Source organism: Oreochromis aureus, linkage group 3 (genome assembly GCF_013358895.1).
Source record: "Oreochromis aureus strain Israel breed Guangdong linkage group 3, ZZ_aureus, whole genome shotgun sequence".
Classification (NCBI taxonomy): domain Eukaryota; kingdom Metazoa; phylum Chordata; class Actinopteri; order Cichliformes; family Cichlidae; genus Oreochromis; species Oreochromis aureus.
In genome coordinates, this window is record NC_052944.1 from 121,226,033 (window position 1) to 121,298,121 (window position 72,089).

At 41.7% G+C, this 72,089-nt stretch overlaps 1 protein-coding gene and 1 long non-coding RNA gene across 3 annotated transcripts; both read right to left on the reverse strand.

The window, feature by feature from the left end:
- Window positions 1–22,577: 22,577 nt before the first annotated feature.
- LOC116318952 (NACHT, LRR and PYD domains-containing protein 1b allele 5-like) lies at window positions 22,578–25,148 on the reverse strand. Its single transcript, XM_039608478.1, has 5 exons — window positions 24,864–25,148; window positions 24,380–24,645; window positions 23,819–23,938; window positions 23,580–23,721; window positions 22,578–23,424 (listed from the first exon to the last, which is right to left on the reverse strand). The coding sequence occupies exons 1-5, from the start codon at window positions 25,018–25,020 to the stop codon at window positions 23,339–23,341; spliced, it is 771 nt and encodes a 256-aa protein (XP_039464412.1). The 5' UTR covers window positions 25,021–25,148; the 3' UTR covers window positions 22,578–23,338.
- Window positions 25,149–26,653: 1,505 nt separating this feature from the next.
- LOC120438002 lies at window positions 26,654–41,368 on the reverse strand. Of its 2 annotated transcripts, none has more exons than XR_005611573.1 (3): window positions 41,306–41,368; window positions 41,120–41,221; window positions 26,654–26,710 (listed from the first exon to the last, which is right to left on the reverse strand). It is a non-coding gene; the product is annotated as an uncharacterized LOC120438002 (long non-coding RNA). The 2 variants fall into 2 exon arrangements; XR_005611574.1 differs by lacking the exon at window positions 26,654–26,710 and adding an exon at window positions 33,074–33,297.
- Between the last annotated feature and the right edge of the window lie 30,721 nt (window positions 41,369–72,089).

Consider the following 72,089-nt stretch of genomic DNA (forward strand, 5'->3'; position numbering starts at 1 on the left):
CTGAGTTTAATGTGTGAACTAAGGAGTTGCACAGAAAGAAGGAATAAATATACGGATAGGGGGCAACCCTGCCTCACTCCACGCTTTAGAGAGAATCTTGGGGAAGTACCAGTGGCAAGCTTTATGGAGCTGTTACTGTTGGAGTACAGTGTCTGAACGGCATTACAGAAGGATTGACCAAACCCAAATTTATTTAAAGCAGTAAAAATAAACTCATGCTCTAAGGAGTCGAACGCCTTGTAGAAATCTAAATCTAAAAAAAGAATAAGACTATCATCCTGTACAAGTTCTGGGTAATCTATTATGTCTAAAATTAATCTTATGTTGTTTGAGATATGACGATTCTGCATGAATCCAGATTGACTCTCATCAATAACTTTATCTAATAGAGGTTTCATTCTATTGGCTAGAACTTGTGCCAGTATCTTATAATCATTATTCAGTAAAGAGATTGGTTGCCAATTGTCTAAGAGCAAAGGATCCTTTCCTGGTTTTGGAATGAGGGTGATCAAACCTTGACATAAAGTGGGAGGGAGTGCACCTCTATCCATACTTTCCTTAAAAACTTCTAAAAGAAATGGGGCTAAACTGTCAGCGAACTGTTTGTAAAACTCAGCAGTAAGGCCGTCAGTTCCAGGTGATTTGTTAATCTTTAGATGTTTTATAGCATCTGCAACCTCGATCAAAGAAATTGATCTGTCACAAAGCTGACTATCCTCCTCATTCAGCTGAGTAATTTTGTCTAAAGAATTAAAAAAAGTCAGACAAGCTTCAGGGCAATAACTAGAAGAATAAAGTTTGCAATAAAAGTTTGAACAATATTTTGCAATGGTATCCTTATCATTAGAAATTGTCCCATTAATATTTAGTTGTAGGATGGAGTTGGTGTTAGACTGATGCTTTTCAAGTCTGAAAAAATAGGCTGAATTCTGCTCTCCTTCTTCGAGCCATTTTCTGCGAGACTGAATAAAGGCACCGTCAGCTTTGTGTTTGTAAATCTCATCTAACCTATGCTGCAGGTCAACCAGTTCTATCTTATCAGATTCACTTTTTTTTTTTGCCAAATCACTGCTATATTTTCTAAAGAATTTTCCAATTTCATATTCAAAAGTTCCCAGTTGCTACAAAATGTATTATCTGTGAGAGCTTTACTCCAGTAAAGTTTAATGAATCTCTGAACTTCACAAATCACTTCCTTATGCTCAAGAATGATACTATTTAGCTTCCAGTATGAAGTTTTAGTGATGGGGGAGGATGACAATGGGATTGATAAGCCATTTTGTGGTCTGAGAGTGGTGTAGGTCGGATAAATATCCGTTTTAACTTTTTCTAAATCTTTTGAGATAAGCCAATAATCGATACGTGAGTGACTAGTTTGAGTCTTATTACACCATGTGTATGTTGTAATAGTAATTTTACAATGTATGTTGAAGGGATATTACTGCCCTCTGTTGGTGCGTTTGTGCATTACATGCAATAAAAGACGTTCTTTAAAAACATCAGGTTATGGGCCCAGAGGTCGCAAAAAGACGCTGCTAACACGTTTTTTGGGAGTCATAAACAGAATTGTGGGATTCACAATGACCGGTGATCAGCTAGGGGCAATAGGTTCTGTAATTGAAGAGGAAGATCAAATTGTCACCCTTCTAGGTAGTTTGCCACCCAGCTATGCAACTGTTGTTACTGCTTTGGAGACAAAGATGGACAGTCTGATACTACAGTTTGTTCAACAAGCCTTAATAATTAAGGAACAAAAGCGAGTGCTTACTAACAACACCACTGTGTCCAGTAGTGTATCAGCTATGTCAGGGGTCGGCAACCTGCGGCTCCGGAGCCGCATGCGGCTCTTTAGTCCTTATTTTGCAGCTCCGCATGGTTTGGGCAAATAAATTAGAAGTATTTAGCTGAAGTGTATTTTATTTATGTTAGTTCTTTTTAACTTATAGTTCTAAATTGGAAAATTATTGTGATATTGAAATATAAAAATAAAATTATATTCTATTATTTTTTCATCTCTCAAAATAAGAGTCACACTCGCAGAAGCCGGTATACCCGCTGAAACACCGTGCATTTATCGAGACTTTCAACCCCAGGTAGGCCAATTATGGATCTTCGGATCCACATTATGTCAGCAGCTGTTCTCCACCGTGAACTATGTTAAAAACAAACACGTTCACGCCTGACAGATGACAGCTTACAGTCCTGTGTAAAGATGAAAGCCCCGATTTGCAGACGCTGTGCGCAGAGGTTCAGGACCATAAGTCTCATTGTAAACAAATCACGGCAGACCCGACGATGTTTGCATGGACATGCTTTTCAGCATCTCTTTCTTGACCACTTTTCACACACGGTTGCTGTATGCATACAGCCGGCTGTAGCTTTTCAGCTCACAGCCCGACACACACCACCAACAACACAACAGCACAGAGAGCGCAGGCGTAAAGGCAGCGAGGCGTGATTGCGGGTGCCGCTCAGGTGCGTCCGCCTCCCCTGCAGCGGCGCTGCAAACCACGCCCGCACGCATTAACCAGGTAAAATACATATTTAGGCAGAATTTTGCAAATATCTATTTTTCATTTTCAGCAGCATAGAGCTTTTTTCCAATTATTTTTTTAAAAGTCAGGTCAAGGCTCCAACAGCCCAAAGGCGATATAAGGGTGGCGGCTGACAACAGTTTTTGTTTGCTACATGGATCATTTTAGTTCAGCTGGGTGTCTTTCCTTTTGTTATTTTTCTTTAAGAGTTCAAAATGTGTTGATTACATAAATATAATTTAATTTTCTCTATAGCACTTCATGGATTTCATAAGCAACACACCTTAGTTCTTCACACAAAGCATAAAGATAAAAAACAATATATACAGTGTTATCTTCATTTTAGATGTCAAAAAGTATTTGCGGCTCCCAGTGTTTTCTTTTGTGTGGAAACCGGGTCCAAATGGCTCTTTGGATGTTAAAGGTTGATGACCCCTGAGCTATGTCATCTCAGATGCATAGAAATGAACAAAGTGGATCAAAAACAGTGCGAGCAAACAGCTCCGACTCATGGAGATCAAATGTGGGAAGGAAGGACATATCAAGCGTGATTGTCCAAACATTAAAAAGAAATACAAAGCCCACAAGGCTAAAAACGTGCTGTATAAGCACAAAGAGGACTCATATGAGGGAGCTTTTGTTGTAAATGAGTCATGTAAAAGTGACGCACAGCAAGAAGAATGGTTAATTGACTCAGGAGCGTCAAAACACATGACATGGAATAAATAAGCTCTACAGAACTACCAAGAGTTTTCAGAACCACAAACAGTGAAACTCGGTGATGGCAGAGTAGTTGAGGCTTTAGGGCAACATAACAATGAAAATGTCATTCAGAGTTAGTGATGGAAAAGTTGCCACAATGTATGATGTGCTGTATGTTCCCAAATTATCAATGAATGAAGATGTTGTGAAGTGTATTTCATAAGAGAAAAAACGGAAGTCCTCACTTCAAAGAGTTTAAAAAGAACCTTCTCGAGTGAATGTGGACAGGGAGTAATAAGACTCAGAACTGACAATGGTGGGGAATACACATCTAAAGAGTTTCAAGAATATTTGAAAGCTCAAGGCATCCACCATGAAATGACTGTACCACACACACCACAGCAAAATGGTGTCGCAGAGAGAAAAACTCTAGTGGAATCAGCTAGAAGTATGCTGTCACATGCAAAGTTACCAAACACATTCTGGGCAGAAACTGTTGCTACTGCAGCTTACATACAGAATAGGCTCCCAACATCTGCTTTAAAGAATGAAACACCCTATCAGAGATGGTATGGAAGAAAACCAGACATTAGCCGTATGAAAGTATTTGGTTGTGTTGCTTATGCTCATGTTCCAGACACAGAGAGAAAGAAGCTGGACAAAAAGGCAGTGAACGTTCGTTTCCTGGGATATGCAACCAATGCAAAAGGCTACCGACTGTGGGATGAACAAAAAGGAAAAATACTGATTCAACGAGATGTAGTCTTCAATGAAACAGAGTTTAAATGCAAACAAAGTGAAGATGATCTCTGTTTTGGGAATGAGGTGACACTAAACACGGATAAAAGACAAACAAGTACTGAGGAGACTGTCGCCAGTGATGCTGCAAAAGGAGATCAGCGGAACAGAAGACCTCCAAAGAGATATGGATTTGAGGAGTTTGCTGACGTAGCTACAGCTGATCATTATGCAAACATCTGTTGTGTCACAGAACCAAATACACTGGAAGAGGCTATGTCAAGTCCAGATGCAAAGTAGTGGAAAGAAGCAGCTGATTTGGAATATGAGTCACTGCTGGAAAATGACACATGGGATTTAGTGGATCTACCAAAGGATCGCAAAGCAGTTGGATCAAAATGGGTCTTTAAAGTTAAGCATCACAGTGATGGACAAGTGGAAAGATACAAGTGCAGACTTGCTGCCAAAGGCTGTTCACAGATTTATGGTGCAGACTATGATGAAACATTCTCTCCAGTTGTACGATTTGGTTCAATTCGTACATTGTTATCATTTGCTGTGCAAAACAACCTGAATGTGCATCAAATGGATGTTGTGACTGCATTCTTGAATGGACACCTGGAAGAGGAAGTCTACATGGAGCAGCCAGAGGGTTACATCACACCTGGGCAGGAACATCTAGTGTGCAAACTAAACAAGTCAATATATGGACTGATGCAGTCTCCACGTTGCTGGAGCAAAGCTTTTACAGAGTTCATGAAAAGTATTGGTTTTACACAGAGTACCTCAGTTTGTTAGTACAGGTCAGGAGTTGGAAATATTGGCTGTGTATGTTGATGATCTGATTTTGATTACAGAATCAGCAGAGAGCATGACGAACTTAAAGGACACTCTGAAGAAACACTACAAAATGAAGGACATGGGTGAGCTATCCTACATTCTGGGCATCTCAGTGGCCCAAGACAAGTACAAAAACCATGTCGTGCTTCATCAGATATGGAATGGGCAGTGCTAATCCGGTAGCAACTCCAGCTGACACAAATGTTAAATTAAGAAAGAGTGATGATGTCAGTCAACCTGTAAACCCAAGCATGTATCAGTCAATGGTTGGAAGTTTATTGTATGCTGCCATGGCCACACGACCAGATATAGCACAAGCAGTGAGTGTGGTGTCAAGATTCAATGCAAACCCAAACACTACACACCTGACAGCTGTGAAAAGAATCCTGAGATATTTGAAAGGAACTCTAAACCTGGGACTCAAATATCAAAGGACACAAACAGGAACCTTGATTGGGTATTCAGATGCTGATTGGGCAGGTGATCAGGACGATCGACGTTCTACAACTGGAAACATCTTTCTACTTGCAGGAGGTGCAGTTAGTTGGCTTAGCAAGAAACAAGCAACAGTTGCACTTTCAACTGCAGAGGCTGAGTATATTGCTTTGAGCCAAGCCGCACAAGAAGGAGTTTGGTTAAGACGACTACTAACTGAGCTTGGAATGGAGACCACAGCAACAGTGATCCTGGAGCAATTGCAATCGCAATTCTTGATCATACATACTCAAACAGAAGATTGGACTGTGTTCAGTTTAAAAGGGTTATCATATGCTTAACATGCCTATATTATGCTTATGTTAAGATGTCAAGCATATAACTGTAATGTAGAATAATAGTTTTGGATAAGATGGACACAGTACATTTTTTTTGTAAGTTTAAACCAAGAGAGAAAATGTTTATTTTCTAGTAACACTGTGATATAGGTGCATAATGTTCTTTTTTTTTGGAAAGAAATAAGCAATGGCAGTCGAGTAAGTGAACTCCATGGTAAAATTAAGTGGGAGTGTTGTAATAGTAATTTTACAAAGTATGTTGAAGGGATATTACTGCCCTCTGTTGGTGTGTTTGTGCATTACAAGCAATAAAAGGTGTTCGTTAAAAACATCACTAAACATTGCTTTCTATTTTTGTGTGGAATTTATTTTCTAGACTGTTTTTTCCATCAAATATCAGTTAGATGTTAGATGCATATTAAAGATCTAATATTTGTGTGTGAATGTGCTCAGCAGCTGAATACATTCAGTTTAGTGTCATGAACAAGAAAAATCCATTAAACTGTCAAAGCAGAAATGATTTTACTAAAGAACAAAAGAACCTCACCGACTGATTTTTGACCTGCTTCTGTGTTCAGGGTTAATGGAGAGACGACGGTTTTGTTCCTGGAAATACAAACACACAGTTTGTTGTGTGAAGAAATCAAACATGAGCTGAACAAACAGTAAAGTTCCTAAAGACAAACTGTTAAAGGAGGAAACAAAGCAAACTTACACTTTCGTCACACACCAACAACAAGCTCCACTCCACACCTGGACACTAAACATGGACACACAGGTGAGCTGCTTTCTGGAAGGAGGCGGGACTTCACCTGAAGCAGGACAGGTGGGAGGGCAGCTGTTATGTTCATTTAACAACATCGTTCAAACTCCTGAACTGATTTATATTGTGAAAAGTGAAGCTTATCTCTGGCGTCCTTTCACCATTTCTTCCCTTATTTCCATTTTGTCTAAACTTGAGGGAACAGAGGACATTTCTCTTTAATGCCATTTGCTCGCTCACAAACCAACAGGTTCAGGAAGCAGACCTGTGGCTGTATCCCAATTCAGGGTCTGCAGCCTTAAAGGCCGCATTTTAGGGCCGATTACATCACAGCGACACAACGAAGGCTGTCCCAATTCAAAGGCTGCTCGAAATGCGGCCTCAAATGCGTCCTTCATTTCCCTGAATTTTAAGGATGTGGCGGTGTAGACTTTGTGGCCCAACATATCCCAGAATTCATAGCATGGCGGTGGGTGTCGATAATTTTGCCGAAAAAAAAACAAAACGGTGGAAGTGGAGCTGCTGAAGAGTAAACTTTTAAAGGGAATATTGAACTGAATATTATGTCACTTATTTATGTGCAAGATTTGAGTGAAGATTTAAGGTGACAGGAAATATAAATAAATGCAGCTTGAATCTTTACTGAAGCTCAGTATTTGAAACAGAGTTCAAACTCACTGCTGTAATAACTAATAATGATTAATATAATAACTTTAATATTGGCCATATTATATTTATGACTTTAGTCTCATGAACGACATTAGCTAATTGTTATTTACTAGCTAATCTTACATGACTGTTCAGTACAGATATGAAGCCCAACAATCATGTTTTATAGTCCTGTGGTCTCAGCCTCAGATACTTATTAAATCACACAAAGCTCAGGTAGAAAAAAACTGAACAAAATATGTTCTCCTTCATTTCTGTCAAACAAAGCTGTATGACACGTTTCCAGCTGTTAGTATCATGGTTGCTAGGCAACCTGGGCAGTGCGACAGAGGCTAGACCGTCCCATTTCACAAGCCTCGCACTTCCGGCCTTAGCGGTCTTTAGTCGCGCCCTTGTGGACCGGTAAGGCTGCGTGCTTTAAGGCTGCAGACCCTGAATTGGGATACAGCCACCGTTTCACTTCAGTCTCCTCCTCTGACTTCAGACATGTTCCCTTAAAGAAAGAGATCAGAGATCAGTCCTATGACAGACTGACAGCGCTGTTTATTTAAACATCATCATATAGAGGCAGTATTTTATGTTATAAAAGCGACTTCAGGTTTAACTCTGGTTTATTTCATGTTTAGACTTAGACTTTTTTATTGTCATTGTGCAGTTTCTTGCACAGCAAAATTGGGTAGCTGGACCACAAAGGTGCTAAAGTAAGAAGAGAAACCAATATACAACAAGGGGGGGGAATAAAATAAATAAAAAAATAAAATAAAAAGCAATGTAGTTGTATACATATATGTGAGTGAAACTATGGTGTATGTGTAAGAAATATTGAAACAGAAACATTGTGGGTCTGTATACAAGGGCAGATATATATTACCCAATTTCCTTCAGGATCAACCTTCAGGATCAATAACGTTTTATTGAACTAAATTGAATAATATAATAAATAAATAAGGGTGGAGGGGCTATGGTCATTTAGGATGGAGATGGTAGTTCTACCAAAATATTGCACATGAGCCAAAATTCAACAGCAGTGTCAGAGTGGATGTGTTGGGGAAGTCTGTTCACATTCTTAGTTTTCATTAAGAGTTCTGACAGCCCACGGGAAGAAGCTGTTCTTTAGTCTGTTGGTTTTGCACCTGATGGATCTGAGCCTTTTTCCAGAGGGCAGGATGTTGAAGAGGTGGTGGTTAGGATGGAGGTGGTCCTTTATAATTGCCCTGGCTCTGGAGAGAAATCTTGAGCTGGCAATTAAGTCCAGGGAGGGGAGTGGACAGCCTTCTCTGCAGTTCTGATGACCCCCTGTAGTCTTTATGAAGAGGGTCACTTTTCACTGATGTACTTCACCATGGTAACCTACGTTGCAGACTGTGAATGATTGAGGAGTCAAAGCATGAGCATGTCCTTTTAACCCTGATGTCCTTCAGCTTTGCTGTGTAACCAAAGAAACTGAAATGACCTGTGAGCTTGTTTCTGCTACGGCTCTGAGATCTGACTGTAAACACTGAAACCTGATGTTCCAGTTTGAGGATCATCAACCCTGAAGGTGATTGTTTTTCTTACTTTTTCACTGCCAGATACAAAGAATCACCTATGTGCCTACTACAACTTTAACACTTCAATTCTGAAGTGAGTGAGTCACTCTTATAAGCTTCTTCCTGTTCCTGCTCCTGCTGCTGTGTGATCTACTTGTTCGTGCCCCCTAAGTTTAATTCCATATTGCAGTTTGTCTCAGGTCCCTGAAGCATATCCTCAGTCTTTATTACAAACATGTTCACTAACATAACCAACCGAAGTGCAGCTGTGGTGAACACCTACTCTGCCTGTTTGGTCCTTCTTCTTTCTGGTTTTGTGTAAAGCTGCTTAAACAGGACCTGTTAACATTTTCTCTCTTTTCTACTAAGCAGACAAACATGATGTGTTTTGGGTTTAATTCTGGATGAACTCCTTCTTTAATCTGACTTTTAGACATTTCACAGATTCTTTTCTTGCTCACAAATGAAATAAAGAAATGACAGAGATCGTCTGTACTCCTGCCCACGAATAAAAACAAACACTATTCTATGTTTTGACTATTAATCAGTTTCTCTAAACAAATAAATCATATCACTTAAGGAAAGTAAAAACATTTAAAGACACAAATAAAATTAGTCTGACATAATGGATCCTGATCATGTACAGACTTTACTGTGTAGAAGCTGTGTGCAGCTTCTGACCTTCATCAGTGTGTTTGATTTCAGATGGGTTCAGAGTAAAGTTCACTCATTAACATGATACCTTGTACCTTCAGCTGTGTTGTGTAAACAAGCAGAGAAACTGAATTCTCAGTTTGTTTCTGGTACAGCTCCAATATTTGACTGTAAACACTGAAAGCTGATGTTCCAGTTTGAAGATCATGAACCCTGAAGGTGATTCTTACTTTTTTCTGTCAGATACAAAGACAACAAACTAACAGTCTTCTACAGTTATCAATAGTGTTTTTTAACAGAAGAATACAGTTAGTCACTCATAGAGATGGCACGATACCACTTTTTTATGTCCGATACCGATACCGATATCATAAATTTGGATATCTGCCGATACCGATATGAATCCGATATAGTGTGTTTTTTAATCAATAAAACTGTTTTTTTAATATCTTGCTAGATTTTGTATAAGTTCATACTCAAGTTTAAATAAACAACAACACTAAAGCTATTCTGTTATACCTGTATGTAAAAAATACACTGCACCCAAAATATTTCATAGTTCAGCAACACTGATCAATCTAATAAACTTAAACCTACTCCATCCTTCCTAAAGAGTACTTAGCAGAAATATTAAGCAACCTAACTAACAGCGTTGCAAACTCCCAGCAAAAAAAAAAATAGGGAACCACCCCCCACCCTCCACCTCATGATGCTTAATCGACGTAATCAACTTTAATTTGATGCAGTGTGAAAAAAAATGCACAGAAATAAATTATTTTTCAAGAATAATTAAATAGATTCAACATCTTTCTTCTACAGAATTGCAGACTGCACAGATGGTACCTTCCCAAAGGAAAAAGTAGTATAGCTTACTAGGGTATATTAGACTTAACAGTTACTATATACAGTAATGGACTTCTATACATTTTACATCAGATTAAAACTTTGGGTGTAAGATTCAGATAATTATTTATTAAAAGCTAGACATTTTAAATGAGAATAAGAAAGAAAAGTATGTCTTTGTGCCCCCTTTTCCCTGTTCATGCCCTATCGGCCCCCCTGGCTAAACTTTGCTAGATCCGCCCCTGCACAGTTACCAGCCGTCAGCTACGTAGAAAAGGATCCTGGTGTAGAAAGTAATATTAAATAAATTCTAACGACAGCTTATCAAGGTTAAACGTGCTGCTGTTGTTCAGCTGCTGGTTTCCTCTTTCTGGTGCAAAGTGGGCCAAAAACAAAGAAGAGAGACGGACTCGCGACAGAAAAGCCGATCAGCTGATCATTAAGTAGTTTCACGATTGAAGTAGCAGCAGGAGAGAGAGAGGCAGTCGCTCCATATATCGGTTGTTAAGCTTAACGTGGGAATGCTTTACAAACATTCAGAGATGAACTTACACACTTGCTTTACTTCTCTCTGGGATAACTTCCTCTTAGATGAAATGCTGGATTGCTAGCGAGGCTACAAATACACACAGCCATTCAATCACGCAAGGCACACTGCTCCGACATGCATATGAGCCGAGTTACGCCGTGTCGCAAGTTTTGTGACGTACTTTTTTGATATTTAATGGATCGGATTACATTTTTTATTTCTCTCCGATATCCGATCCAGTAATTTACGTCAGTATCGGACCGATACCGATACCTAATATCGGATCGGTCCATCTCTAGTCACTCATATATGTTTCTTCCTTTTCCTGCTCTCAGCTCAAAGGCACAGTGGGATCGACTCATTGATGTCCCCTGAGTTTAATTCTATATTGCAGTTTTTCTCAGGTCCCTGCTGCAGACACTCAGTCTGCCTTGATGAATCCACACTGCTACCTTAGTCCTTCTTTCTCGGTGGTTGCAGCTCGAGTGGTTGGGTATGTCAGCTGCTACTCAGAGTGTTGGTGGTTCAATCCTCGTCTGTTTCAGTCTTCATGCAAATATCTTTGGGCAAAATACTGAACTCACCAAGCTGCTCTCTGATGCATCATGGTGTGTTTTTGGTTTAATTCTGGATGTACTTCATTAATCTGACTTTTAGAAATTTCACAGATTATTAACTTTCTCACACACATTAAATAAGTCATCTGTACTCCACCCCATGATTCAAAACCAACAAACACTTTATTAAGTTATGGCTCACAGTTTCTCCAACTGAAACAAGTCATCATATCACAGTATTTATGGAAAGTAAAAACAACTAGAAAAAGTTTGCATTTCCTGCGAAAATGCTGTGTGGATGCCTTAACGCTGAAGCTGTCTGTTGAAAAGCTGAAAAAGATGAAAAGTTGCAAAAAGTTGTATGGTGGTGGAAAAAAAAAACATTGCCCTGTGCAGGATTCAAACCTGGCCCTCCTGGGCTCAAGGCAGCTACTCATCTCACTGACCCAAACTCATTCTCTAAAAGAAGAGGTGGAGAGACGGACAATTCTGCTGAAATGAGAAGAAGCTGCTGAGAATTGTGCTGATAAGAGGAGAAAAGGCTGAAAATTTTGCAGAAAAGAGGTGAATAAGCAGAATTTCTGCTGAAAAGAGGTTTTTTCTGAAAACAGCTGAGATTTGTGCTGATAAGAGGTGAAAAGGCTGAAAATTTTGCAGAAGAGGTGAATAAGCAGAATTTGGGCTGAAAAGAGGTGCAAATTCTGAAAATTCTGCTGAAAAGAGGTGAATGAGCAGAATTCCTGTAGAAAAGATGGAAAGAAGCAGAACTTTGCGCTGAAAAGAGGTGAATGAGCAGAATTTCTGTTGAACAGAGTTTTTTTCTGAAAACAGCAGAAAAAACTGAAAATTTTGCTGAAAAGGGGTGAAAAAGCTGAAATTTGTGTTGAAAAGAGTTAAAAAAGGTTTAATTGTTAACTGAAAAAAATGTTGCCACAAGCGGGATTTGAACCCGGGCCTCCCAGTCTGAGAACGGCTGCTCATCTCACTGAGCTAAAACACAGATCAGCCCGGCAAGCAGAAATAAGTGACCACATTGATAATGTGTTCCATTCATTTCAATGGGCAAAAATATTGCAAAAAAAATTCAATATCTCAAAAAGTATAGAAGTTATGAGCACCAAAAGTCATAGCAGTCGAAAGCAGAAATAGCAGAACAGATTAGAGTTTGAACGGTGAAAATCGGCTGAAAACTGAGGGAGTAGTTAATCGGCAAAGAACGGAGCAACTAGAGGAATAATAAAGATAAAGAATAAAGAGAAACAGGAAAACAATAGTGTGGATGCCATGAGGCATCCACACAATTAATGGAGAAATATTAAATCAGTCTGACATGTTTAATGGATCCCGATCATCTACAGACTTTATTGATTAGAAACAGATCTTTGGTTTTATAATTTAATGTTAGTCTGACTGCAGCTTCTGACCCTCATCGGTGTGTTTGACTTCAGGCTGGTTCAGACAGAAGTTCACTTGTTAACATGAAACCTTGTTGTTTGCTTTGTTTGGAACAAAACTTTTTAGGGATCTGAAATCACATGAGGATGAAAGATTTATTTCACTGAATGTTTCTTCAAAGCTCATTTCAACCTGTTGAAGTCATGAATGAAAGTGCAGACTGAGAGTGGATCACATGATGTTTAAGGTGTGTCATGTGACATGTTCAGTATTGTCACACATGTCTAGATTGTCCCTGATATCATAACTGCTCAAACACTGATGATTATATTTGAAGAATTATTACTGATGGCAGCAAAGCTTGAATGGAGCTCTCTGTCTGTGCTGATTTGTCGCCCTCTGGAGGTCAAAACACAAACTGCATGATGTCACTGTAACCACCACAGTGACAGGAAGTGTTTTTAAATGATGAAACACTGAAATGATGCTAACGGCTGTCATTAGGCTCACTGATAGCAGTGCTGATGTGTTCATGTCAAACACTGGCTCAGGTCAGACTCCTTCATCCTTCTCCAGCGTGAGGCCGCCCTCAGACCCACAGGAGCTCTGACCTTTGACCTCCTGTACACAGCTTGTTCTCTAAACTTCATTTATAATGCAAATATATTTCTTTCTGAGCTCTGCTTTGAATCTGTGCCAGTATTCACTGACATCACAAAGTTCTCATAAGACTCGACACAAGAAATAATCCTGACTGTGCACAAAAACAGCCATACAAGGACACAATTAAGGACAGATAAGATAAGATAACCTTTATTAGTCCCACACGTGGGAAATTTGTTTTGTCACAGCAGGAAGTGGACAGTGCAAAAGTTATGAAGCAAAAATTAGAATAAAATAAAATAAGAATAAATACAGTACACAACTGTACAGAATAGAATAAAATAAAATACTATATACAATAAGATAAAAATAGAATACAAATGCTATATACAACTGAGTAAAAATACAACGATGCCAGAAAAGATTATTGCACATTAGTGTTATTGCACATGTGTGGATGTGTGTGTTTGATCAGTTAAAGGGAGGACTTTGCCGCATCACGTCTGTTAGCTGGGCTTCTTAAATGAAATGATGGACATGGATCTGTCTCAGCAAGCAGCTTCTTCCTCCATGGATGTCCACAAGCATCAGTCCAGCTGCTTTAGCCTCAGGGCCCAGCAGAAGGTGGAAGTGGAGGAGGATGGATCAGTGTGTGATGCCCTGTGATATCGAATCCCAAGAGGGCACAAAGCCAAAAAAAGTCAAACGCTCCATAAAAGCAGCATCATAACTATACTAGAAAAAAACACAACTGTGTTGGTGATTCATGCAAACTTGCATATCAGCCTTTGAAGGTTTTGTAGTATTGAGAACAAAGAGGTTGTGTTAGGGCTGAAAAGCCCGACTTGTTCTCCTCTGCAGGTCATCAAATGCACCACAGAAGTTTGTATTTGCACAGCCTGTATATGTTTGATGGCTTTATTATTCTCTGTTCAAAGACAATAAATGTGCAAAATGTCTCATGTAGTATCAGCTTCATTTAAAATGACTGCAAACATTTAGAGAACATGTGCTGCTGTTTGTCCTACATTTCAACACTGAATGAACCCTGAAAACGTGATGGCAGGTGGCAGATTGGAGTCCACATGAAATATCGGCTGTATGAAGACTGGAAAATATAGATGATACAAATATGCAGCCAAACATTTGTGGACATGGATAAACTATCTGATCCAAAAAGCAGGAAGTGACACAGCTAGAAAAGGAAAGTGTGTAACAGCTGAAGTCAAATGTAATGCAGAGTTGAATCTGCACTTGGATCCATGTGTGAAAGGTCCACATGTAGGGATCACATGAGTCCTGATGTTTGTCAGTGCAGCTTGATAACTCCATCTACTGTGGGCTACATATACTGGGCTGGTAGCTCCATAGTGTTGCAAAGAAACTATTCAATGTGCAAATTTAAAATCAGAGGCTCTTCTAACACAGGAGCCATGTTGAGTTTAGATCACAGCGACCACCGGCAGTCTGAAATGGAATGAAGCCCATTGACAGCCAGCAGGTCTAAACAGGAACGCAGCCATTTGTATGCGTGGCAATGATGTGGCTGCAGCTGACACAGGATTGGTTCAAACTAAACATCATTTCACAGAGTTCACAAATAAACTCACGTTTTTATCTTTGAAGATCATCATAAAGTAGAATTGATGGTCCAGCAGACAACAGCAGGAGGTTTGAGCCCTTCTGATGCAGCAGAAACAGGATTTGGAGGAAGATGTTAATAGATTAGAAAGAATTGTACACTGTGAATCAATGCAAGTCTTTCTAGATAGACAGATCTTTAATAATCCCTCAGGTAGGTTCCTCTGGGACAGTCACAGATAGAGACACCAATTCTGACGTCCTTTGAAAGTTTGAATTTTCATCACTCGTCATGTACACAGATGTTAATTCTACATATTCCTAGTACTGAACTCTAAATCAATATGAAGAAAATGCTCCTACTAATCTGCATATATGTTGATATCAAATCCTTTTCCAGCACATGGATAAATCTCTATAAATCTTTCAGTCTGATCAGAATGGGCACAGTGTTGTTATTGCAGCACTCCCTGATGTTTGAAAAGCTAAATGTCCATTTTAAAGTGCTCGTGTGTAGGATTGTGTTTCCTTCCTTTGTGCAGTTCTTACAGTAAACATGTTTGAATGTTTCCTGTTCCCCTGATGCTTCTTCCTGTTGGATAAAGTTGGTTTGGAATAACATGTTCTTATAGGTTTCAATGAACTTCAAACTGTGATCCACTTACAAAACTGTCTCATTTTATTGGAACGATCCACATTTGCATCCATTCACGGTACATTTGACATCAGGTCTGAACACGTTTGTGTTGGAAATGATTCAGATGTTTATTTTGGACGATACAGCAGAAGATCAGACATGAAAGTGGAGATAACACAGAAGACCTGCAGCAAAGGGTCAGAGGTCAGACTGGGCCACGTGATTCAACAATGAGCCAATGATCATCAAGTAGTGACTAAAGCAGAGCCCTGACGTTCTGACATTTATCACACAGTTAGAACAAATGTCTGCTGATGACTTCATCTCATGAAATGACTGATAGATGTCAATTCATTGATCAGCTGAGCTGCTGCTGCTGATCTTCATCGTGCACAGAAACATTCAGCTTGTTTCAATCAGTAAATAACTCCCACTACTCCCAGTTTGAACTGTTCCCACTCAAAATGCTGTCAGAACAATGATCATTGTAGAACTTCACAAACATCACGTGTTGTTTTCCACATGTAAGATCAGCAAACATACAGAAACTTCCTGTTGCCACACACGGCCTCTAAAATCTCTTCCACGCTTTCTGTCTGAAGTCCACTCTCTGTGTCGGATCCACAGGAAACAACAAGATCTTATTAACATGGTTTTCAATGTGTCTCCTTACAAAAGTCCAACCAATGAACAAATGTGTATATTTGTGGAGGCCGAACAAAAGCATGACACATTTGTCTGTTTCTATAAACTGGTGTCAAACACAAATATGAAGAGTTTCATTGACAGACTCCAAAATGCCCCCGCAGTGAATCACAGGAAATCCTACAGTGTGGCAGAGAATCTTAATGGCTCCAACATCAACACATCCACAATGTTGGATCCAGTTCTACCTCACAGAGTTACTAAGACACACCCTCTGCCAGCATTACAACAGCTCCACCTGCTTCACCTGCCTCCTCAGCCTCTGTACACCTGAAGAGAAAAGAAAGGCTCCAAAAGCTCAAATCTACAAAGGATTCATGAAGTTTCATCCAACAATAACATGTTTGCCTTCCACAGTGTGCTGTTAGACACCACTGTACCTCTGCCATTTCAAAAGAGCAGCTTGGGAACATTTTGGCTCCAAACACTTTGTGTTTAAGTTCCTAATCTTTGTTTTCTTTGTGAACAACATCTGGAGCTTTTTGACTCATAGAAACATCATTTTGTTCTTTAGATGACAGCAGATTGGGACTGAATAATCAATCACTATCAAACCAATAAAGATGCTGATTTTACAGGAACTTTGTTGGAGAAGCTGTAAAGACATGAAACTGGTGGAGATCCCAAACCAGTTGATAGTGCTGATTATTCCAAATAAAGCTGTTTTCCATTTGAGATGAAATGACTTTCTGTCCTGATATATAATAAAGATGTGAGTTGTTTTTGAGCCCCTGTATTAAAAGTAGATCCAGTTTAAAGTCAGCTTGAGTTTGATGTCTTTATGTCAAAGCTGCTCATGATGTTGAGCTGCTGATGGAATAAAAACAGGTAAAAATCTGCCTCAATATAAAAGCATGTAGTCCAGACTTAAATGTAGCCTATTGTTAGCTGAGGTCCACACACAGTGTTTGACAGTGTAAACTGTGTGAAAGGGCTGCTGGTGGAGCTCACTAGGATGAGCAGGTGACCATGTGCCACGAGGTGGAGAGCAGCTGGCCTGGCTTTGATTCTGACCACGCCCCCTTTCTCTCTCCCTCTGCTTTGCTGTCACTTATCTTCACTGCTCTGTCCAATAAAGCTGAAAAAGGCCCCAAATCAAAGAAATCTGCTGCAGCCTCTGAAATGTCTTCTGTTTCCTTCCCGACGGCTTTTTCACCGTCAGCCCATCAGACAGTCCAGCAGCATTTATGATGATGTCATGATGTTGAAGAGACTGCTATGGTGGCCTCCCATGACCCCCAGCCTCATCTACACTGAGATGCAGACATTTGAAAAGCAGACAACTGAATAATAGTCCAACACAACAGTCTGTGTACAGACACACACTGAGCTTTCATAGAGTCAGAGGAGTCAATCAAACACAGCTAGTTGAGTCATTTCTTGTGTGAGTCTAAAGTGAATCTAGTATTTGAAAGTCCACTTCCTGTATTTGTTGTTGAAGACTTCTTCAGCTTCTTCTCAAGGACATCAGCTGCTTGTTTGGCAGCAGAGGCAGTTAAGAAGCTTCCTGAAAAACACTGAACAGTGAGTTCACTGTGGCATATGACAAATTCAGCTTTCTATGTGCAAATGTGTCTGTGTCAACCTTTCAAATGCTGTTGAATCCAAAACATCAGCGGCTCCTTGGCTGCTCACTTCATGCACTTCTGTCTTTGTGACAGTCCAATGACATCACAGCTGTTTCCACCCCAGTGTCTCAGGACTGGACACCTTTAAACATGTGGAGGATCAAACAGCCGTCCAGCTAAACATACATGAAACTATCAAAGCTGACAATCATTCCAATAACATCTAATGGTACATATATATAGACACAGGACTACAAGGAAATGGCTCTCAGCATCTGGCTGTGGGAACAAATGATCCCTGTTTGTGTTCAAATTGTGTGCATGTTTTAGACGTGTGTCACATGTAGAAACACAAAATCCCACAATGACACAAAGATGTGTTTGACACAACTGTGCAGCTGTAAGTTGTTTCTAATGATTCATTGAAGCTCTTCTAACATTCTGGAGACAATCAGTCCATGAATCTGTTCAACACCACAACAATTTGACTTCAATGTGAACGTTTGCCATTAAATAACCTTCTTCATCCAGCTGACAAGCATCCTTCATTCTATGATATGAACAGTTCCTCCTGTTGATGACAAACCTCTGACATGATCTGCTTGAGGAGCTTTTTCATGTGAAGCTCTCTGAGCTCAGGGCTAAGTTGCTGTGTTTCATCTTTAAGAGCTGCTGCCTCCTCGCCGTTCTTCTTCTCCTAATGACACCATTTCTGCTTCAGATCTTTCACTGGGCCTAAAACAGATGAAGAGTAGATCTACTGCTGTTCACTGTTTGTGTCAATATGGAGAAATATGAAAGACAAACACAGCACATACAGAGAAATGTAGACAGAATGTGCAGCCAGTGCAGTAAATGGTCTAAATATCAGCTCTTTAGAAAATGATCCTGATGAACATGAAACTAACATCCAATGAGAAACACAGCTTCCTTGTTTCATGTCCAATAACAATAAATGAAGAGCTAATAAAGAGCTATTCTATTGTAAAATGCTGAGATGATTATTAGACAGAACCCAGCGGCTCACCAAAAGCCTGCATTGAAAATCTATATGAAAGTAATCTATGCTCATATATGGCAAAATCCTTTAAGTGTCACTGTGTTTTTCATCTGTGCTCTTGTTGGTTGGACAAGTTTGTAAATGACAAAGAGCTCAGTGGACTTTGCATCCATCAAATCCTGTTAGATGTTTGTTTTCCTTCACAGCTTTGTGATGAAGGCTAAAGAACAGAGATATGAACTATTGCCAATATGAATCCTGATGCATGACGTGGGCACAGACCCACCAAAGCAACACTCAGCTCACCTCATTCCAGGCGCTTGTCTGCTGGAGACCATGAGCCTTGTTAGTCACACATTAGCACCGTGGTAGGAAACAGCCTCCATCATTTCATTAGAGCTGAATTTGGACTGTTTCCCTCTGGATGAGAACCAAGTCTGTCAAATCTATTGATCCAACACAAACTATCAAACACATTGGCTCACAGTCAGATTGGCTTTGTATGGATGGTGTAACAGGGGCTGGGAAAGGATGCTGACAGCTGAATATAATACAGAACAATAACAGGACATATAATCATGTAGAAACATGATCTTCAACAGGCACACTTCTATTATTCATGATCACAAAGAACTTGTGCAGCCCTGATATCAGCCCTAATATATGAGTGTGTTTGAAACAGCATCAACATGACAGCTGTAAGAAATCTTCTCTCAGCCTTGTTTGGCAGAAGATCCCTGCAACAATAACATGATGTCACACACACTGAATGTAACAGTGACAGTTTACATCATCACACAATCAGCTGTGATTGTTTCACTTTCATCAAACTAGTCAACAGGAAGTAGAATCAATAGAAACCAATCATTTACTGACAGCATGTCTGATTGAAATCAGTGCAGATTATGTATGAAGTATAACTGCACACAGTAACTGTATTACAATAAGGACTTAACAGCGCCCTCTGCTGGAGTGTTTCAGTACTGCGTTAACTAGAATACACCACCTCCTCCTCACACCACCTGCTACAGCTCTACTCTTCTATGCTTCTATGCTATGTGGTTATCCTAATTGGGCGTTTATAAAGTCAGCAAAGATGCACAGAAAAGAAGATCAGACACCAGCGAGGGAGGATAAGAAAGACAGACGCAACAACATTGTCCTATGTAGCCGGTGTATCAGAGAAACTCAGGAGAGTTTTCTCCAAACACGACATCCCGGTGCATTTCAGACCCAGCAACACACTCAGACAGAAGTTGGTTCACCCGAAAGACAAAACTCCTAAACACAAACTTAATAATCCTGACAATATGTCAGGAAACCCTCACAGCACTCACCTGTTTCATGTTTGTCCTCAGGTTCCCAGCATGCCTCACCAGTGGAGGTGTATAAGTGGGCGGAGTCTGCCCTGCTTCCCTGTGAGGTACCAGCTGATGTTACCAGTGACTCAGCAGCAGCAGTGTGGGGCCATGAGGAGTCGACATCCGTCACCTCCACCTGTAACTCTGTACCGACAGGATAGCAGAGGAGCTGATGCTGCCTGCAGCAGTAGACATGGTCTCTGTCATGCTGGATGATGCAAGTGCTGCACAAATGAAAACACTCCCTCTGTCCAATGACACTGTCGCCAGATGTATAAAGGACATTGCTAACGATCTCCAAGAACAGCTGGGAGATAAACTCAAAGACATACGTTTTGTCTTACAGTTTGATGAAGCAGCTGACAGCAATAAAGACTGTTTATTACTTATGTACATTCTGACATGACTAACTGTGTGAGGACCTACTTTTTTGTAAATATGTCAGAGACAGAGCCACAGCTGAAGAATGAAATGCTGGACTGCTTCCTGGCTGACAATGGGCTAAAGTGTGAGAAGTGCATTGGTGTTTGCAGTGATGGTGCACAAACCATGGCAAATAAAATTTTAGAGAGAGAAACCTGGGGTTGTTCTTATTTTCTTCAATCAGTGATGAATAGTAAGATGTTCTGGCTTTGCGGAGGGCTTTCTTATAAAGCAGCAAACTATTTCTCCAGGCTAAAAGATGATCCTCTAAATTTGTGACACGCCATTTCCTCTCCAGCTTACGAGTTATCTGCTTTAGGCTACGTGTTTGAGAATTATAGGAGTCAGGTACTTCGGATTTGAGACCTTAGTTTTCACAGGAGCTACAGTATCCAGAGTCGTATGTAGTGAGGAGGTCAAATTTTTAACAAGATAATCGACCTCTGTTGGAGTAGCGTAAAAATACTTAATAAAAAAATCCTGATTGAGGTTATCATAATTCATGCATGAAAGGGTTAATATCAAGGTAGCATTTTGGTGCATTTGGTTCCTTGCTGGTTCAATCTATCTCATTATGTTGCACACTGGTTCTCTAGCTCTCACACAAAATCACCAAAAAACAGCACAAATCCCACCATGATTCACTTTATAAACTACTGAATTATTTATTGAAGCAGTGACGTACCGAATGAAGTTTCAGATGTCATTGGTCACGTGACTCTGTTCAGATGAACCAGTGAAGCAGTGTGTTGGTAAATGGTAAATGGCCTGTATTTATATAGCGCTTTTCTGGTCCCTAAGGACCCCAAAGCACTTTACATATCCAGTCATCCACCCATTCACACACACATTCACACACTGGTGATGGCAAGCTACGTTGTAGCCACAGCCACCCTGTGGTGCACTGACAGTTGGTGTTTTATTAAGCGTCCGTTGGAGCATCAGCTTCAAACGGACCATCACTACTTTGTTTATTACTTTGTTTACTACTTTGTGTTTCCCATCAGTGAGGTTTTCTAGTAACAGGTTTTTTTTATTTTCTTTTTTGCATCATCATGGATCACCAGCCTTTATTCAATAAACAGCTCGCTTTAAGTCTTCATTTGGGTCATCTCCATTAACACTGTAACACATGCAGACTCATGACTAGGGATGGGTACCGGTGTCCGGTGCCATGATGGCACCGGTGCTGACATAAACGGCAGTAACCAGACCGAAAAGCAGCGCACATTTCGGTGCTTTATTTCGGTGCTTTTTTTCCCCCTGAGCCAATTCTAGCCAATCATTTCACGTTTCCGAGGATAGTAGGCGGGGCCAGGTACGTACGTTCTTTTAGAGCAGAGCTACAGATTAAAAATGCCCAAGGCAAAGCGATCAAAAGTCTGGCTGTACTTCACAGCAAAAGATGCAAACTCAGCAGCCTGCAACAAGTGCTTTAAGCTGATACTGTGATACTGTCAAAGGAGGTAACACCTCAAATCTGATGAAACACCTGGCGACACATAGCGGTTTTTTTAAAGCCGAGAAATAAGCCGTGTTTGATAGCTTGCTGCGAGACCTCACACCGTGCACATCTACTGTGGGTGTGGTGCCTGTTATCGGACCCGGAGTTAGCAACATCCCCCCAAAAGAGAGTCCTGGCCCCTAGCCCTGCCAGTGTAGCAAAAATGATGACGGATGATGATGGCAGCAGCAGTCGTTCTTCTCTGCGTGAGTAGCTTCATGTTGTTCGTGTGTAACGTTGAGTAGGCTAACCACATTATTACATTAATGCATGTAAGGTGAACTAGCAAACACCGTCGTAGTTACATGCGGCTGTCTTCTTGTTTGATGGCAGATACTCCCTTCACCCTGGCCAAAAAGGCTAAAATGACCAAAGAAAAAGTGGAAAACAGTTAAACATGAGAGGTTTTTGGACAAAGTTTGTGTTTTTTCCATTGTTTAAGCACTGCTTCCAGCCAAGAGTGATGCCATATATGCCCTATAGCTGCAGAAAAGGCTAACATTGTTATCTTTTACAAAAACAGCTGAACATGAGAGGTTTTGGACCAATTTTGTGTTCTCCATTCTTTAAGCACCGGTTTGAGCACCGTTTAAGCACCGGCACCGTTTCAAAAGTACCGGTTTGGCACCGGTATCGGATAAAACCTAAACGATACCCATCCCTACTCATGACAACATGATTCAGATATGAGACACAAATAAAGTCAATCAGACAAACAAGAAGCTCAAACCGTTTAAAATCTATCTAAAATCTATAAAATCTAAAACTCCAGCATAAGAAAGCAAGCAGCAAAACTTTATTTATACAGGCAGAAGGACAATGTGCTGCACAAAGCAGAAGCTAGCACAGACGAGAAAACCTAAGTAACCTAAGTAAACAGATTGTAAAGACTGATAATGTTATTCAGTAGGTTATTCCAGCATTAAAAGTAAAATTAGCTTCAGTTATATTGTTGAAAACAGACGCCAGTTCAGTATTGATGTGGTTCAGCATTAATGGAGCTTCACATATTTTCTGGTTTGTGAACTAATAATGATCCCAGACTCTTCTTCTCAATCAATCCAATTTCCTGCTCAGCATTCACAGAACTAAAGTCCAGTTTAAAAACACACAAACTCACATGAAGATCACAACAATGACACTGTCAGTGGTATTTTAGGTTCATTGTCACAGCTCCACAGATTCTTTAAAAGTCTGTGTTCCTTCACATTAAGTTCAGCTCTGTGGAAAGGCATCGATCCTCCTCACAGAGAGCAGTGATCAGAAGTGAGCTGGCTTCACTTCCTTTTCGTCGCACCGTGTCAATCACGTCTCGTGCTTTATCTGCTCTGCTCTGCTGTGATCTGACTGATTCCATCTCCTGATTATTGATAACACGCTGCTCAAGGAGTTTATCCAGAAGTTTATTTAAAACAGATTCAGACACACTGTCAATAAACCGTGAGCGAATTGTGGACATCTGCTGGGAGTTGTGTCTCATCTGGGACATTCCTCATTAAGGTTTCTGCTCTTGGTGCTGAAGGAAAAAAGAAAGATAATAGATATTTAAAAACACTCTGAACTGGGGATGAAAAGAGACTTAAGTATGATTTCAGTTTAACTTTTATAAAATAACCTTGTAACAGCAGTTTGCAGGGTAATTTCTGCTCTGGCATTTGTCAGGAACCTTACCTGGCAGGTAAACAGATGATTTCCAGGTTTCTGTCCCCTCTTGGTCTTTGACCATCAGAGTCACAATCTCTGGATTTGTACTCAGGAAAACTTGAAATGTTGGATGGTAATTTGGGCCAAACTTTGAGCGAAATTGTGTTTGCTAAAAAACAATAGATAGGTGCCATTTTGATGACTAGTGGGTTATCCAGCACTTTGATTGCATTCCAGCAGCATTTAGTTTGTAGCTGCTGACTCACCTCTGGCTGTATTATAAGGCTCTCAGGTTCACAGTTGACACTGTACATTTGACCGAAGCTGAAAAGACAGTCAGCAGGGGTCTGGATGTATTCAGCTCCACGTCCTTGTTGGGCAGCCACCTTCAGTGACAGGACAGTTTATTATGCTGGTAATGTTAATAATTCTACTAACCTTAGAGCTCATTTAAACACATCAGGTGTAGATCATCATGTGTCAGTAAATGAATCAAAGAAAAACAACAATTCTGGAGATAAAATAGCTTTACACAGTGAAAAAAAGCTCCAAGATTTTATTTTGTCAGATCTGACATTATGGGTCACAAACATCAAATGTCCAAAGCTCAAGGTCATTACTGGGAGTGAATAATGAAGAGCAGTGATTGGTCAGCAGATCAGAAGGTGAATGTGAGTACAGAAAAGTTAACTGTAGCCTGACCCTGTGTTTCAGGTAACCAGGGAGTGACCAGTAAACCTGTACATAACTTGTTAATCATCAGAAAGCTGCTGAGAATTATTTGGATTCTGAGAGGACCACAGAGTGAAGATGATAAAGCTATTTACCTCTGATAAAGGGATATTTTCCTGCAGTAGAAACATGTTGATTCTTCGAGGCCCTGTCTCCAGAGATATGGAGAACAGCAGAACTTGGCCATTTATGGGTTCTGCCATGTTCAGGAAACGCTTAAAGACATCCCAGATGAGGCCAAAGGCAGAGAGGTGAGGGACCTTTACAACCACATGGGTGGCAGTGATCTTCAGCGGCTCCAAGATGCTCATCCCATCATCAGAGATGTGGGCAACAGACAGCAGGCCATCAACACACAGCGCTGTGAAAGGAAAGAGCTTTAGATTCTTTGAGTTCAGATTTACTTCTCATCATATCTGAGAACTACTTCTCCTGCAAACTACAAGTTCACTTCCATCCTTTTTTTGTTATAAATAAACTGCATTTTGTTTTTTTGTATGATACTGAACAGTTCAATGTAACTAAGCACCACACAGTAACACAGATGTTTTCAGAGCATCATCACAGCACAGTGCTCACCCTCCTTTGTTTCACAGTGTGGCAGGTGGAGCTCCTGGACTGCATCCTCAGTGCATGTGATGTTGAACAGCGGCCCTGCAGCTGTTTTTCCAGCTGGTTGAAGGAGGCTCTCATCCCATTGGAGAGTCCGGTACAACAGGTCTGCCTCCTGAGCCATAACAAACACCAGTCTAGTCAGACTACACTGGAACACACCTCGACCAGGACATCTGAACCTGCAGGACACAGAAGGGCTGAAACACTCCAACCAGCCTGTATGAGCTGAGGTCTGATCACCTCCAGCTGTATCACACGTGTCATGTCACATCATTACATACAGGTTATCAGTCTAATGTGAAACTAGAAGCACCTGTAGGAGATGTGTGAGGATTCAGTTTGTACTTCAGGGGTGAAGCTTGATGGAGGCTGGAAATCAGAGAGAAACAATATCAGCTGTCTAAAGCACCAATAAACAAGTACCCAGTGAAGAAACTACACAGAGTACACATCATGAGTGATCTGTACATACTTTCAAAACTTTGAGTAACATACTGATCGTGTTATTAAAAATAATTTCAAAATCAAATGATGCAGAATGGCGTTTGACACTGAATCTTAAACCTGATTGGTTGTCTGGCCTGACTAATCTGCCCTGTGCTGTAACACACCTGACAAAATTTCTGTGCTGAAGGGCTCTTTTTTTTGTTCCATAGCACAATAACCAGATCCACATGCTTTTCTCTCACCTTAATGAGCTCTGTGTCATCCTCAGAGGAATCAAGCTGTGTGCCTAAGGAGTCTAGATTCAGTCTGACCTTAGAGTCACCTGATGAGAGACAAACATCGAATAATTGACGATTCCCTGGAACTGTATCTGCTGCTGTTTACAATCATATTCATTTATTAGTCGTTTTCTGATCAAATACAAACAGTCTGTGAGGGATTTCTCTTTCTTCTTTAACCTCCTGAGACCCAAACTCTTCCACGGCATGCATTTTTAATTTCTCTTTGATATTTGAGCATATTGGGACCCGATGAATGTAAAAACAAATAATTACCTGAGTTTTGTTTCTAAGAAAAATGAGAGCCACATATGAGGATATTCATTTAAAATTTCGATAAAACAGTAGCAGTATAATGTCCTTGTAAGTGGATATCAGGCCCTTGTAGAGCAAAATTGAGTATTTTGGTCTAAATAACCCAAAATATGATGTCCACATATGTGGACACCAGGTCCTAGGAGGTTAAGGACCCACCATCTTCTTCAGCTGCAGCCTTCTCACTCACTAAAAAAGATAAAAATAAATAAATAAATAAATATTTTTGACCAAAACCAGTACCTAAGAACACATCCTTAAAAATAACATATTTTATAGATTTTTGCAGAATGAAATAAGCACAAACGAGCTTTCATGTGATATGCTGTTGATGAAATAGTGATGAATGTGACACACAGTCTCAGTACTCACTGGTTTTGTCTATGGAAGATTCAAAAGTCTTGTCATCAAACCTGCAGAGAGCAACGTTAAAACACAACTGATTAATGGTATACTAAACCTAGCCAGAGAAGAAGAAAAAAGACTTTACCATGAAGATCCTCAGTGTGGAACAGTATAATATCACACTTATGTCTGCAATTTAGTGTCACCACAAATTTCTCATCATATTCATCTCAGCACAACTAAAACATGGTGACTGACCCCAGAGTTTCAAGTCCACATCCTGGACTCTCCAGAAAACCACACAGCTGCTTCACTCCTGAATCCTGCAGGTTGTTTCCTCTCAGGTCCAGCTCTCTGAGATGGGAGGATTTGGACTTCAGTGCTGCTGCCAGATAATCACAGCTGATCTCTGACAAACCACAGCCCCTGTATAAAGAATGAAAGATGTAAGTTTGTTAGACAAAGTGTGAGCTTGAAATCATTTATTGTTTCATAATCTGTTCAGAGCTGAAGAAGGTTAAGAATGTAGAAGTTTAGAAAATGGAAACTCCAAACAGCTGAAGCCAACAGGAAGTAGCTTCAAACAGGAAATTGATGCAGCCAGTTTGATTTTGGAGATTTGAATCTCTGTTCTGTGACTAAGTCCTTGAATCATTTCTTCCAGTTTGTCCAACAAATACTTTTAACAGGAAGTTCCCAGCATACGGATACAAAGGTTAAGTGTCCTATGAAACTCAGTGATGATGGTCCTGTGGCCCGACCACCTCCACCTCTTTTTAAAGAAACTAACTCTAATCTGAACCTTCAAATTCAATTCAATTAAACTGAAGTTTATTCATACAGCGCCAAATCACAATAACAGTCGCCTCAAGCTGCTTTATATTTTAAGGTAGACCCTACAATAATAGATACAGAGAAAAACACAACAATCATATGACCCCCTGTTAAGAGATTTTGTTTAATGTTTTATTAAATAACATGCTTTCCCTAAATAGGTTTGCGAATGTACAATGATGTTCATATATTTTATACTACATGTATCTTGTCACTACACATGCACGTGAGCCTTGCTGACTTCTAAGAAAATGACTGGCATAAGGAGGTTGCCACAGGAAACCTCACCTTTGCTGAGTTTGCTGAGTCTGCCGTTGGGAACAGGAACCAACTGGCTTCTGTTTCCCTTAAGATAGGCTTGACCAGTTCCTTACTGACAGTTGAACGATATGTGTTTATGCTTTGTAAGGAGTGGTATGTTATCTCTTCCTACATGTGTCTGTGACGCAAACATGCTTGAGTATAAATAAAGCTGACTGCAAAGCCTCGGTGTGGGTATCACCCGATCACTCACCCGTGCGCACGTAGTTCTCTGAACAAAACTCTGACTGTTTTGTATTCCTTCAATGTGTTTTATAATGTCTTACCACTGACATTTAATTGGTCCTTCGAGCTGGATTGTTGATTGATATTATTATATCATCTAACTATTCACAGACGGAGCCGCCGAATCCTGACGTCGTGACTACCTGCACTGTAAACCACCGCTTCTAGCGAAGCGAGGAAAAGCCCAGAGTCGTAAATTCGCCTATTGGCCAGTGTCTTATACAGGTCCACGACGACAGGACTCGGTGACGCCGGGAAAAAGAACACAGCGCAACATTGAAGGTGAATATAAAGCAGCCAGAAACACTTTGCGTTGAATAATCGATTTTTAGGCTGACACTGCTCAAAGTAGAAGGGTCCTGTGTGGACCAAAAGGACAGACGTGTCCTATTGTAAAACGTCCTGTGTGGACCGGGCCCTGTGTGGACCCGCACGTAAACGCTCGCCTGTGTAAGACGGACTAATTCGCCCTGTGTGGGCCCATTCCGCAACAAAAGAGAGGTTGGTAGCTCGTGGTTTCATTTCACTCCGGGAGTGAAAGGTAATGAGAGTGTCAAATAAAAATAGGATTTTTTCTAAACGCGCTGTATGTTTGTTGAGGAGTAAGTGCTTCATTGAATAGGAACTCTAGGCTCCTGCACTACTCCTAGTGTTTTCCTGTGAGTACTGAATGGTGAGGAAGAGAAAGGTTGCGCATCAACGCATAAAATTAAGTCCGCCCTGAATTTAGTTCAGGGTAGAAGGCTGACTTAATAACCTCCTCTGACTCTAGTACCAGAACGTCTCACAGTGTGTGCTGGCAGTATTAATAAATAAAAGCAAAACAAGGTGTAATGTTTTAAAGCATGGAAAGAGGAATGAAGTGGAATAAACAAAAGGTTAAATTAAATTAGAGCTTATTTAATGTATTCAAATTGATAATAGAAGGATAACAACCGGTAAACTGGTATTAATAATGAAATATAGTTGGCAGGACGACCGTGCCTAGAATGGATAGAATGCATGAAACCAGATAACTCACACAAACACATATTAAATGAAATAGAGAGATGCATAAGGTATATTAAGGTTGTGTCATTGTTCAGCCAAAGAAAGTGTGTGAAAAGGAAAATGTCTCCAGCTTGGGAAGGGTGAGACTGCAGCTCACCCTCAGCCCTTGGTGGACACAAATAAAATATTGTAATATACTATTGCTGTTATATAAAAAGATAATAACATTAATAATGAAGTAATATTAAATATGAAGAGGCACCTCAGTCAGTTGTGATGTGAGGTGGATAATTGTTAAAAGTAATCTGTATCAAGCTTGAGGTTTGCTCAAATTCAGTATAATGACATATGAGATGAAGAAAATAAAGAAAATATGTAAATTAATTAAGTGCATAGAGACACTTCACCCGCTTGTAAACCTGTCATCCTAGATGAGATTTTGTTAAGATGAAGAGCAAACCTATACTACCAAGCTAATGAGCAAGATACACACTTTTTATTTTGTATTAATTTTTTTGTTTTTCAGAGCAGAAGCTGCATGATATTAAAGGCTCACACATGCAGCAGTCTGTGATCTCAGTTTTTTCTCTCACACTTCTGCTTTGTTTCTGACAGCAGTTCTTTTTCTTTTTGTCCCAACTCGTGTGTAAGGCCTTCATGCCATCAGCAACTTGTTTTTTTGTTGTTTGTTTTGTTGGTTTGAAAACAAATCTGTGATCATACTTGAGGATCACAGTGACACGAAATGATTAGGCACATGATTTACTGATGCCTAGTTTTAGAGCTGTGAGCTACGAGCTGTAAGCAATGCAAAGTTTTTCCCAACTTAGAAGTTTGACATATGTAACATGTATGAGATATATGAATCATTTTAAAACGAAATAGAAATTGTCCAAAATGCCTTAAGAAAATATGTAGTGCTGTATCTACAGAGAAAAAAAGGAAGAAGAAGCATTCAGTAACTTGGAAATAGCCTTTCTACTTGCATGTAGATGGAAGTGCAGGTTACATGAAAGCTGTTTTAACACAGGCATTTGGAGAAAAACAACGTCTGCTTGCATTTTACTTCTGCAAATTAGACTCTGTTGTGTGCAGGCCGGTGTAGCTGCAGCAGAGGCAGTAAAAGGTCAGCTGACATTGTTTTAGGACACACTTTAATCACCAAAGTGCCCCATGCAGTGACTTCAATTTTAAATCTAAGCCAATTTGTCTTACCTGACACATGTGAGACAACTCTCAAATGTTGGACACTTATTGTCGCTATATGGAAAGTTCAACAAAGAGTTAGGTTAGTCTGGAGAAACAGGAACTACATGCCCATAAAAGGAGCTGACTGTGTCAAGGACGCAGACAGACAGAGAGACACACGGACAGTTAGTATGTTTTTTCAGCAGTACACCATTTCGCAAAAATATGGCAAAATAGGGGTATGATCACCTCCACAGGGGCACCAGTACAACATGGCAGTCATCTGAAAAAATTACTAGAAGTAATCACATTACCCAGAAAATTAGCACTATGCAAATGTGCTGCACATCAAAAAGATGACTCTTACATCACTAAAGGAAATAACTTTGCAGATAAAGCAGCAAAAGAAGCTGCACAGAAAAAAAAACAAATGTTCTTACATTAACCTCGTGCTCCCTGATACCAATAGAAGTCCTTAAAAACGAACAAAAGGCGGCACCACAAAATGAAAAATCCTCGTGGTTAAAAGATGGCGCAATTCTGAAAGATGATATCATGACGTGTAATGGGAAACCTATTCTACCTAAATCCCTACATAAAACAGCAGCATTAGTGACACATGGGTATTGCCATTTGTCAACAGCAGGGATGGTAGATATTCTTTCTAAACAATTCTACTCAAAAAATTTTGAAAACTCAGCTAAAGCATATATAAGAACATGCATGATTTGCCAAAAACATAATGCACAGGGAAACCTTAGACCAAAAAGAGGTAACTTTCCCACACCACCTTATCCTTTTCATACAATCCACATGGATTTTATTGAATTAAATGAATGTCAAGGCTCAAAATACGCTCTAGTGATTATAGACGTATTCCCAAAATGGCCAGAGGTTTACCCAGTGAGGAAAAGCTCAGTTGCAAAAAGTGAACCTTTAGACAAATCTGTCAGAGAAACAGCTCTGGCAGAATGGATGGCAAAACTACTAGGATATTGTTTTGAACAATAAACTGCCGAATGATATCTCTCCAGTGTCTTGCAGGTTGAAACCAGGTGATTGGATCCTGATTAAAGTACTCCAAAGAAGGAACTGGAGCTCACCAAAGTGGGAGAGTCCTTATCAAGTCCTAATCACCACACCAACTGCCTGTAAAATAGCAGAAAGACCATCCTGGATTCATCAAAGCCACTGTAAGAAAGTGAGTGACAATCTAGACATTTAGACGCCGACACCCCTAACTCCTGGTGATTTATTGGTGAAGGGAGGGCTGATCGGGTACACCCCGCCCTCTTGCTTCTTGCCGGTAGTCTACTCATCAGAGGTCACAGGTGTGTCTGGTCATCATGAAGACGCTCGTCCTCCTAGTGGCTAGTATTGCACTCCTAGTGAGTTTATTAACACTCACCCAAAAGAAAGAAGATGAACAACACCACTAATTGTAATCAGATCGCTGGAAAAGGAGAAGGTGCCCCTGTGAACACAACCAACCGCTCTAACGGCACTTACTGGGTGCAAGGAATGGCCTGGCTATGTGGACAACGTGCTTATTTCATACTACTCCAAGGCTGGACTGGAGTCTGCGCTCCCATCTTCATATCAGATCACACCTTCAAAATAACTGTGAGAAACACCACGATGCCTCGAAGACGACGACGAGACATCTCCGCAGTGCAACTACAAGACCCCATCTATGGCAGTGATGTGCCAGAGGAATTTAAGCTTTGGACCACCGGACAAAAGGTCCTCCACTCACTTTTTCCATGGGTGGGCACCGGAAAGAACATGTTAAGAATTGAAACTTTGGACTACCGCTTTGGACTGTTCCTGAATGCCTCGTGCAAAATCAACAATCAACAAAATGAAGAGCCCTCAGCCTGACAAGGGCCTTGGAGGGCCTGAAGACCCTGAACGAGAAAATGAAAGAACATTCGGGAGTCGACACTTCGATGTGGGACAGCTGGATGGATATGTTCGGGAAGTACCGTACTCTGGTGTCATCAATTCTAGTGTCCATGGCTGTGTTTGCAGCAATACTCACTCTATGTGGATGTTGTTGTATTCCCTGCATTAGAGCATTAATCAACAGACTCATAGCAACTGCCATCACACCACATGTTACGTTTCACGAAGAGACGATGATGTTGCTTACACATCAGGACCGAAACACAGACTTTGAAGAAGAAGACAATTTTTAATTATTGTCAACAAAGTGAAAACAAACCTAAATGTTGATCATATCAATTTTACTAAATGATACTCTGGTTGAAAATGTATACACAAGTGACTAGAAGTTGAAGTATGTAAAAAATATTTGAACAACAGCAGGGAATGTTAAGAGATTTTGTTTAATGTTTTATTAAATAACATGCTTTCCCTAAATAGGTTTGCGAATGTACAATGATGTTCATATATTTTATACTACATGTATCTTGTCACTACACATGCACGTGAGCCTTGCTGACTTCTAAGAAAATGACTGGCATAAGGAGGTTGCCACAGGAAACCTCACCTTTGCTGAGTTTGCTGAGTCTGCCGTTGGGAACAGGAACCAACTGGCTTCTGTTTCCCTTAAGATAGGCTTGACCAGTTCCTTACTGACAGTTGAACGTATATGTTTTATGCTTTGTAAGGAGTGGTATGTTATCTCTTCCTACATGTGTCTGTGACGCAAACATGCTTGAGTATAAATAAAGCTGACTGCAAAGCCTCGGTGTGGGTATCACCCGATCACTCACCCGTGCGCACGTAGTTCTCTGAACAAAACTCTGACTGTTTTGTATTCCTTCAATGTGTTTTATAATGTCTTACCACTGACACCCCCTATGAGCAAACACTTTGGTGACAGTGGGAAAGAAAAATTCCCTTTTAACAGGAAGAAACCTCCGGCAGAACCAGGCTCAGGGAGGGGCGGGGCCATCTGCTGCGACTGGTTTGGGTCAGAGAAGGAAGTGTCGTGGAATTTTCTGTAAATAAAGTCTGCAACCAGGTCAGCCGTGGTCAAGCCATTTTATTACTGCATTAATGGATAGAGCACAGGTGTCAAACTCCAGGCCTTGAGGGCCGGTGTCCTGCAGGTTTTAGATGTATCCTTGATCCAACACAGCTGATTGAAATGGCTAAATGACCTCCTCAACATGTCTTGAAGTTCTCCAGAAGCCTGGTAATGAATTAATCATTTGATTCACGTGTGTTGACCCAGGGTGATACCTAAAACCTGAAGGACCCGAGGCCTGGAGTTTGACACCCCTGCAGTAGAGCAACACACACATAAAACTTCACAAGTTTACAGACATGAGCGCTCTAACTCTTTTATACGCTCACTCACACACAAACTCTGTATCTTTTCAGTTACAACAGTCTTTTGTCTCACCCGGGCTGCTGCCCAGCAAGGGAGACACCCACTTAATTTCCCAGGCTAGCACCTGGCACTGGTCATCTTGGTAGTTTCATCCCTTTGAGCAAAACAATTTTACAGATAACATAGTGAAACATTGTTAAGCAAAGCTAAGTAGTTTTCACCAGATCATACTGACACACACATACTTCATCTAGGAAACAGAAGGCTATACAAAATCCTACAGTGAAGTTCTAAGTGCCTAAATCTAAATGTGAGAACAAACTTGAATTTTTCCATAACAGAAGACAGGATAAAAGACATGCTGTGGAAGAGAGACAGAGATTAATAACAAGTGTGATTCAATACAGAGAGGTCTATTAACACATGGTGAGTGAGAAAGGTGACTGGAAAGGAAACACCCAATGCATCATGGGAATCCCTGGCAGCTTACATCTATTGCAGCATAACTAAGGGAGGATTCAGGGTCACCTGGTCCAGCCCTAACTATATGCTTTAGCAAAAAGGAAAGTTTTAAGCCTAATCTTGAAAGTAGAGATAGTGTCTGTCTCCTGAATCCAAACTGTAAGCTGGTTCCACAGAAGAGGGGCCTGAAAACTGAAGGCTACTCTAGAATCACTCTGAGACAGGATATTTCTATATTTCTATTTCTATGTCCTGGTCAAAAATGACTCCAAGGTTCCTCACAGTGTTACTGGAGGCCAAGGTAATGCCATCCAGAGTAAGAATCTGCTTAGATACCATATTTCTAAGATTTTCAGGGCCGAGTACAATAACCTCAGTTTTATCTGAATTAAGAAGCAGAAAGTTAGCGGCCATCCAGGTCTTTATGTCTTTAAGACATTCCTGCAGTTTAACTAATTGGTGTGTGTTACCTGGCTTCATGGATAGATAGAGCTGCGTGTCATCTGCATAGCAGTGAAAATTTATGCTATGTCTTCTAATGATGCTGTTTAAGGGAAATATGTATAATGTAAATAGAATTGGTCCTAGCACTGAACCCTGTGGAACACCATAATTGACCTTAGTGGGTGAAGAGGACTCTCCATTTACAGGCACAAACTGGAGCCTGTTAGATAGATATGATACAAACCACTGCAGCACAGTACCTGTAATACCTACAGCGTGCTCTAATCGCTCTAATAGGATATTATGGTCAACAGTATCGAACGCTGCACTGAGGTCTAGCAGGACAAGCACAGAGATGAGTCCACTGTCAGAGGCCATAAGAAGATCATTTGTAACCTTCACTAAAGCCGTTTCTGTGCTGTGATGAGCTCTGAAACCTGACTGAAACTCTTCAAATAAGCCATTCCTCTGCAGATGATCTGTTAGCTGTTTGACAACTACTCTTTCAAGGATGTTCGATTTGAAAGGAAGGTTGGAGATTGGCCTATAATTAGCTAAGACAGCTGGGTCTAGAGATGCTTTTTAAGGTTTAACTGCTGCCAGCTTGAAGGCCTGTGGTACATAGCCGATTATTAGAGATAGGTTGATCATATTTAAGATTGAAGAATTAATTACCGTATTTTCACGACCATAAGACGCAATGTACTAAAAGGCGCAGTCTCAGTTATGTGTGCGATTACTGTATTTAAGACACACATAAGGCGCACCTGATCATAGGGTGCATACAAGTGTGCGTATTTAAAAATAAAGCAGAAGCAAAACTGAGTTTGGTACTCACATTTTTATTACCGGTAATCGTCATCAATCAAACCCATCGAAGTCCTCATCCTCTGTGTCTGAATTGAACAGCTGCGCTAAATCGCCATCAAACATGCCAGGTTCACTTTCTTCACTGTCAGAGTCACTTTCCGTGCCGTGCGGCTCCTCGGAAATGATGCCGGCTTTTGCGAAAGCTCGAACAACAGTGCCAGCAGACATGTTAGCCCAAGCATCTACAATCAATTCGCAAATTGTGGCGTAACTCGCCCGGCGCTGCCTTCCACTCTTGGTGAAACTGTGGTCTCCATCGGTCATCCATCGCTCCCATGCCGCTCGCAGCCTTACTTTGAACGGGCAGTTTACACCGATGTCCAGCGGTTGGAGTTCTTTTGTCAGGCCTCCCGGAATGACAGCAAGCTCAGAGTTCATTTGTTTCACTTGTTTTTTCACATCGGCTGTGAGATGGGCACGCATAGAGTCACAGATTAAGAGCGATGGTGATGAGTGGAAAAAACCACCTGGTCTCCTTACATACACCTCCCTCAGCCACTCTTTCATCATTTCCTCATCCATCCAGCCCTTTTCATTTGCCTTAATGATGATTCCTGCTGGAAACTTCTCTTTAGGCAAAGTCTTTCTCTTAAAAATCACCATAGGCGGCAGTTTCTGTCCATTAGCATGGCAGCCCAGCACAACAGTAAAAGAAGACTTTTCGTAGCCCGTTGTGCGTATCGCTACCGTGCTGGTCCCCTTCTTCTCCACAGTGTGACTCACCGGGATGTCGAAAGTGAGCGGCACCTCGTCCATGTTTGTGATGTGGCTGGGCTGGATGTTTTTGTCGCCGATGTGTTTGCTGCAGTAGGAGCGGAAGATGGCCAGCTTTTCATTATAATCCACTGGAAGTTGCTGCGCTACCATAGTCCTGGTCCAGATGAAAAAATGGCACCGTTTCATAAAATGAAAGCACCAAGACGGGCCTCCTCAGAAATGTTCAATTTTCATTTCTTCAGCTAGTGAAACTGCTTTTAGCCGAATGGTGACCGTCGAAACGCTTCTCCCACTCGTTCTTTGCTCGATGATCCACCACTCGAGTCTTTCCTCCAACTCGGGCCACCTCGCCTTATGTCCGCGGAAACTCAGCTGCGTTTTCTTGACCTGCCGGAGCTCGTTTTCTAGCTTCCTCCACTTGCGAACCATCGATTCGTTAATCTTAAATTCTCTCGCGGCTGCTCGATTTCCATGTTCCTCCGCGTAGCTGATGGCCTTCAGTTTAAACTGTGCTTCGTAAGCATGTCTCTTTGCCATTTTCAGGGTTGTTAAAACAACGATGTTCTGCATAATGCACATACCTGTTCTTTTATACAGGTATGTGCGACCGTATATACCGGTACAGTCAACGCCCACACTTCACCCTTTAGCGTTCTCATGGTGTTCTCTACTACGTCCTCATTACAACACACAGGGCGCACTGCACTATAGGGCGCGCCGTACTTTTTGAAGAAAATCTAAGACTTTTAAGTGCGCATTATGGTCGTGAAAATACGGTAATGGCAGGACGTCTTTGAGAAGTTTTGTAGGAATGGGGTCTAAAAGACACATTGATGCTTTGGAGGAAGTAATATTACATCTGTGAGATGATTATGGATAATTTTTTCTCTAATGATAAAAATTTTATTTGTGAAGAAGTTCATGAAGTCATTACTAGTTAACGTTAAAGGGATGGTTAGCTCAACAGAGCTCTGACTTTTTGTCAGCCTGGCTACAGTGCTGAGGAGAAACCTGGGGTTGTTCTTATTTTCTTCAATCAGTGAGGAATAGTAAGATGTTCTGGCTTTGCGGAGGGCTTTCTTATAAAGCAACAAACTTTTCTCCAGGCTAAATGATGATCTTCTTGTAGTAATGTAGAAATGACTGAAAGATTTATTAGAATAACGAATAACTTTGTAACACTTCTGGAGTCGTTACAGTATACTAGGACCAGTTAGGTTCGACTACTAGAGTAGTAATGAGTGTAGCATGTAATAAAGACCACAGACCAGAAAATAAGTTTAAATTGCTGCAGGGCTCGCAAAATTTCAAAATCTCTGGTAGCCCTTCGGGCAGGGACTCTTCAGTTTTTGGTAGCCCAAAATAAATTTAAGTAGCCCGAATAAAAAAATAGAGCAATTTTTTGATTGATGTTTTGTTTCCTGTTTTGTTTCCGTTACAATATAATATTGTAACGGAAACAAAACATTAATCAAAAAATTGTTGAAACACAAATTACAACATTGTATAAAAATTACAATCATCAACTCAAATACTTGGTTCTAATTGAACAGAAATTTCTATGAACTTGTAAGAACTGTGTAGAACATGAATCAGTCTGTGTCAGATCCTGAATCTGAAATTTCCACTGAAGTCAAGGGTAAGGGGTAAGTGGAACCAAGATCGAGGCCATTTGCTTTTTGAAGTTTGCAAAGACTGCTAAATTTTGCCAGTGGTAGTTCACTCTTTGCAACATAGTACGCTGTTCTAAACAGATTTTTCAGGTTTATTTTTAGTATGTTATTTGCAATTGGTGTTTGTTCTGGGAAAGATATTGCAGACTGAGCAATAATGCATTTCTTGCATTTCTCATGGGTTCTAATGGGGGTCTTTCTTAAAATTACTGGTCCCAGTAACAAAGGCGCTTGTTGACTCAGAAATCGAGGGAAAAGCAACAACACACCCGGCAGAACATTATGTTATTTACAGGGGTGCACATAAGTGGTCCGCATGTGCACATTCGCTGTCAAAATAAAAGACACGCACCAGATAAGAAGTTGCAACGCGTGTTTGCGTCCATATAAAAGGCACTGTTTTTGTCTGCTAGAGTGGGATTTTCACGGCACATTCTGCACCACATCTCTGTGCGTTCATTTGTTTGAAGCCAGCTCACCTCCTGCAACCACTTTTCAGAGAATACGCGCTTCTTTTGTGGTTCGGACTTCTTCTGACATTTCTTTGGAGGTGGAGGAACACCAAAGTAATTGCTTAAAGGAGCTTCTTCGACATCTTTAAGAGTTCTAAACAAAAGTCTGTCCTTCTCCAGAAAATCTTATGTACTCAAACGCGTTGCAACTTCTTATCTTGTGGGCGCTTTTTTATTTTGACAGCGAATCGCACCTCATGGACCACTTATGTGCAGCCCTGGTTATTTAGCTTGTCATATTGCAGCCACAGAAATTCTTTTGTCCATGAAACTATAAAGCTGCACTTTCTTTTTGCCTTATAGTCTGATTTGTCATAACTTTTCCGTTTTGTGGTAGCCTTTTCTTTGGCTGTCACTTCTTCACCCTGACCGGTCTTATTTGGCTCAGCAGAACTAAAATATATATCCTGCTGCTTTTACACACGCACTCACATAGCGCTCAGCGATTCTCTGCGCGATCAACCTCTCACATGTTTAAGCTTGCTGCGGGAGAATTCACTTGTCATGTTTGCACAGTAAGCTAACGACTGATAAGACGATGTCAGAGGAATTGGTGCGCAAATGATCGTCACTCACCAATCAGTGCTGCCGCTCTCTACACACCGTTCGCGCGATCGCAAAGTGAAAGCAAAAAACAAGCGCAAATTCAAACGCGATTTCAGTATGTCACATATTGGCAGTGGCTCATCGATGCCAATGACATAATTACTCAGCTACATTTCCGAAAGAATGCAAAAGCATTGACATATATTTTTCCTTCCTATGATAGCCCGACGGGCAGGGCTGAGATAGATTTTGGTAGCCCGACTGGAAAAATCGCTAGCCCCGGGACGTCGGGCTAGCGATTTTGCGAGCCCTGTGCCGGCTTGTTATTTTGCAAAAAAACAGATAATAGACAGTTGACAAACATTACATAAAACATTCAACACACCTTTAAGGAAAACAAGATATTTTCTTTCCCTTCTTTAGTTCAGTGATTTCTGTTGATTTATCCTATTTATTTCAAAACCTTTTATTTGGCTTTAAAAGGATGTTATTTTCAACCTAGGTTATTGTTTTATTTATTCCAAGTTCAAGTTTATCCTTTGATCTATTTGCATTAACACTGTGTTAGTTTAAATCAAGTTTAGTTCTTTTAGGCCCAAGATCTAATTTAGTCTTGGTCTAGGTTCACCTTTAAATTTTAACCCGTTCTTATTTTGTTTTAAACCCCACAAAATTATTTACATTTCCAACAACACCAAAATAAATTACAAAAACATGTAAAAACTGAAAACAATTCAGCAAAAGGCTGAACAAATCCCTTAAACAAACAAATAAACAAAAGAAAATTGTCTCTGTGTCCTTTAACTATAAATCCTGGAATTGCTCTGAATGATTATCCAGTGCTTTGAAAGTCCACTGTTCTTTTGCAGAGGTGTATGGATTAATCCTACCAGTTTCTTTAGTGAAAGAGTTCAACATCCAGCAGGGGGCGGTTTCCTTTTTCCTGCTCAGTACGGTTCAATGGGTCCATGGGTGGCTCGCCATCTTGTTTCTCGCTCAGCGGATCAAACTCCGATTCTAGCTCGGCATTTCCCGATCCAAACCTTAATGGCCTACCATAACAACAAAGCAATATGCATAAACATTTGAAAATAACACACGGGTAGCCCTTAAATAACAGTAAAAGTCTGTTTTTTCCAGCTTATTTAGCCGTAAATGAGGTGACGCCAACATGGCGCGCTGAAACACCGTCAAAGGCCTTTGAACTGCAGCCTGTGTGTCGGTTAAGCACCAATCCACCGTTTTTTAACATAAAACAGCATAAATCTGCTACCTTGACTTTCCATTTGCATGAAATGAGCAATATAATACAACAAAACATTTCTTGTATGAAATAAAATACAATTTCTGAACTCACCAAGTCCCGTTCGGTTACGTTCACAACGTCACCAAGGCAAGGACAGGTCGGAAAAACAAAAATATATTCTCCAGAGTACAAAAATGGCTTTATGTAGACTTCTGGCTTGTTTTTTAATATTTTTTCACTCGTTTAGGCAGCAGCCCCGCAAGGACTATCTGCATTTCTCCCTCTCCAGCATCAAAAAAAGAAGGAACAACCCGATTGGGTGTGGCTGATCACAGGAGTCACGCTGCAGCGTACCCTTTCACAATAAGAGTCTGAACGCATATTTTAGCCATTTTACCTTAATTAACATAAAACACCATAAATTAGCAAGTTTTTTTTAACCTTTTAACATGTTTTTAAACACAAATGAAATCTTATACCATGAATTATATCATTGCTGATGTTTTTAATGAATTTCCTTAATCATTATGTTCTATTTATTGACTATTTATCACCAGTAATATATTTCTTATGACTGTTTTTACTAACAGGCTTTTATCTATTGACAACTGTGTTAACCAGGGTTACAACTTCATATAGGAATATATATATATATATCACATATGCAGGACACCTTAAACTAGTTTTTTTAACTAAGCAGCAAGGCAGAACAAAATCTGGTCTGTATCCCGACATGGCGACTGAGGCTGTCATTTTTTAGCATCTACATGGATGTTAAAATCACCCACAATAATTATTTTTATCTGAGTTGAGCAATAAATCAGATAAAAAGTCTGAGAAATCAGAGAGAAACTCTGTGTAAGGCCCAGGTGGACGATAGATGATAACAAGTAAGACTGGTTTCTGAGTTTTACAGCTGGGGTGGACAAGGTTAAGCATCATGCTTTCAAATGAATTAAAAGTCTGTCTTGGTCTTTGGTTGATTAATAGGCTGGTGTGAAAAAGTGCTGCCACACCGCCCCCTCGGCCTGTGTTTCGAGATTTCTGAATGACTCGGGGGTGTTGATTCATTTAAACTAACATAATCACCCGGCTGCAACCAGGTTTCTGTAAGGCAGAGTAAATCGATTTGTTGATCAATTATTAAATCATGTACTAACAGAGACTTGGAGGAGAGAGACCTAATATTTAATAATCCACATTTCAATGTTTTACTCTTTGGTTCAGATGTGGATACTGTATTGTTCTTTCTTTGTGATTTTTTATGTTTAGATTGTTTGGTGCTGGAGCAGCCGGAGTTCTACAGACACTCAGGCTTTTCACTGCAAAAACACCTCCTACAACATCCATTCTTTACAATCTGACTGCTGTGTTTGTGGAAACACTCCAACACACACTGCTTCACATATGAACATAAAAATGTGAAACAGAGCTGAGCTGACATTAAACATGATGGAGGATTTATTCACAAACACAGAGTCACAGCAACATTTACACACACATTACCTCTCTGCAGGACGACACACGCCTGATTTAAAGGGAACGACAGAATCTTTAGGCACGTCACTCTGTAAGGACACAGAGCTGGGTGGAGGTCCAGGTGGGTTCCTGTGAATAATGATGGAGCAGTGATGTGAGTGCTGAGCTGTGACATGGAGAAGAGTCATGGACAGTTAGAGATGGTCATCTCACCTCTGAGCTTTGGTCTGGCTCTCATGTTCCCCACACAGAGTGCTTTTAGAGGGAGGGACTCCCTCCTCTCTGTCCTCACACTGATCCATGCTGCTCAATTCAGCTCACACACACTTTCCACCTTCACCAGCAGAGGAAACACAAATCATTCATGTGCACATCAGCTGAGAGCTGCAGAGGTCATGTCTGATGTGTTGGACTAACATCCATCTGAGACGGCTTTAATTTCATTTATTTCAGTAACAATGACCAAGCTGACTGCTTACAGAGTTCATACTGTAAGTGCTAGCTGCTCTTTGGCCTTCACCTTGAAGATGGTGTTGAAGCTTGAATGGCTTCTTTGTGTGTGCGGCTGCTGAGTTGTTGCACATGGTTGTTGAATTTATGAGCAAGGAATTTAATTGCACCCATGAACTTAAATGATTTGCTCGGATCACGTTTTTGCTCGTGCATTTGTTATGACATAAAAACCTGCAGGACAGGTGAGAAGGGGGAGGAGGCAGGTTTTCAGATGAGTTTGTAACTGTTTATCTTTGTGTTTTCAGAGTTCAATGTATTTTATAACTCCTGTTTTTCTCTGTACAGTTTCAGCTTTTATTAAAATAGAATGATTTTTTCAGCCTCCAACTTGTGCATTATCAATAAAAGCATAAAGTGTTTTTTTTTCATTGTGATAAACAACTTGATTGTGGTACCAATAAAAAATAATCTATTTTTAATGGCTATTAACATGTGTGTACATATATATAAATATATATATATATATACACGTATATATATACATATATATTCCAGATGCAGACGGACAAAATGGTGGTGGCTAACCAACCGGACATAGTGGTGGTAGACAAACAGAAGAAGACGGCTGTAGTGATCGATGTAGCGGTTCCGAATGACAGCAATATCAGGAAGAAGGAACACGAGAAGCTGGAGAAATACCAAGGGCTCAGAGAAGAGCTCGAGAGGATGTGGAGGGTGAAGGTAACGGTGGTCCCCGTGGTAATCGGAGCACTAGGTGCGGTGACTCCCAAGCTAGGCGAGTGGCTCCAGCAGATCCCGGGAACAACATCGGAGATCTCTGTCCAGAAGAGCGCAGTCCTGGGAACAGCTAAGATACTGCAAGAGGACCCTCAAGCTCCCAGGCCTCTGGTAGAGGACCCGAGCTTGAAGGATAAACCGCCCGCAGGGCGTGCTGGGTGTTTTTTTTTTACATATATATATATACATACACGTATATATATACATACATATATATATATATACATACACTTATATATACATACAGGTGGGGCCAGGTTTCACAATGAGCTCACCCGAAACCCTGGCTGATTAGGTCCCACACCCGCTTTCACACCTTGGCGCATGTGATTAGAGGATCACCAGGGGTCCTTTGTCCCTCCTTGGGGATACTCCCACTGGGTTTAAATCTGGGACTCTCGCCATTTGACCTTAGAACTGAAGAAGCTTCTCGGATGAGAGGTGAAACGTCTTCAAGCAACTTAAAGAAGTCCAGACGCTTTTCTTTGCAAACTCCTTTGACTGGTAGTTTGAGGAAATCCTTTCAAAAACATATTCGCTTGCACAGAGCAGTGAGCCTTCTTGGTTTCCTTGTAGATTACAAACAGGATTGGAGTGATGAGGTACGCGGTGCTGCACGGCTGTCTATGGGATGACCTGTACATCAGAACCACATCAGCCCAGACCCAGACATCTACCAGCACAAGTACACAGCCTTTATCTCACATGTTTGAGCATTCGTTCACCTTCATCTGTCTGTTCTTATTGACGACTCTTCATCCAGTCCACCTTAAACACAGTGGCTGTGTTGATGGGAATGGGAGTTACCTTATGGAGCTGTTATTGCAGTAAAACTGTTTTGTGTGTATTTCAGTCCACACTAATTCATGTAGCTCTGTGTGGAGATGCTTGTGCACATATTGAAACCTGTCTGTGTTATCACTCAGCCAGGCTTTTCAATCAGCTGTTTTTGTTTTTAATACGTGACCTTTGCTAAAGTTGATCCAAAGGTGCAAATGATGTGTGACAGGATGTAAAGATGTGTTTGCAGAGTTGTCTGTAGGACAACAGTTTAGTGATCTGTGGCTGACAGGCTCAGTTTATCTCCAGCTCAGTACTAACAGGTGAATATTCCACAGGCTGAGGTATGATGTTAGAGGGCTGCTCGTGGTGCTGATCCAAGACAGGCTCAGTTGGATCTGAATACACATCTGTGTCTAAATACTGCAGTAAGTTCACATGTGGTAAATCCACTGCATCGGCACAACCGTCACTACCAGTCGACTAATGTGACACTTGCAGACTGAGTGATGCTGGTGGTTTGTACTGAGTGTGACACAGAGCTGACCCCTGACCTCAGGGTGGAGAAATCTGATAGAAAACTCTGACTCAGCAAAAATGTAGCCAAGGTCACATGTAAGAGGACAGCCAATGAAAAAGCTGGGTGAGTTGTAACTAATAACTCAGCTGACACAGTCAGATACATGCCTGTTTTTATGGCAGGTTTATTTGGCTGTTTTGAAAAGGATTTCATCCTAATAACTCAGTTTAACTGTCACAAGAATGAAATGGTGCAAATGTAAAATCCTTGAGGCTCTATTTTGAGTAACTTTATGATTGGCTGCATGTGATGTGGGGACATGTGGCAATTCTAACAAAACAAACATAACTTAGGCTGCATGTAAATGGGCTCTGTGCAACTTTGAATCAGCTCCTGTTGGCCTCCAGCTTCTGGAAACACTTCCAAGCAGAGCTGCCGCTTTGTAAGCCCGACTGGGAACAGTTCCCAAAGCAGGTGGTCCCCATCATGTCAGTGGTTGCCGTGTGGGTGAGGAAAGGACTCACAGGTAGGTGAAGGCTGGTGTTTATTATCACGAACACAGGATGACTGGCTGAGCTGAAACGACTGAAGCGAACACACGTACAGAGTCGAGCACATTAACATCAACAATGACGCTGAGCAGAGAGAAACTGAGGGTTTAAATACTCTGGCTAATGATGATGATTAGGGACTGTGAGTACAAGAAAATAATTATTATAATATGATGTGTTAAATTTGTTTAGATCACAGGAATAAGGAAGGATTGGTCTGTGTTGTAGTTTGGTTTAGCTGGAGCCTGAGAGTGTGTGTAATTGTTTAGAGAGAAAGGAATTTATGGACACTGGGGGTCTGCTGTCATAAAAGGAGACAGGAAGCTACAGTTGGGGGTTGCTGATGCTGATGCTTGTACCTTTAATAAAAACGCATAATTGTTATAACTTAGAAATAGGTTTGCATACTTAACCAACTTAAAAAACTACAGGCAGACGTTTTAAAAAACATAAACATAAAAATATTAATTTCACAGTACTCGATACAGTTATAGATCCAGAGGGCAGATTCCTAATAGTCAAACTATCTATACTTAACCAAAAGCTAGGTATTGTAAGTATATATGGTCCAAATGCTGATGATCCCTCATTCTTCCACGTTTTTTTTAGTACACTCTCCGAACACCTAGATTGCACAGTCGTTCTTGGAGGAGACCTCAACCTGGGACTAAATGAAGAAATGGATAGGCTCAATACAGCAGGAACTCAGCGTAATTGGCAGTCCACAAATATAATCAAACAGTATATGAGCGACTTTGGCCTTTGCGATGCATGGCGCACCAGTAAGGATTATTCTTCTCACATGTTCATTACTCCTACTCTCGTCTGGATTATTTTTTGGTCAGCAGCTCACTGCTGAGGGACATTTCAGACACTGAGATTCATCCTATAGCTGTCAGCGATCATGCTCCTGTATCTTTAACACTAATGCAGAAGAATAATACCATACCAAGTAAAAACTGGAGATTTAATACATCGCTGCTCAAAGATGAAGAGTTTATCAAATACTTTAAAAAAGAATGGACTTCATATTTAGACTATAATGACATTCCTGGAACAACAGCATCTGTCCTCTGGGAAGCAGGGAAAGCTGTGATGAGAGGTAAAATAATCTCTTTCTCATCACATAAGAAGAAAGAAGAAAACAAAAATATTCAAAAACTAGAAAAAAACATCAAATCCTTAGAAAAAGCCTATGTATCACACCAAGATCAAGAAATATTAAACAAAATACGCAAAACAAAACTAGAATTAAATGAAATTATTAATAAAAAGACTAAATTCTTAGTACAAAGACTTAGTCTGCAAAATTATGAACACGGTAACAAATCCGGACAATTTCTTGCTAACCAGTTAAAAATCAATAAAGAAAAAACAACTATAGGTGCTGTTAAAGATTTATCTGGGAATACAATATATGATCTTAAAAAAATAAACAAAATTTTTAGGGATTTCTATGAAACTTTATATACACCAAAAATAAACCCATCTAAAAACGAAATTGATCAGTTTTTGGACAACATAACTCTTCCAAAATTATTAGACACCCAAGCAATGGCACTGGATTCGCCACTGACGCCAGGTGAACTCCAGGAAGCCCTGATAAGTATGCCTAATAATAAGGCTCCAGGTCAAGACGGCTTTCCTGCAGAATTCTATAAAGAATTCTGGACGATTCTAGCACCAGTTTTTTACAGAATGTTGCAGGAAATAAAAGAAAATGGTAGACTACCACCAAATATGAACTCTGCAAATATCAGTCTCTTACTAAAACCAGGCAAAGACCCTGTATATCCCTCAAGCTATCGTCCAATATCCCTTATTAATGTAGACCTTAAAATAATCTGCAAAACTCTCTCAAAGAGATTAGAGAAAATGACCCCCCTTTTAATTCATCCTGACCAAACAGGTTTCATAAAAGGTAGGCACTCATCAACAAATACACGTAGATTACTTAATTTAACAGACTACTCATGCAGTAAAAACATAATATTGTCTCTTGATGCAGAAAAAGCATTTGACAGAGTTAACTGGAAATTTCTATTTGCAACTTTACACAAATTTGGTTTTGGATCCTCTTTCATTAACTGGTTAAAAATATTATATAATTCCCCAACAGCTTGTGTCAGAACAAATGACCAAACATCCTCCAGCTTCTGTCTCCTGAGGGGCACCAGGCAGGGATGCCCACTCTCCCCTTCACTGTTTGCAATTTTTATTGAGCCACAACAATTAAGGGCATAAAATGTAAGAATGTAGAACATAAAATCAGCCTTTATGCGGATGATGTGTTACTTTTTCTCCAAAACTCACAAACCAATATCTCTGGGGTGATTGAATTGATAAATTCTTTCTCAAGAGTCTCTGATTAACCAATTAACTGGTCAAAATCTACAGTTCTTCCGATTAATTGCTCCTTCCATAATTCTTCTCCTACACCACTGCAATCTGGAAATATAAAATATTTAGGTATTAATGTCTCTCCTAAGCTTTCAGAATTAACTAAATTAAACCACATCCCGCTTTTAAAGACAGTAGAAAGTGATCTGGCTAGATGGAAATCTTTACCCATATCACTCATGGGAAGGGTCGCCGCTATAAAAATGATGGTCTTGCCAAAAATAAACTATTTGTTTTCAATGATCCCAAATAAGCCATCACAAGATTGGTTCAGATCTCTAGACTCATGTATTTCTAAATTCCTTTGGAAAGACAAACCCCCACGTATCAGCTTAAAAACATTACAAAGGACCAAGGATAAAGGAGGACTAGATCTGCCTAACTTTAATCACTATTTTTTAGCCAACAGGCTTCAGTTCATCTCTAGATGGTTTAAACACACCTTCTTAGATGAACCTTGGATAGATGTTGAACAGGCACTATGTAATAATCTAGAAATTTCAGACCTACCATTTATCAGTTCAAACATCAAACGGCATGAATGCTTTAAAAGCATCAACATCAGCTCTTCTCTGACAGCATGGTGGGAGTTTCTAAAAATGACAGAGTCCTCATTAATCCCATGCAAACGTACACCTATCTGGAACAATCCGGACATATTACAAAACAATAATATGATAAACTTTCCAGATTGGAGTTGCAAAGGAATTAAATACTTGGATTTATATTGGAAGGAACAGACTTTATTTCGTTTGACAGACTAGTTACACAATGTGGGATCAACAAGAAACGATTTTTGGAATATCAAAAAATTTAATCCATAATAGATAAGAAATTTAATCCCAGTGAAGCGGAATTACAAACACCACCAAGTGTGGTACATTTTTTTAATCTAAACCCCCCCAAATTATTGCCTAAAATATACAGAATGCTTTACTTGGATGAGGTCACTGCAGAAATAAACACAGCCCACATTGTTTTTACAGCCCTATGCATTGCCAAGAAAACGACTCTCCTTAACTGGAAAAATAAAAATAATCTTAATTCTAATCAATATAAAAACCATCTAATAGATCACATTAGTCTTGATACAGCCTCTGCCACCACATTTGATCAATCCCTTTGGGCTCCTTTGATCGGCTTCATCACCTAGTGGGGGTGGGGGTCATGGTTTGGTCCCACCTTCGCAATTGTGGTTGATATGGGGGTAGGGACGGCCTTAGGGCGTCTGGGGAGTCCCTAGGGACGTTTTCCCTCGAGGGCCTAACCTGGGGGATGTGGCCATGACCTGGTTAGGGGCTCTGATGGCTCCTAGATGGTGTTTTCCTTGTGGCTGCGTATAGCGGAGTTGGGGGAGGGTCTGTACTGGCGGACACTGGTTACTGGCCTGGTGGCCTGGTTGCCCCCGGGTGGGTCCGGGACGGGCGTGGAGGCTTGGGGGTCTGGGGGTGCTCCGCCCCCGGTCTGGGGTGCTGGCAGGGCCTTGGGGGCTTGGGTCCTGGCTGTTGTGTCGCAGGAGCTGTGGGCGGGTGGGTGCAGGGGGGCTCAGCCCCAGTGCAGGGGACCTCTGGTGCATCAGCCCAACTAGGGGGCTCTCTAACTGGTGGGGAGGCTGTTACATCTTTGCAGGTGGTCTCCTCTCTAACGGAGCTCATTTTGCAGGTGGGGGAGAGATATAGGAGAGGTAGAGAATGAACTCAACCTGGGTGTCTAGTAGTTTGGGAGCTGATTGGATGATGGGGTAGGTGCAGTTTTCTCTGAAGTGGAGTCGGGTGGGCTAACCCGGACTCTGCAGGGCTGGGCGGTGCTGCTGCTGTGGGCCTAATCCGGATGGGCCTGGGCCCCCTTGCCCTGGTGGGTTCCAGAGTTGGGGGTGCTTATTGGGGTCAGCGGGGGAGCTGGCCCCAGGGAGGGGTCACTTGCCCCTCCCTTTCTTCCCTCCCCATCCTCAGCTACCTCCCCTCTTCCCGCTCTACCACACCCACCCACACACACAGGGCTTGGGGTGCAGATATCTCACCCCCTGTCCCCTTCTGGCCACCTGTGCCTCAATTTTATTCTGCAACCTAGACATCCACATTACTCACACTCTCACATAACACATACATATAGGGCCTTGGGGGTGGGCACGTTTTGCAGCATCCAGAGGATGGTCGGTGTATTCCAACCCACCTCTGGCGCTGGTGCCCTACCCTTAATTTTAATGCATATAGACACTGAGGGTTTTCGGGAGGAGCCGTGCTGCTCTCTGGCAGGAAGCACCATGCCCTCCTGTGTTTTAAATGTACTTTAGAACAGCACACAGCAACAGTACATATGAGCGGGCAGAGGGAGGTTTGGGGTCTTCACCCCCCCAGTTCTGTTAGCCATCAGGGCTGGGAGGAGCTGCTGGCCATCGGATTGGGGTCTGGGATGCGGGGCCTCCCTGCTACTGCAGATAGGGGGGCGGTCCGCTTGCCTCCACCCCGGGTTACACCTCCTGGGTCTAGGTGCGGCTTGCCCCTCTGGGGGCAGGGGTACCTGGACCTGGGATACAGAGTATGTTTGGGGAGTGTGATTGTCTGTGCAGTGTCTATTTGTGTCTGTCTACATGTTGGGTAAGTGGTGTATATGGGGGTGGGAATGCACGTTCATGTCTGTGTGCGCGAGACCTGAGCGAGACAGATAAATATGAAGGCACCCGGACGTCGCCCGGATCAACAAGGTCCGCGTCAGGTGTTGAGGAACCAGGGCACCCTGACGACAAGTGGGCTACTGGAACAAGAAGGCATCGGAAAACAGGGCGTTGTTGGAATGCTACTACACAAGTAACCCTGGCGGAACGGGTTACATGAATATGGATTCTTCGATACCCAACATCCACAATGACGGCGAAACAACAAGTAGCTCAGTGTTCCAACATTCGAAAGAAGGGACTGCTCTCACAGCTAGAGATTGACGAGGTACAACATAAATGCTACGGCAAGGAGGAGTCAGGACGCCAGGTCAGGGGGGAGATATCATCACCCCCACCTGAGATTGGGTACATAGCCCCAAGTGCGATAGCAGAAGGATCGTTGAGTGTGAGAGGAACTGACCTGAAAGATAGGATCATGGCCAAGCTTGAAACCTGGATCCCCCGTAGCCGGTTACCAAGATTACGTGAAGTACCCTCATAAGGTCTGCTAGATGATGTCAATGCAGCACTACGGATGATACCCCGATTCCACGATTACCGACACTAACAAGCAGCAGTAATCAGTGAGATGCTTGGCTACAAGTTGAACAGCCACAAGGGGCAGTACCCTCCATGGAGAAGGAGGCTAGAGGGCAAGATCAAAGTAGCACGGAGGGAGGTTAGCCAACTAACGGAGTTGCAGAAAGGTGTGACAAAGAAGGTGCATAAGAAATACAGCAAGCTCTTCATGGTTCCCATTCGCTTGCGGGATCCCCAGGTACTTGTAACTGTCCTCTATGTCTGCAATGTTGCCTTCTGGTAGTTCAATCCCCTCAGTTCTGACTACCTTCTCTTTGTTACCATCCGACTACACTTCTCCAGTCAACTCCAGTCAAGTCTCCACTCTTTCCCAGTTCAAGGTTCTTTATTTGTCACATGCATAGTTATACAAGTATAACACACAGTGAAATGTATCCTGACACGATCCTCGACATGTGCAAAAACATGGGGATAACATTATCCCCAGGGATAACATTATAAATATATATATAGTATATACATTGGGTGAATGTGCAGTAGAAGCAGCAGCAGGTGAATTCTGTACATTAATATGAATAGACATCTGACTATTTTACAGAATGGACAATATAAACATATTTAAAGTTAAAGGAAGTTAAAGGAATTGAGTGTCTGGAGGAGAGTCTCAGTCAATTATAGATGATGTGAGATGGCGTGTGTGTGTGTGTGTGTGTGTGGGGTTGGGGGGGGTGTTGGTTTAGGGCCCGGATGGCTTGAGGATAAAAGCTCTTCTTGAGTCTCTCTGTCCTTGCCCGGATGATGCGGAACCTTCTACCAGATTGTAGAAGTTGGAACAGTTTGTTGCCAGGATGGGACGGGTGGATCTGAGGGCAGACCATAGTGACAGTGGCAGATATCCAAGAAAGGGTCTCCAGTATGAAGAGTTGGACAGCACCAGGGCCCGACATGGTTCACGCCTACTGGCTGAAGAAGCTGACTGCACTCCACGAGCGTCTGGCAGCACAAATGAACCAGCTGCTAGTTAACGAGAGACACCCGGAATGGCTAACCGAAGGTCGGACGGTCCTGAAGGGACCGGTCCCATCCAACTACCGACCAATAACCTGCCTCAGTACTACATGGAAGCTCCTGTCAGGCATCATATCGGCTAAGATGAACAGGCACATGGGTCAATACATGTGCCCCGCTCATGTATTGACATGTATTGGCATTGGCAAGAATACCAATGCAAAACACCAGCTACAGTCAGCCGAGACTGCAAGACCAGACTGACCAACCTGTGCACTGCCTGGATTGATTACAAGAAGGCCTATGACTCAATGCCCCACAGCTGAATACTGGAATGCCTAGAATTGTACAAGATCAACACAACCCTAAGAGCCTTCATCAGGAACTCAATGGGGATGTGGCGTACAACACTAGAGGCCAACTCCAAGCCCATAGCACAAGTCACCATCAAGTGCGGGATCTACCAAGGAGATACTCTGTCCCCACTGCTGTTCTGCATAGGCCTGAACCCCCTCAGTGAGATCATTAACAAGACTGGCTACGGATACCGACTACGGAACGGAGCGGTTGTCAGCCACCTCCTGTACATGGATGACATCAAGCTGTATGACATCAAGCTGTATGCCAAGAGTGAACGAGACATTGATTCACTGATCCACACTACCAGGCTATACAGCAATGACATTGGAATGTCGTTCGGACTGGAGAAGTGTAGTCGGATGGTAACAAAGAGAGGGAAGGTAGTCAGAACTGAGGGGATTGAACTACCAGAAGGCAACATTGCAGACATAGAGGACAGTTACAAGTACCTGGGGATCCCGCAAGCGAATGGGAACCATGAAGAGGCCGCTAGGAAAGCTGCAACCACCAAGTACCTGCAGAGGGTCAGGCAAGTCCTGAGGAGTCAGCTGAACGGTAAGAACAAGATCCGGGCCATCAACACCTACGCCCTGCCCGTGATCAGGTACCCTGCTGGGGTAATAGGCTGGCCAAAGGAGAAGCCACCGACATAAAGACAAGAAAGCTCCTTACCATGCATGGAGGGTTTCACCCCAAGTCCAGCACCCTGAGGCTGTACGCTAAGCGGAAGGAAGGAGGCCGGGGACTGGTGAGTGTCAGCACCACAATCCAGGATGAGACAAGAAACATCCATGAATACATCACGAAGATGGCCCCAACTGACAGCGTGCTCAGTGAATACCTCAGGCAGCAGAAACCCAAGAAAGAGGAGGAAGGTGAGGAACCATCATGGAAGGACAGGCCCCTGCACGGTATGTACCACCAGCAGATAGAGGAGGTGGCTGATATCCAGAAATCCTACCAGTGGCTGGACATAGCTGGACTGAAAGACAGCACAGAGGCACTAATCATGGCAGCACAAGAACAAGCTCTGAGTACAAGATCCATAGAGGCTGGGGTCTATCACACCAGGCAAGACCCCAGGTGCAGGCTGTGTAAAGATGCCCCAGAGACAATCCAGCACATAACAGCAGGGTGCAAGATGCTAGCAGGCAGGGCATACATGGAACGCCATAACCAAGTGGCCGGCATAGTGTACAGGAACATCTGTGCCGAGTATGACCTGGAAGTCCCGAGGTCAAAATGGGAGACGCCCCCAAGGGTGGTGGAGAATGACCGGGCTAAGATCCTGTGGGACTTCCAGATACAGACGGACAAAATGGTGGTGGCTAACCAACCGGACATAGTGGTGGCAGACAAACAGAAGAAGACGGCAGTAGTGATAGATGTAGCAGTTCGCAATGACAGCAACATTAGGAAGAAGGAACACGAGAAGCTGGAGAAATACCAAGGGCTCAGAGAAGAGCTCGAGAGGATGTGGAGGGTGAAGGTAACGGTGGTCCCCGTGGTAATCGGAGCACTAGGTGCGGTGACTCCCAAGCTAGGCGAGTGGCTCCAGCAGATCCCGGGAACAACATCGGAGATCTCTGTCCAGAAGAGCGCAGTCCTGGGAACAGCTAAGATACTGCGCAGGACCCTCAAGCTCCCAGGCCTTTGGTAGAGGACCCGAGCTTGAAGGATAAACCGCCCGCAGGGGCGAGATGGGTGTTTTTTATATATCATAACAACTACACTATGGAGTTTTTGCTGTCTTCACTGGTAATAAACATTTGTCCTCCATCTACAGGAGCAGTAAGCTGAGTTTGACTCAGTTTGATGATGTTTGATATCCAGGCTGATGAAGGTGTTGAATTTAAAATGGTTGTAATGTTGGAGCTGTGAGCTGAAATAAATCCAGTCTGCTGCGTGGAAAGAATCAGCTGCAGTTTGTTCATCGGCTCATTTTCTGCAGACGGAGGTCGTGTCAGATAGCATCAGTCCATCTCATCCTTCTACAGCTCACAATACATCAAAGTCCTCCTGGAACATGTGCTCTTAATGTGAAAACCTGCCTCCTTCCTCTCTGTCAGTGCAGCAGGTTTGGACTTGTTGGTATGAAGCTGAAGTTCAGTGAGGAGCTCAGACTTGTGAGAACAAGAAGACTCACTTGTAGAACTCATATCAGATACTTTAAAGATGTTTCATGGAAATCACAGACTGTGAAACCTTTGATTTATTGTTTATTGCTGCAGTCAGTGGAACATTTAGAGAATAATGATGAATATCATGGAAACAGGTTTGAACTGATTATATCTAAATGAGCGTGTAAAATCAGCTCCAAACAAATCATTAAAGAAGAGCAGTTATTAACTGTAGTGAGACAGGAAGTCAAAGTTTCTAGTTAAAACAAGTAGAAGAAGAAACATGGAGCTGATACAGTGTAACATGAGTTTGTCATAAAGACACGTCCTGCTCTGCAGCAAACTGTTGACTTCAGATTGGATTAAGGACAGCTCAGCTAAAAACAATTTCCACTAACACACCGAGTGTTTGTTTGATCTGCAGTCAAATCAGTTTAACGTGTCGCTACAATAGAAAAATCATTTTAATGCTGCACTCAGTAACAGGCTAGAAAGCCTCCAACAAACATTTATACATACTTCTAAACTCCATTTCTGCTTTTGTTTCATCCAAACTTCCTCACAGAGTTTCACTTCTCTTTCCTGAACTCAGCATCACATGATCACATGATTGTCTTCAGTAGAAACAGCATAAATCTGCTGCTCCATAGTTCACAGTAATGGACTCACAGCTGGACTAACGAACAGAGGTTAGATTTAAAGGTAAGAACAGCTCAGTGGTGTTTGATAAACTGCAGATTTCAAGCTCAGTCCTCATGTTTTTAATCAGATATCAGGTCTGCACATTTGACATCATGTTGTTTTTATACTGTGAAACCTGCCGCTAAAAAAACTGAGGGAGACTAACTGTGGTATTCAAATGTTTCTGCTTCAAACATGCTTGAAACATGGTGAAATGAGACCAAGTTACTGATGGTAAAACAGTCGCTAACCTTCAGTGTGACTATGGATTCATTCTAGAACAAAATGTTATTATTGTGAAGCAGCTCAACTTTGTGTCTGTGTTTAGTGTGCAGGTGTGGAGTAGGGCTTGCTGTTGGTGTGTGTGTGAAGAAACTGTAAGTTTGCTTTGTTTCCACCTTCAATTCAATTCAAATCAATTTTATTTCTACAGCGCCAAATCACAACAAAAGTCGCCTCAAGGCGCTTAATAGGTACAGAGAAAAACCCAACAATCATATGACCCCCTATGAGCAAGCACTTTGGCGACAGTGGGAAGGAAAACTCCCTTTTAACAGGAAGAAACCTCTGCCAGAACCAGGCTCAGGGAGTAGTGATGGGATTTCCGGCTCTTTTTAGAGAACCGGCTCTTTCGGCTCGGCTCACTAAAAAGAGCTGGCTCTTTCGGCTCCGAACTGGCTCTTCAGGTTGTTTTGTTGCTTTCATTAATTTATTATTAACAATAATATAAAATTATGCACAAAAGAATTACTAATGTAAAAAAAGAAGTGGTTTTATTTATATATGTTTATATAAAAATATTTGCGGTGGCCCCTAGAGACAAAGCACGTACAAACTCCAAAACACATTTCTAGCGTTAACTGAACTTCCAAACAGAGCTACCTAGATCACTTAAATTACACAATTGAAAGCATATGTGTATTGTTTGTGTATTTATACACAAGCACTCATATATATTCAAATAATTAAAAAAACAACACACCAAACCCGGTCCTTGGTACTTGCTGGCTTGTGTAGCCACTAGGTAACAAAGCTCAACACTGCGCCGAGCATCCTGGAGCACTTCTGTTGTGTTTTATACGTGTTTTGGAGTTTTTACGTGCTTCTGAGTTTTTACGTGTTTTGGAGTTTTTACGTGTTTTGGAGTTTGTACGTGTTTTGGAGTTTGTATGTGCTTCAGAGTTCGTAGGTGTTTTGAATTTTGTACTTGCTGCTTTGTCTCGAGGGGCCACCGTAAATATACTTTTATTTATTCACTCCACATAAAATGTAATAAATAAATCATATAATACAAAAACCAACTATTCACATTTCAACTTTTAACTATTTAAATTTTCAGCTTTTTCCTTTTAAACAAATGTAAAGTGAAACAACACAAAACACTGCAAACCACAACACAGTTAAATATAAATTAAAATATGAAAACAAAAACAACATGCATATTCTCTGTCATATGGGCCTACATGCATAAACTTTCTGAATCCTTTATCATCTGCAACTGAAAATAGCTGTGGATGATTACTATACCTTTCTAATGTGACATTGTTATCCTGGCTCTCTTTCTCTCTCTCTCCCTCCCTCTCTGTTCCTGTGTTACTGCAAATGTAACTACCCCCCCTCCCCCTGCGCAAAGCACAAGGCTCGCATGCGGAGTGAAGCGAAAAAAAGTGCGAAAGAGAGGATGAGAGAAAGAAAAAACCCACGGCTCGCGATAAGGAGCCGGCTCGCGTCGTTCACATCAAAGATCCGGCTCTAAGAGCCGTTTTGTTCGCGACCGACACATCACTATCAGGCAGGGGCGGCCATCTGCTGCGACTGGTTGGGGTGAGCGAAGGAAGACAGAATAAAGACATGCTGTGGAAGAGAGACAGAGATTAATAACAGGTATGATTCAGCAGTGTGATGGGCAGTGGGCTGGCCTTGTGTTTTGCTTTTTCTGTTACCTTTTTCTTGCAGGTAGGTGGAGCTGACCCAATTACAGATGCAGCATACCTGAGGAGGCCAGTCCCAGTGCATATAAAGACACCTTGACTGAACTAGCTCGCTCTCTCTCTTGCTCTTGCTCTCTCTGTCTGGCACCCATCATGTTCATTTGGAAGTTTCAGTTGTGGCTGTTTTGTCCTTTAAATTGCGTTTACCTTATTTTCATTAAATATGTCTTGCTGAAATCAAACAGCACTAGTTGCAACCAGCTGCAAACAGACCAGCTCTCAATCAAATGTTAGAAAGCTTACCAAACCAGGAAAATTGCACAGACGAGCCCCCATTTGTCACAACCCAGCTCGTAGGAAGTGACAAGCAAGAGGGAAATCACACACAGGCTTTTACAGGCTGCTGTTTAGGTGACTTTGCCTAGTTGTGTCTTGGCTAGGACTTGCCTTGTAAGCAATTGTTGAGTTAGTTGCTGCTAAGTGGTTATTTGTGGTGATTTGATATTCTGAGTTTGCTGTGTATTTTGTTTGGGAGGCCATTTGGTTAGGAAGATTAAGTGGAGGCAGTCATGTTAACACTGATGTTTTGCAATAGACTTAAGTTTAGTGGAGCTAGTGTTGATGTGCTGTCTTGTGTGACCTTTGGAGCGTATGAGGTGTGTTGATTATTGAATATGCATAAGTTAAAATCAGTGCTTTCCCTGTTAGGTTGAAGGAGTGTTTCTCTCTTGAGAATCATTCATTGAAATTTCTGTTGCGGTGAACACGGTTAGACCAGTTGTGTCCGGAGCACGTCACCAGAATTGAGGGGGTCGCTGTTTGTGCAGTTGCCTTTCTCTTTCTGGCGGATTTTAGTGCATAAGTACCCACCGTAAGTAACTGCATGAAGACTAGGCTTAAGTTAAGTAGATTGTGGTTAGGCAGTTAGTGGGGAAGTGCTGATTTCAATTGCATTTCAAGGATCAATACTTTGCCATTATGGCTACAGTTGATGCTTTTCTTCAGTCTCCATCGGAGGAACTCTTGAATAGCTGTACCAAAGATCAGCTCTTGAAACTTGCTGAACATTATGATGTCGGTGTTGGGGATAAACCGTTGAAAGATGAGATTCAAGAAGTGTTGAAGGCTGCATTAGTAAAGGAAGGTTTATTGCCAGGTAAAATGAAGACTTTAGTGGCTGAGGTTGATCAGTCTGTGGTCTCGACTACAGTTGCTTTGTCTTTTGAGCAGCAAAAGGAGTTGTAACTCTTACAAATGGAAAGAGACAAGCTGAGCATTGAGAAAGAACGTGTAAGGCTTTCTTTAGAAAAGGAAAAGATGGAGCTAGAGCAGTATTGGCTAGACCTTATCAAGGCGGGCAAGTTATCATGTGGTGTTGAGGCTAAAGAGTCTTCTCCACAAGGACTTAAAACTTTTGATGTCATGCATAATTTGCGTTTGGTGCCGAAATTTGATGAAAGAGAGCCAGATGCTTTTTTTCTCCCTTTTTGAACGCGTTGCCGAATTGAGGGGATGGCCAGAAGCTGACTGTGTAATTGTGTTGCAGTCTGTTTTGACTGGAAAGGCTCAGGAAGCTTATTCAGCATTCAGTGCAGCTGATTGTCAGAGTTTTGCTACTGTTAAAGATGCAGTTCTGAAAGCATATGAGTTGGTACCAGAAGCTTACCGTCAACGTTTCAGATCATGGAGGAAGTCTGATAAGCAGTTGCATATAGAGTTTGCGAGGGATTTAACTAAACACTTCAATAGATGGTATTCTGCACTGGGAGTGGCTATTTTCCAGGATTTATGTGAGTTAATGGTATTGGAGCCGTTTAAAGATCGCGTTCCTCCTGAGGTTGCCACTTACATTGCCGAATGGGAAGTGACAACAGTATCTGATGCTGCTAAATTGGCGGATGAATACAGGTCCTTCTCAAAAAATTAGCATATTGTGATAAAGTTCATTATTTCCTGTAATGTACTGATAAACATTAGACTTTCATATATTTTAGATTCATTACACACAACTGAAGTAGTTCAAGCCTTTCATTGTTTTAATATTGATGATTTTGGCATACATAACTCATGAAAACCCAAAATTCCTATCTCAAAAAATTAGCATATTTCATCCGACCAATTAAAGAAAAGTGTTTTTAATTCAAAAAAAGTCAACCTTCAAATAATTATGTTCAGTTATGCACTCAGTACTTGGTAGGGAATCCTTTTGCAGAAATGACTGCTTCAATGCGGCGTGGCATGGAGGCAATCAGCCTGTGGCACTGCTGAGGTGTTATGGAGGCCCAGGATGCTTCGATAGCGGCCTTAAGCTCATCCAGAGTGTTGGGTCTTGCGTCTCTCAACTTTCTCTTCACAATATCCCACAGATTCTCTATGGGGTTCAGGTCAGGAGAGTTGGCAGGCCAACTGAGCACAGTAATACCATGGTCAGTAAACCATTTACCAGTGGCTTTGGCACTGTGAGCAGGTGCCAGGTCGTGCTGAAAAATGAAATCTTCATCTCCATAAAGCTTTTCAGCAGATGTAAGCATGAAGTGCTCCAAAATCTCCTGATAGCTAGCTGCATTGACCCTGCCCTTGATAAAACACAGTGGACCAACACCAGCAGCTGACATGGCACCCCAGACCATCACTGACTGTGGGTACTTGACACTGGACTTCAGGCATTTTGGCATTTCCCTCTCCCCAGTCTTCCTCCAGACTCTGGCACCTTGATTTCCGAATGACATTCAAAAGTTGCTTTCATCCAAAAAAAGTACTTTGGACCACTGAGCAACAGTCCAGTGCTGCTTCTCTGTAGCCCAGGTCAGGCGCTTCTGCCGCTGTTTCTGGTTCAAAAGTGGCTTGACCTGGGGAATGTGGCACCTGTAGCCCATTTCCTGCACACGCCTGTACATGGTGGCTCTGGATGTTTCTACTCCAGACTCAGTCCACTTCTTCGGCAGGTCCCCCAAGGTCTGGAATCGGTCCTTCTCCACAATCTTCCTCAGGGTCCGGTCACCTCTTCTCATTGTGCAGCGTTTTCTGCCACACTTTTTCCTTCCCACAGACTCCCCACTGAGGTGCCTTGATACAGCACCCTGGGAACAGCCTATTCGTTCAGAAATTTATTTCTGTGTCTTACCCTCTTGCTTGAGTGTGTCAATGATGGCCTTCTGGACAGCAGTCAGGTCGGCAGTCTTACCCATGATTGCGGTTTTGAGTAATGAACCAGGCTGGGAGTTTTTAAAAGCCTCAGGAATCTTTTGCAGGTGTTTAGAGTTAATTCGTTGATTCAGATGGTTAGGTTAATAGCTCGTTTAGAGAACCTTTTCATGATATGCTAATTTTTTGAGATAGGAATTTTGGGTTTTCATGAGTTATGTATGCCAAAATCATCAATATTAAAACAATGAAAGGCTTGATCTACTTCAGTTGTGTGTAATGAATCTAAAATATATGAAAGTCTAATGTTTATCAGTACATTACAGGAAATAATGAACTTTATCACAATATGCTAATTTTTTGAGAAGGACCTGTATATCTTAGCACATAAGGGGCAGTTTGGTAGAGACTGTTTTTCAGTTGGTGCTCCTGCTAGAGCTTTTGGTCAAACTAAGTTTATGTCATCAGATCCTGCAAAGGCCTATGGTGGTGTGAAGCCCAGTAAGTTTGGTCAAGCTTGCAACTACTGCCATGACGATGGACACTGGAAAGCAGAATGTCCCTTGTTGAAAAGCAAGTTGGCGCATACAGGCAAACAGGTTAAGCCTGTGGCTCTTGTCATTCCTGCACGGGAAATTTCAGTAGTCTCTCGGGAAACGCTAGTTTCATCTAAGTCTGACTCGGAGAGCTATTCGGGGTTTGAGGATTTTGTGTCAGATGGGTTTGTATCACTCCCAGGTGATGTTCATAAAGTTCCTGTAAAGATTTTGCATGACACTGGAGCGAAGGATTCTTTTATCTTAGCCTCTGTGTTACCATTTTCACAGGTTACTGATACTGGTGAGCGTGTACTTGTTCGAGGCATGGGTTTAACCACTATCTGTGCCCCACTGCATAAAGTCAGGCTGTCATGCAGTTTTGTGGATGATGATATCTGCATTGGTGTTCATCCTGCTTTACTACTTGAGGGCGTACATGTGATTTTGGGGAATGATTTGGCTGGAAATCAAGTCTGGGCTGACGGTTCTTTGCCTGTTAAATCTGGAGTTCTGAATGAGTCCCATGAGTGTGAACAGGGTTTTTCTGACTTTGTAGCTTGTGCTGTTACAAGGGCTGCAGCTAAAAGGGATGCAGAGCCTGTAACTCAAGCAGACGAGTGTCAGGTTGAACCAGATCTGATTGTTCCTGAACATTTGTCAGTTTCCCAGCAAGAGTTAATTCAAGCATAGCATGCTGATGCTTCACTGACTGAGCTGTTTCAAAAAGTGCAACCTAGTGATGATGCTAGAAGTGCAGCCTCAGGCTATTTTCTGCAGAAGGATGTACTAGTCCGTAAGTGGAGTCCGCAAGGGTTGCACTGTGTTGGAAGTCCAGTTGTCCAGATTGTGGTCCCGACTAAATACCGTGATGATGTGTTAAAGTGTTCTCACGACAAATCTGGGCATCTAGGAGTGACGAAGACTTACAGTTACATCTTGCGCTACTACTTTTGGCCACATCTTAAGCGTGATATTTCAGCTTACATTAAAACCTGCCATATTTGCCAAGTTGTAGGTAAGCCCAATCAATCTATTAAACCTGCTCCACTTTGTCCTATCCCTGCTATGAGTAACCCATTTGAACATTTGATCATTGACTGCGTGGGCCCTCTTCCTAGATCAAAATCTGGTTCGGAGTATCTTTTGATTGTGATGTGCCAGGTTACGCGTTATCCTGCCGCTTATCCACTGCGTACCATCACAGCAAAGTCTGTGGTGAAGGCTTTGACACAGTTTATTTCTATATTTGGCATACCGAAGATTATCCAGAGTGACCAGGGATCAAAATTTTATTCCAATCTATTTGCACAAATTCTTAAGCTGTTGAATATTACACATAACAAAGCCTCTCCTTATCATCCGCAGAGCCAAGGTGCTTTAGAGCACTTTCATCAAATGCTGAAGTCCTTGTTACGTGCCTATTGCACAGAAATGAGGAGTGACTGGGAGGAAGGTTTACCAGGGCTTCTGTTGGCAGCGCGAGAAGCGTGCCAGGAGAGTATTGGGTTTAGCCCAAATGACTTGGTCTTTGGCCACAAAGTTCGAGGACCCTTGAAAGTGCTGTGTGATAAGTGGTTGTCAGGTGAACCGCCAGTGAATTTGATTATGTTAATGGTTTTCGGCACAGACTGTATGTGGCAGGTCAGTTGGCCAAACAGAACCTTGAAAAGGCTCAGGTCAAGATGAAATATTTTCATGACCGGCGTTCTGAAGAGCAGCAGTTTAGTGCGGGTGACCAGGTTTGGACTTTACTGCCAATTGCAGGGTCACCATTCCAGGCACGGTTTGCTGGGCCTTACACCATGGTGAACTGAATTATCTGATTGCTACCCCAGATCGCCGGAAAAGAAATCAACTTTGCCATGTTAATTTGTTGAAGCCATATCATGTTCGTCCTTTATCTCTTAGTTTGTCAGGCTCTTTCATTTCTCCTTCCACTTTGAGTCTAGCGTTGACTGCTTGTACAATGGCGCAGTCAGTTTGTGGGGGAGAGGATGTGGCAGCACCTGATGATCCTTTATTGCTTGGTCGTCTGAAGAATTCAGAAACTCTTCAGAACTTGGATGTGCTGTTGGGCCATTTGCCTGCTGACAAACGTGCAGAACTGTCTGCATTAATTAAAAGGTATCCAACATTGTTTGGAGACACACCTTCTAAAACAACTTTGATAGAGCATGATATTGATGTGGGTGATGCAAAACCAATCCGGCAGAGGTTCTACAGGGTCTCTGAGGAAAAGAGGAAAATAATTGAGAAGGAAGTTCAGTACATGTTGGAAAACAACATTGCAGTCCCATCTTCATCAAGCTGGGCTTCCCCATGTTTGTTGGTTGAAAAAGCTGATAAATCACCACGTTGTTGCACAGACTTTCGTAAAGTAAATGCAGTGACCAAACCTGATTCTGATCCTTTGCCTTATATTGACGATTGTATTGACCAAGTTGGTCGATTTGTGGCAAGTTCGATCTGTTGAAGGGATATTGGCAGGTGCCACTGATTCCCAGAGCTCAGGAAATATCTGCTTTCATCACGCCATTTGGTCTTTATTCATATACAGTCATGGGTTTTGGTTTACGCAATGCTCCAGCTACATTTCAGCATCTCATGAATATGGTTGTTAATGGGCTGAAAGGCTGTGCTGTTTACCTAGATGACGTGGATCGTATTCGCACTCTGTTTGAACAACTAGTTTAGGGAAATCTGACTATAAACCTGGCAAAATGTGAATTTGCAAAAGCAACTGTGACCTATCTTGGTAAGGTTGTGGGCCAAGGTTATGTGAGGCCGGTTGATGCAAAGGTGTTGGCCATCAAAGAGTTCCCTGTTCCCGTAACCAAAAAAGAACTCATGAGATTTTTGGGGCTGGTCAGTTATTATCGTTGTTTTTGTCGAAACTTTTCAACAGTGGTTGCTCCTCTGACTGATTTGTTGAAGGCCAAAGTAAAGTTTATTTGGTCTGCAGCATGCCAGCAAGCTTTTCAGGATGTAAAAGCTTTACTGTGCTCTGAACCGGTCTGGATCAGCCCTTCAAACTGTATGTGGACGCAAGCCACATTGGTGCCGGTGCTGTTCTAGTCCAAGCTGACAAGCAAGGTACTTAACACCCAGTTAGATTCTATTCCAAGAAGTTCAACTCCCATCAGCTGAATTATTCAGTCATTGAAAAGGAAGCTTTGGCATTAATTTTGGCCTTGCAGCATTTCAGAGTATATTTGGATTCTGCTCGGCCAATTGAGGTATTTTCTCAATTGGCCAGTGACGGCCAGTGGGCTGGCCTTGTGTTTTGCTTTTTCTGTTACCTGTTTCTTGCAGGTAGGTGGAGCTGACCCAGCACACCTGAGGAGGCCAGTGCATATAAAGACACCTTGACTGAACCAGCTCGCTCTCTATCTTGCTCTCGCTCTCTCTGTCTGGCACCCATCATGTTCATTTGGTAGTTTCAGTTGTGGCTGTTACGTACTTTAAATTGTGTTTAAGTTGCTTTACCTTATTTTCATTAAATATGTTGTTGGGTCTAAACTCAGACCCCGCTGTATCCAGGACTTATTCCCGTGAAAGAAAAACAAGGCAACAGCGATCGATCGTTTTTACTTGCGCAAGGGAATCCTCGCCTGTGTTCACCACGAAAATGACCCCGACTCTGACCTCCTCCTGCTGCCTTTTTATTGAGAGACAGTTCACACAAAACGCGCCATAGCAAAGCAACGACCACTTGGTTCTAAGGTGTGTGTGTGTGTGTGTGTGTGTGTGTGTGTGTGTGTGTGTGTGTGTGTGTGTGTTGACCAAAAGGGTCTTAAAGCAGGAACAACATCCTAGGTCATAAAGAGTAATCTCCCAACACCCAATCTATGGCTCACCCTAGATAACACAAGTGAAGCCATACAAAGGGCAGGAAGGTTACCAACATCAAACAGACCTTCACAAGGATGTGTCTGTAATAAAAACACTACAGCCCCCCACCCAGAACCTCAAGAATCTGGGGAGGGGGACAGTGTAAGTCCTTTCATCAGAGTTGGCAAGCATAAAAATGACAACATTTAACAATTCATTCTAACATAGGTCTTACAGCCTTTAAAAGCCTGTGTGTGGTCTCCCTCTTGCTTGTCACTTCCTATGAGCCGGGTTGCGACAGCAGAGAGGTCTATTAACACATAGTGAGTGAGAAAGGTGACTGGAAACTCAATGCATCACGGAATCCCCCGGCAGCATACGTCTATTGCAGCATAACTAATGGAGGATTCTGGGGCACCTGGTCAAGCCCTAACTATATGCTTTAGCAAGAAGGAAAGTTTTAACACTAGAGGTCGCGCCGTCCAGCCAAATGGCTGGAAGGCTTTTAGCTAATATCCTTAATCACCTGTGAACCGCTGCTTTTGTTATGTAAATAAGGTGGGGCCATGCTGAACGACTTGGAGTGGTTAGTTTCCTGAGCCACAAGGAAACTTGTGTTTCAGTTTGCCTTCTTAGGAAGAAATCAACACACATGGGTGTATTTCCTTTGTTGCTTAGATTTATTGATAAAACAGTACAAAAAACAAACAAAAAAACAACCATTTGTATACATATTTACAAATAATAATAAAAAGTGAGTGAGTACATTTCAACATTTTCAGCAATCACTCACAATCCTGGCACTGCCATGGTATCTGTAGTTTGCATTTACCACATGTGTATCTGTAGCAGTGAACACATCGCACAGTGGCATGATTGTTCTTGCATTTGTGTTTGACCTGACACATGGCTCTTTTTCCAGGGCTAGGTGTGGAGGGTTGTGTCTGAAGCAACTGTTCTTTTCTTGTCTTCTTTCTAGCTATACGACAGTTAGCCAACTCCTTTGCAAGCTCCACCAGGAAGTCCACCCGTCTTTCCTGCGTCCCGGTGCATGCTTGATGCAGCACATGTGCATTCAGTGCTGCCATGTCAATCATGTTATAGAACACGGCAACTGGCTAGCGCCGTGTTCCTCTGCGGACCGTGTACTCCCGCATCATCTGGTCCATCACATCCACGCCACACTTTGTGGTGTTGTGAAGGGTGACAGTGTTTGGCTTCCTTTTGGTGGTGTTATCAGTCTGAACCACGCTGTGCATTCTGCTAAGAATATAGACTGTCTTCTTCCGTTTGGCCGCATACGCCGTCAGCGTGGCACCAGTGCTTGAAAACACCTAAGAAATAAGATAAATTGTTATTTCCATAGCACTTTTACACACAATGAAACACATAAACATAGAACCACGAAAGACCTGCAACCTACCTGAGTGGGGAATTCATTGCGATCTGTGTGTCTAGCGGATTGAGGAATTTCCCGGCGAATCTTGTTGACTGCGCCGAGGATGGTGGTTTTCCGTCTAAGAAGTTTTTGCGCAAGTGAAAGCGATGTGAAGAAATTGTCCGTGGTAACATTTCTGTCTAGGAATGGTTCCATCAGCCTCATCACTACATTTTCAGACAGTCTCTCCCATTTGGGACGATTGGGGTCCTTGCCAAGATATGGGAAGACATTGCAAATGTACTTGGATTTTAGGTCGCAAGCCACCCAAAACTTGATCCCAAACTTGTCAGGTTTACTTGCAATATACTGCAGGAAACAGTGATATGTAGACCAGGGTTGTAGCACGTGATGCAGTTGGTGACAAATCATCCCTACACACTGGAAATTGCAGCAAACTTATCAGTCTTTGCTCGATCACTGCGGGTGGACCTGTGTTGCATGATGTCTTGGAAGCGGTTTCGCGGCATAGTTCCAATGATCTGTGGGTTTCCCAGATTTGCTGACCAGCAGTCACGTAGTGATGGAACCCTAGTAACGCCCCGCAAAATGACAATTCCAATAAATGCCATTAGTTCAGGGAGGTCCATGAACCAATGAACATGCTCCGTTTGCTGTGCATGTTGAATAGTCCATTCTTGAATGCTATGAAGCATGTCAAGAGTGATGAAACACAGGAATCTCTGAAGGCGACTCGAGATACTTTTCCTGGCCTTAGCCGTTGGCTCTCCATCTGCAGCGTACACTTCTAATGGGGTCAAAGGGAGACAGGTCCCCACCTGTTCTTCACACCACACTGTGCCATCTTTCGCTGTCTCAGTCCCCAAACAAACTTCTCAATCCGAGTCACAAGGGTTGACTTCACTCAGGATCATTTCCAAGGCCTGCTGAGTGGTGAGTCTTCTCTGCATTTTCTTTCCTTGGAGAGGAGGTTCGTACACCACAGAATTCTTCAGGGCAATGAAGGATTGGGCTAAGTGCAGTGAGATTGTATGCACCTCAACACAAAAGTAAGTTCAGCTTTTAGCAGCTCCCCTACACACACAAACAAAGAGGCAGTTGGCAGTTAGAAATCAGCAATCATTCACACACCCCCACTCCCCTCCAGAATTCCTCTCCCTTCCATTCTGCTTTTAAATATTCTAGGAACAACAAGTAGACCTGCAGTGTGAGAGCGAAGTGCTCTAATAGGGTGATATGGTACTACAAGGTAATTAAGATAAGATGGGGCCTGATTATTTAAGACCTTGTATGTGAGGAGCAGGATTTTGAATTCAATTCTGGATTTAACAGGGAGCCAATGAATGGAAGCCAATACAGGAGAAATATGCTCTAGTGATGTTCGATTCGTGAACAAATCGTTCAATACTCGAGAATCACTTTACTGACTTGTGAATCATGATTCACAAGTGCAACTGACTCATGATTCACAAGTGCAACTGACTCACTGACTCATCCCTGTTGCTGTTAGCAAGCTAATTCCATTAGTACAAATATATCTAGCTTATAATTAAAATTGTGGGGAAAAAAACTACAGCCAGTTTCTTAACAAAAACATTTGTGCTCTGAACTGGAAGAAAAAAACCCTGAGTAGAAGCTCACATCAAGACAATAGCTCCTCGGTTCACAGTAGCATCGCTCAGCTAGCATGCTAACAGCACATTTGAGGTACTCACCCCCCCCTTGCTGTGCTGAATCATAGCATAAGCGAATCACTCAGGACTCACTAACCCTCTCCCTCCTGGCTCACAGCTCAAACGAGTTGAACGCATCACTGGCTCACTAACTCACCCCCTCCCTCCTGGTACACAGCTCAAACGAGTTGAACGAATCACTGACTCACTCACTCACCCCCTCCCTTCCTGTTACGAATCACTCACTCACTCACCCCCTCTCTCCTGGCTCACAGCTTCTTCTTCTTCTTCTTCTTCTTGGTTGGCAACCAATGTTAAGGCACTTTACTGCCCCCTGGCTCACAGCTCAGTGGACATTTAGATGAGAAAATATATATTTGACAGATTTAAGGAAAATACCAATAAAATAAAATAAAAATAAATAAATGTTCCCTTTAGAATTTTTTTGCTCTTTTTTGCTCTAAAGAAAATTGTTGTTGTCTTTTACAATCATTCATCTTAGCAGTAGGATTTACATTAAAAGAGAAACAAATTACGTTTGAGTGAAAATATACATTTTTGCACTCTCTGGTCAACTGACTCAGTGACTCAAATGACTCAAGAAACCCGATTCACTTTGGTGAGTGACTCATTAAAACTCGATTCAGTAAAAAGAATCAAATTTACCATCACTAATATGCTCTCTCTTTCGAGTCCCTGTCAGGACTCTTGCTGCAGCATTTTGGATTAACTGAAGGCTTTTCAGGGAGTTTTTAGGACTTCCTGATAATAATGAATTACAATAGTCCAGCCTGTAAGTAATAAATGCATGAACTAGTTTTTCAGCGTCACTCTGAGACAGGATATTTCTAATTTTAGAGATGTGGCACAAATGGAAGAAAGCAGTCCTACATATTTGTTTAATATGTGGATTGAAGGACATGTCTTGGTCAAAAATGACTCCAAGGTTCCTCACAGCCTTACTGGAGGCCAAGGTAATGCCATCCAGAGTAAGAATCTGGTTAGATACCATATTGCTAAGATTTCCGGGGCAGAGTAAAATAACCTTTTTTCTGATTTAAGAAGCAGAAAGTTAGCGGCCATACAGGTCTTTATGTCTTTAAGACATTCCTGTAGTTTAAATAATTGGTGTGTGTTATCAGGCTTCTTCAACAGATAGAGTTGGGTGTCATCTGCATAGCAGTGAAAATGTATGCTATGTCTTCTAATGATACTGCCTAAGGGAAACATGTATAATGTAAATGGAACTGGTCCTAGAACTGAACCCTGTGGAACTCCATAGTTGATCTTAGGGTGTGAAGAGGACTCTCCATTAACATACACAAATTGGAGTCTATTAGATAGACATGATACAACCCACTGCAGGTAATACCTGATCTATTAGCTGTTTGACAACTACTCTTTCAAGGATTTTTGATATGAAAGGAAGGTTGGAGATTGGCCTATAATTACTTAAGACAGCTGGGTCTAGAGATGCTTTTTGAGTAAAGGTTTAACTACAGCCAGCTTGAAGGCCTGTGGTACATAACCGATTATTAGAGATAGGTTGATCATATTTAAGATCGAAGAATTAATTAATGGCAGGACTTCTTTGAGCAGTTTTGTAGGAATGGGGTCTAAAAGACACGTTGATGGTTTGGAGGAAGTAATTATTGAAGTTAACTTAGAAAGCTCGATTGGAGAAAAATAGTTTAAATGAATATCAGTGGTACTAAAAGTAGCTGTAGATAATAATACACCTGTGAGGTGATTATGGATAATTTTTTTCTCTAATGGTTAAAATTTTATTTGTGAAGAAGTTCATGAAGTCATTACTAGTTAACGTTAAAGGGATGGTTGGCTCAGTAGAGCTCTGACTGTTTGTCAGCCTGGCTACAGTGCTGAAGAGAAACCTGGGGTTGTTCTTAATTTCTTCAATCAGTGACGAATAGTAAGATATTCTGGCTTTGCGGAGGGCTTTCTTATAAAGCAGCAAACTATTTCTCCAGGCTAAATGATGATCCTCTAAATTTGTGACACACCATTTCCTCTCCAGCTTACGAGTTATCTGTTTTAGGCTACGTGTTTTAGAATTATACCATGGAGTCAAGTACTTCTGATTTGAGGCCTTAGTTTTCACAGGAGCTACAGTATCCAGGGTCGTACGTAGTGAGGAGGTGAAATTATTAACAAGATGATCGACCATCTTTAAGTTATCTAAGTGACTTATATATCATGTTTAACCTGAGTAGCGAAAGACTGTTGGGGTTTCATAACGATGTGCTGGGAGTCCGCTGTTCTCGCCGGGTCTATCAAAGCCTTGAGCCCCTGACTAGCTATCGAGCTGGTGGGTAACGTCTTCGAAAAAATTGGAGCACTTTTGCAAATATGTGGTGTCTTGATAAACCGAGCAGATATTTGAAGTTTACTGAAAATATCTTAAAAGTTTATTTTGTGACCCAGAAAGAGTAATAAGAGTAATGTTAAAACTAAGTAGCTTTCACCATTGCTGGAAACTGGTATCGGTTGGGTCCTGCTACGAATTCTGGGAAAGGTTGGACCACGAAGGATACACCCGACCCATCCTTCAAATCTGAGAAAAGGAGGACTCATTTGTCGGCCACATTTGGAGGAGTCTACGAATTTGGACAGCCTTTGTTGCGTCGCTGTGACGTGATTGGCCTACAAATACATCCTCAGTCGGATGCAGCCTATGAATTCGGACACCCCCATTGTGTAACGTTTTCCTGGCTACCATCAGCTGTGTGCAGCTTAGTTCCAGCACAAACAGCACAAATCTGCTGCTCCATAGTTCACGCTAATGGACTCACAGCTGGACCAACAAGTCAGAGTGTGTCCGCCATTCTGAGCTACGTTTGTGTTTGTGTACTTGTACTTATAGTTTGTGCTTTGTGAGTTCACAGACTCCGACGCAGTGTATGGGATGACACATGTCACAGCTCAGCTGGAGTGTTTTTCCCGTCTTTACCTGCTTTACTGTCACTGTCGTTGATATTTACACACAAGACACCTGCCAGAGCTCTAACGCTAAGCTAGCCAGACAGCATGCTAACACTAACCTAATGCTAAGTTAACCAAGAACCCAGAGTGATGTTAAAGATGAGTAAATGCTGACCCCAGAACTGCACTGTGATGAAGTGAGCTGCTGCTGAACTTGAACAGGTAACAAAGTATTGAGCAGTCAGGCTGCATGTCTCTACCCTTTTCATGTTTCTGCAATAGAATCACTTTGTGTGTCTTTGTGCTGGTTTAATCTTTGCTTTGTGTTTATACATAAACACTCAGAGAAAGATCGTGTGTGTCCTCATCAGGATAGGATCTGTGTGTGTGTGGGGCTGTAGCCTCAGCTTTATGTTGTTAAATTGCAGGGCCGTGCAGAGACGTTTAAAGGAGCGGGTGCTCAAAGTTAAAAAGGGGCACATTGAACCAGGCTTATCACTGTTGTGAGGTGGCAACAAGGCAAAGCAAACATAGCCCATGTTTTACCTGATGGGTACAATGTTGCTGTTGAGGGGTTTCTGCTGCTCCTGCTGCTGATAGTTGTTACGGGTTCAAACATATTGAGGATGAAGTACACAACAACACCAAGTCCAGAGGGTTGGGTCAAATGATGATTTTTAATGAAACACACGCATGGGGAGATGTACCCTGCAAAACATCAGCTGTAGATCTCCGCCCCAAAATACACCCGCAGTTGTTTTTAAGCATCAGGGTATGTTTTCTGACGCCCCCTCTTGCGTCATCACATGCATCAGTTTCAAAACCACAAATGTTCTGTTAGCAACTTTTGACACAGTCAGGAAAGAACATTTTCTCCTCTCCAAGCCAGGTGTTTCCTGTCGCTGCCGGATGCTCGCTTATCTTCTGGACCATCAGCAGCACGTCTTAAGGCACACCGTCACTTATGCAGACACAATTTTGCAGTCACAAGCAAAATATGATTAAACTTTCACCTAGAATATAAGTCTACCTATGGTGTGTGTGTGTGTGTGTGTGTGTGTGTGTGTGTCGACCTCACACAAACTCTGTCTTGTGAGAAGAGAGGCCAATTCTCATGTGCATAATAACCTAAGTGAAACTATATATGTAATATGTTGAATAAATGTTTTAATCAAGAACCACTACTAAAAGCTTAATCAAAAGATAGAAATGAATAAAAGACAATAATGAATAGCCTGGTTATTCAAACAGCATCATCCAAACAGCTCAAAATAACTTACACTTACACTGTGCTTAGTTTCACTTTCGCAAGCACGCTCTGCAAAAGCATGCGTTTCCTGTCAGCCTGCAACCTAGTCTTTCACACTGAAGTCTGGGCCTCTCCCATACAAACCAACATAATCAGCATATAAACATTTAAGATTATAAAAAGCATTAAAAAGCATTTAGGATTATAAATTCAACTCAACAGTTTAAAGTGGTTATAACTGCACCTGCAATAAAGGCTAATTGGGTAGCCAATATGTTTAAACATCTGAATGCAATATCAATACTGTAGACTATTAATCCAATGGTAATGATGATGATTATGAACAATAGCAGTAAAATATTTCCCTGATCTCCACATAGTGCTGGAGGGCAGGGCTGTGCTGATCTCAGACTGTAGACATTAAAACGTCCATAGGAGAGATGGTAGCTGATCAACCAAGTGTCATGAGGTAATAACAAAATGCAAAGATTGGTGACAGTGCTTGGACCCATAAGGCGACAAAAAACTGTGAGAAATAAACTCGGCTCTGTCTGTGAATCACTCTTTGCTTCTCTTCCTCCTGCATCTCCTCATCTCCTCTATCACTCTCAACTTGCTGTCCATCTGAGAACAAGGCACAACTTGCTATTGCAATAAGCAATTATTTAATTATCCACACTTAACAACTCTTCCACTTAATCTATAATAAAATGATGACGGAAAAATGTTATAGAAGCAAAACATTCCAGTTGTGCTTATTATTATTTTTTATATTGGAATACCTCTCCAACAACTGGTACATGTGTTAATGTTACCTGTGTTCTTTGTAATCCAGCTGCTGAGGGATCAACTGCCTTTAGTATCCTCACACAGCTCCTACTGTTTTCTCCTCATTCCTTACCAGCCATGTCTGGACAATATTATATCATGAGTAATAATTTTAAAAATCCATATACATAAAACACACACATGCACGCACACACATTGACATTTTAGACCTTCTTCAGAACACTGTATATACTGTGGGCATCATGCTGCTGATCCAGAATCTTTCCCTTATTATTTATTACTGGAGGTACAATAATAAAGCAATGAGGGGAAAAAAGTAATAAATATGAAATAATGTATTTATGATGATTCAATTTGTTTGACTATCCACTCTGTGCAGGCAGAAAGCTTATTACATTTTTAAACTGTAGAGATACAATAATTTTACTGCTGTAAAATCAGCATTTTGTCATATTTAAAATATAAATCTAATATAATCTGTTTCTTAATGCATGTTCTTTAAGATACAGTGTGTGTTTTTTAAATATCATAATTATAATAATCCATTATTATGTGGACATACATATTAGATCGTTTTTAGTGAAATATAATCCCCCCCAGAGAGGCAGGAAAAGCCCGCTAACTTACTTTAAAAC

Excerpts from the sequence above, each read along its gene's own strand:
- LOC116318952 (XM_039608478.1), bottom strand. The coding sequence starts at position 25,020 with ATGGCTCAGGAGGCAGACCTGTTGTACCGGACTCTCCAATGGGATGAG. Across the intron at positions 24,646-24,863 it reads ACACTGTGAAACAAAGGAGG|CGCTGTGTGTTGATGGCCTG; the intron begins GTGAGCACTGTG and ends TTCCTTTCACAG. Across the intron at positions 23,425-23,579 it reads ATCATCTGTTTACCTGCCAG|CACCAAGAGCAGAAACCTTA; the intron begins GTAAGGTTCCTG and ends TTTTTCCTTCAG.